We start from the raw sequence: 69,353 nt of genomic DNA, 5'->3' as shown, positions 1-69,353 counted from the left end.
CTTCCTCTACCTTTTGGTTTGATCTGATTTCTAGTTATCTCTTTATAGTCTTCTTCCTTAGGAAATGGATAAAATGCATGCTAGATGCTGAATCTCTTCCTTAGAGCGACTATAGACTATTGGATTAGAATAAATCTGTATATGTGAATGCTTTTATGCCATACTCTTGCCTGGCATTGGGAGACAATGTACCTTGATAATCATTTTCTGCCCAACTGCTGTAGTAGAAGGTTGGAACCACAATTTTGGTTATTCCATGTGAAGTGTATGATTCAAAAGTTTTAACTTGTACCTCTTTCTGTTCAGACGTTCTTGCTCTCCATTCTTTTCCTTGCCTAGGTTAACTGGCTCTCTCTCTCTCTCTCTCTCTCTCTCTGTGTCATATCGTTTTTTTATGAACTCATTGGTTGAACCGGGTAAAAAAGAGGAAAAAGCAAAAGAACTTGAAATGGAAGTCTTGGAAGCATATTTCAGAAAAATCTATTTCCTCTCAGATGTATAACTTGTGTAAGGATCCATTTTTTATGACCTTAAACACTAAATCATATACTGATGCCAGGATCAAAAAAGCTTATTCTGGCTGGTTTTTTATTTGTTTTGCTCATCTACAGTATCCAAATATCTCCATATCTTGTTTTGGCCCCAAAAGCTTGCTGAGGTTGCTATCTAACTTATACACATCTGAAGCTTTCCATATATAGAAGATGATCACTTCACACTTTTTGCGAACTCTGGTTCTGCTCCCGTCCATTGTTTTTCCTTTTTTACCAATAAACTAAATTACAATATACGATTCAATTGCATATTATTTTGATATGAGGGGGTTGACCTCCTAAATGACATATTATTAATTATGGAAAATGAGGACTTTGGTGATCCTTGGTATGCAAGCTGTTGTGCACCTGTGTATTCATGCAAGTATGCGATAGGTACTCAAAATTGGTTCATATAAATACTTAACATACTTAATTTTGCCTTTCTGAATTGAAGCATGTGTAAATAAAGCATCTGGTAACATGCATCTCAAGATAGTATACGTTTAGACTAGTATTAAGTGGGCAGCTGCACTTTCCCTGGTGGATGGTTGTTTTCTGATTCTTATAGGCCTAACTGCAGGCATTTATTTGTAGCATGTTGAATTCTGGATATGTTTTCATTTATTTATTTACTTTTTTTTTTACAACTTTGTAGGACCGAAACCTTCTGAGTTATATGGAAAGTATACATGGAAGATTGATAAGTTTTCACAAATAAACAAGAGAGAGCTTCGGAGTAATGCTTTTGAGGTTGGAGGCTATAAATGGTACGGCATTTGTGATGAATTTGTGCAAATTTTTCTGATAATCAGGAGCTCGATATATACACAATGTTCTGTTCTATCCATGACTGTAAACATATTCTTGGTGTGTCTAGATATGCATCAAGTTGATAACATTCACTTGTGGGACGTGCATTCTTGTCTTATGCACATTTTGAAAGTTTCTCCTCTGGAGACTTGATTAGTGGTTAGCTTTTCTCATTAGCTTTGAATTGTGCTAATTATTTTGGCATATGCAGTTTTAATCTAGCCAAAATAGGAAATGTACTTTTATTTGAGTGATTACCTAGTAAGCTGTCAAGTTGGAGGTGGTGTTCAATAGTATATTTTACTTGAAAATCAGTCTTGATTACTTGTCATTTTGGTTGTCAGCTTATATTCGACTAATCACTTTTCTCTTGTGATGCATGAAAGACTTTTAGCTAGGGCATATTCTTTGCCTCTGAGGTAATGATTGCTACAGTGGAATCATCTTACTTGTTTGTTTCTTGGAAAAATTGTCCTCCTATTCATGACCTTCTACATTGTTTGTTTGATAATCTTTAGAGATTCATTATATAAAATCAGGTGTATAGAATTCATAGCACAAAGGAGAACCTCTCATTTCATAGCTTTCCCTATGGTGGTGGTGTTGTGAGATCATAAGATTTTATCCGACATTGCAACTTAGTCTTGCTGGGGCTCTGAGCTTCTTTCTTCGTTACGTGGCTTTCGCTTGTCTTTATCTTTGTTTCACTTGTACCAGGGCTAGTTGCTCTTTTAGGGACATTTACCTGGGCTAAGCTGCCTTAATAGTCCTAGTTAGCTTATTTGCATGATTTTCTAGGTATCATGTCCATTATTTTGGTGCAAATTTATTTTGTGCCAAATGTGGCAGCTATTCTAGTGCCATAATTCCTATAGTTTTATTCTGATTCAATGTTTCTTGTCAGGTATATTTTGATCTACCCACAAGGTTGTGATGTCTGCAATCATTTGTCTTTGTTTCTTTGTGTTGCTAATCATGACAAGCTTCTTCCAGGTATGAAGGAAGTCCTAATAAAAGTTTAACTGGCAATGTCCTATTCTGACATTGTCTCATGTGTTTTGTGAATTTTTTTCTTTTTTTGTTTCTTGTGATACACAGGATGGAGTCATTTTGCTCAGTTCACTATAGCTGTTGTGAATAAAGATCCCAAAAAGTCCAAGTATTCGGGTAGGATAATTAGATATTGTATACTTGTATTATTGAAACTTCTGCATTTGTCATTTATCTGTTTATGATGCAGATACATTGCACCGATTCTGGAAGAAAGAACATGATTGGGGATGGAAAAAATTTATGGAGCTATCTAAAGTGTTAGACGGTTTTATTGACGCTGACACCCTAATAATAAAAGCTCAAGTTCAAGTTATCAGGTGCTTATAAGTCTATCATATTTTTCGGATTGAATTTGGTTTCTGTTGAATGGACTATTGAGATATTCTTCTTTATCACATTGACTAGGTATCGGAGTTATGATCCAAACTGATTTTTAAAATGCAGTGTTTAGCAATAACAACGTAGTCCTTTTTTTCGTGTTTTTGTTTTACAATTTAAATCCGTGGAGTATTCAAGTTCTGCCTGACCTTCTAGTGAGTTACTTTTCTGAATTTAGGTAATATTTGTCTAGTAATTCAAGATTCTCCCCAGTAACTTACCAATTATCTCTTATCTGGTAAACTTGTCTGTTATTAAGAGATTGTTGCACTTCATTACTGTACATGGATATCTGGATATTGATTGGTCTACACAGTCAGTTAAATTTGCATCGTTTTCTTATGAAGATTCTTCATCATATACCCAAAGATTAATGCAATGTTATTGATGTGCAGGGAAAGAGCAAATCGCCCATTCCGCTGTCTAGACTGTCAATACCGTAGAGAACTTGTCAGGGTTTATTTAACAAATGTTGAACAGATATGCCGACGCTTTGTGGAAGAACGACGAGGCAAGCTTGGGAAGTTGATAGAGGATAAAGCTCGTTGGTCAAGGTAGGGTAGGGGTTGCAAGTTTTTTAATTGTTGGTTCTCATTCTGGACTTGGGTAATGTAATCTGAATCTGATGATATCTTTACAAGTTTTAGCCAGAATGAATGTTTAGCTCCTTTAGGAGTGTTCCTCTGCATGTTATTTATTTGCTTTGACTTGAACCCCTAATGGTATGTTTAGCTCCTCATTTAAAATTTCTGCCTTAAATGGAGCACTTTCCCCATGAAAATTATGTTACCCATATTGGGTGGCTTTGCATTATTAATATTTGGTTCACTTACTGGTGCTTCATGGAAGTCCATTGGTGGTTTGTTGCTCCAAAACCTAAGCCAGCTGTGCATAATTCATGGTGATATTTTCCTTTGAAGATGAGTTCAGCTCTGCATAATTCACAGTGATATCTTCCTTAGAATATGAGTTGATAATGGATAGAAAAAAAGAAATATCTTTTGTGCTTGAGATTTTGCCACAGTCGTCGAAGCATATATTTATCTCATATGGTAACCATGCTTTGTGAATTGTGTCCCTTATAGCAGCTTGGGAAGCTTGCCTAGATGGATTGAGATTTTTAGGTCAAACTTTTTAATAATTTTCTAACTTTTATAAAGATATTTGAGATCACAAATAAAAGCAAGGCAGGACAACAGGTTGCCCCTATTTGAGCTTATATTTTCAGATGTGTTATGAGTACTTCTTTTGGTGTTTCAGCATATCGGATAATGGAGATCTGGCGATGCTCACAAACCCACTTTAGAAATTATTCAATTCATAATTGAGTAAATGTCAGGACATGCATATACGGTGTCCTTGCTGTGTATCATTGTGTTTCTTTCCTTTTTAGAAATCCTACAAAATTACAAATTTGCAGCTTCATTTTTATGCTAACTCTCATAGTTGTGATGTATTTAGCTTTCGCTCTTTCTGGAATGGAATGGAGCAAAGCTCCAGGCGCCGCATGACCCGTGAAAGGACAGATTCAATACTAAAAGTTGTTGTGAAACACTTCTTCATTGAAAAAGAAGTTACATCTACTCTGGTGATGGATTCATTGTACAGTGGGTTGAAGGCTTTAGAAGGCCAAACAAAGGGAAAGAAAACTAAGGGAAAATACATGGATTCAGAAGAGTTGCCGGTTCCAATTGTTCGCATGGAGAAAGACATGTTTGTTTTGGTGGATGATGTATTGTCACTACTTGAGAGAGCTGCTTTGGAACCTTTGCCTCCAAAGGATGAGAAAGGTCCTCAAAATCGAACGAAGGTGAGCAGCTATAATGTTTTATGTTTGAATTCTCTTGAAGGGGAGTTTAAATTCAGTTGTGAAGTCTTGGCAAGTTCAGTTACCTGGATGATTGGTAATTAGTTGAGTAATCTGAATTTTTTGAGCAGTCCTGACTTTCATATTATCTTTTATATTCTTGGTTTAGTGCATAGCATCTGAGTTTTTTTCTTTTTTAAAAATAATTTATAACCAGTGTTAGTTCTTTTTTGGCATTGTGGAATTGCTCTGGGGTGCTGGGATGTGTTCAAAAAGGGTGTTGCTTCATACAGTCACTCGTATGATGTCTAGTTTTCAGACATCTTTAAGGGATTTTGTGTTATACAGATGCATGTCATTTGCTGATTCTTGAATACTTTACTATCAGGATGGATGTTCTGGAGAGGACTTCAACAAAGATTCAATTGAACGTGATGAAAGGCGTCTTACTGAACTTGGTCGTCGAACAATTGAAATATTTGTCCTGGCCCATATCTTCAGGTTCTGCATTTGTTTAATTTCTCAGTTTTAATATTTTTTTTAACATGCAGTTCTAGATCTGTTCCTTTCTTTATAGTAAAAATCGAACTCTGAAGATTCTCTTGTCGCCAATTTATAAGTTTCTGTTTGCTTAAGTATCCAAGCTTTGTACTATCTGAGATAACAACTTTGCTTTTGGTCATCAATGTTAACTTTTGTTAAGATTCTTTGGTACCCCTTTTAATGGTTATCTCTCCCATCTATATTGAAGTCAATGACATTCTTGAAAGCATGCCTTGCTCATAAGTTTGTCACTTTCAAAAGTTGAAATGGATTTATTCTTGTAGAGAAGTAACTTTTACATTCTCAATTTCTTTCAGTAGGCGGTTGTACATGTATAATAATGATAATGGAAAGAGAAGTTCATTGCAACTTATGCATGTTGAGTTGGACATACTTGTTGGCAAACAGCTGGGTCAACATTTAGTTGGCTTGTGGTAGTAAATATGAATGTGAATTTGCTCTCATGATCCTATAGATTATGTTGGGCTTTTCAACTTCATCTGGTGAATAAGAGTACTCTAAAATTTTTGAGCATTTTTCTATCTAGTTCATTGACTATTCTTTTGATGTTCAAAGTGGAGATGCTATTCTATTATTATCTGTTTAATGGGTGATCCAGCCATGGGATGTGTATAGCGAATTGGTTTGGACATGGGCACATTGCATATGCACATATGTCATGATTTTGACAATATTAAGGAAACCTATGTGCTTTTGAAAAGGTTGTTTTGTAACTTCATTGGTTGCAAATGAGCAAATGTTGGATGTTATAAATGGTTTAGCACCATGACACAGGATTGTACAAGAGTTTAATTCTCTTGCTGCAGTGCTACTGGTGTTAGGGAACAATATTTAAATCAAAGTTGGAGTTTTGGTTTTTTTTAGTCACTAAATTAAACTAAAGCTCTAAAATGGACTTTCTGACGAGAATTGCAAGCTTGTCAAGATTTGAGTGCTTCTTAATGATGTAATGTCCTTCAAGTAAGCTGATGATTGTTTGTTTAATGAACAGTTTAGTTCTGTTGTGGAGTATCTATATTTCCTTCCACATTTTTGGAGTTTAATCTGCCATATTTTTGTTATGAAATCAAATTTGGTTGGGGCTCTTGGATAAGACGAGGATATTTTAATATGCATTGATTGTCATATTTTTTCCTCTTCAAGTTTGTGAAACAAGATCAGGTTTCTTGAACATGTAATTCATTGTGGTATAGTTTTTCCCGTTTTACTTTCACTGAGGTGCAGAACCTGATAGACATTTGTTGGTAGTTGATTTTTGAGCTGGTTGATTATTATATTTCTTTAACCAATACATGGTTGTTCTTTCATCTGATTTGGTTGTTCACTTATGTTGCATCAGTAAGATTGAAGTTGCATATCAGGAAACTGTTGCCTTGAAGAGGCAAGAGGAACTCATTCGTGAAGAGGAGGCAGCCTGGCTGGCTGAAAGCGAGCACAAATCTAAACGTGGAGGTGATAAAGAAAAGAAGTCGAAGAAAAAGCAGGTTAGTGGTTTTTGAATAGAAAGCACGTCACACAACTTATATTTTCTTTTGAGAAGATGATAGTTGTTCAATATACCAGACTAATGAAATTTGCAAAGAAAGAATAAAATGTTCATTTTTTAGAACTAAATTGGCTGCTCACCCATTCTACTTTTATTGGTTAATTTATAAATCTATCTTTTTTGCTTTTAGTATCCCAGATTCTTCCTTGTTTTATCTCATAAATTGACTTTGAAAGAAGTTTTCTTTTTTACTTTTACCTTTTCAATTTTGTTGCTGTTTTCGTGGGTTTATTTTCCTTTTCCTTCTCCTTTTTTTGTTTTTGGAAAGAGAAGGGGGGGAGGGTTTGGGATGGAATTTTGTTGCTGTGATTCTAATACCTTCATCATTATTTCTGTGTTTCAGGGCAAGCAAAAACGAAATAACCGCAAAGTAAAGGATAAAATGAGGGATGAGAAATCAAGTATGTTGGTGCAGGACAAAGCTGAAGAAGATATCCTTACTGATGAGAGGAAAGGTTACACGACTGAGGAGCCTGAAATGGTGCTTGAAAAGCCTGATGGAATTGAGGATGTTTCGGATGTGTCTGATTCTGCAGATTGTGCCCCGGAAGCACTGCAGCCTGATTCAGAAGACAGAGACACTAGTCCTGTCAATTGGGATACTGACACATCAGAAGTACATCCTCCCACTGAAGCCCCTTGTCTTTTGGCTGTCCAGAATGGAATGGGAGAAAGGAGAGGTACATCTGTAATGGACGATAGCTCTTCAACGTGCTCTACAGACTCCGCACCTTCAGTTATCGCGAATGGGTCATATAAAGTGAATCCTTCTTCCAGTAATTATCAGAAATCGCCTAGCAGGTACATTGAAGTCTAATTATTTGTTTTTTTTACTAATCTATGGATGGTGTTTTTACAATGGTCATATTATACAGGCGGAATGAGCGAAACAAGGCAACCCTTGAAGCAGCTGATCGGTCTCAAGAGACTTCTAGTCATCGTTCTGATGGTGTGTCAGATGTGGCGCTGCTGAATGATGCATCTAGAAGTTGCAAAGCTGTTGAATCTGGGTCTCAAGCTGCAGTTTACTCACAGGATCAGATGAAATGGTCTAAGCAGCACGAGTTAAAAAAGGTTTGTTTTCTCATACTTTTAAGGAGGCTAAAAGGTGGTTATGCTGTTTGTTTTGGGCCAGTGCTGTGCACCTACTATTTTGAACATTTGGACATTCGTCTTAAATATTTGAATTTGTCCAAAATCTGCAAAATAAAAGTAAAATTTTGGGCACATTTTGCGGTCAATATCTGAACATTTGTTTGAAACTTGCACAGTACATGTAAAAAGTTCATTAGATAATCAATACTTGAGTACAGTTGAAGTCTGAATTCAATCAGCTTATGGGATGAGGAAAAGCATGTTTAAGCATTTTTGGACGATTCATGTATAGGTAGTATTAGGTATTGCTCAAGAATCAGGATCTTATCAAGTTTATGAAGGAAAGCTTTGCCAATGTTCAAGTTTTCTGGAGGATATTCACAGTTAAAATCCTCTAATTAGCAAGTGCTCCTTGATGGGTTGTGGTCTCTATAGGGATGTTTTTAAACAAGTATATGATTGTTTCTTATGCTTAAATAGCATATGGATGTGACACTGTTGCTCAACATGTATACTGGTGTGTTCTGTGGGGCAAATCTGAGTATTTTCCTGAAGATCTTCTTTTGTACAACTTGCTATCCGTAGATGCAGTGTAAAGTATCATTAGTCGGGACCATGTTTTATCGATTCAGTGTTACACTTAGTATACTGTACAAACTCCAAAGGGAAAAGAACTTGGGAAGGAAACAATAAGTGTGAAGATTTTCCTATTAATAGTGTCATCCTTATTTAACGCATTGGACCTGTGAAAAATGGAATTTGTTTTTTCTTTCCTGGATATTACTTATAGACAATTTTGTTCACTGTAGAAGATGCAGGTCCACATTTTAGAGCAGTTATGTTAATTTGGAGCATGTCGTTTTATCAAATTAAATATTTAGTTACTTGTTCTCTTTTTGACCTGCTGCTGTGTTCATGATAGGATGAAGAAGTATCTTCACATAGAAAACCTGGGGCAAAAGATGAGACCGATGCACAAGGATCCTCCCCAGAGAAGAAAACAAGTGTGCGGTCCCCTCCCAGGAGCCCTCCCAAGCATATGTCATCTGTGGTTGATCTAAGGTCAGAGTCAAAGATCAACACATCTGTTGAGCTTACGGTTCAAAAGAAGCCTTCAGACAGCCTGAAACTCACTGATGAATCAGTCAGGGTAATGCATCCAGCTGAAGTTGCTGTCACTTCGCAACCCGGTGTCCATAAGACTGTACCTCCAAATCCCTCTGAAAAGAAGCTCTCTTCTCAACATGTGCCTGTGGGAAGTGAGAAGCCGTTGACACCACAAATGCCTGTGATGTCCAGACCATTGAGTGCTCCTCTCATTCCTGGTCCTAGGCCTGCTTCCCCAGTTGTTTCCATGGTTCAAACCCCACCTTCGTTGTCACGTTCAGTGAGTGCTGTAGGTCGATTAGGTCCTGAGTCGTCGACAACATCCCATAACTATGTGCCCCAGTCTTATCGAAATGTGATGATGGGTGGCCAGGTTCCTGGTAGTGCCGTTGGCTTTACACAACCTCATTCTCCCACTTCAGGGATCAACCATTCACATTCATACTCCCAGTCTGCGACCCTCTTATCAAAGCCTTTGTTTTTACCGCATAGCTCCGAAAGGATGGAACCAAATATTAACAAATCGAGCTTCTCCTTCGGAATGGTAAATCATGACATAATGCAGAATGGACAGCAGTGGATGGAAGGCCCTCCGAGGGACGTAAATGCTGGCGTATCTTCTGATCATTTGATGTTAAATGACATCCGGAACTTTGAGTTGTACAAGCCTCTTCACAGCCGGTCTCAGGATCACCTTCCATCTGAAGTTCCACCCTGCACATCAGGGCGGCAGACCCATGGGGTGTTGGCAGACGAATTCCCGCACCTTGATATCATCAATGATTTGCTTGACGATGAGCAAGCTATTGGGAAGACGGCCGCAGCAAGTTCTAGTTTTCATACTTTCAGCAATGGGCCTCACCATCTGAATCGCCAGTTCTCGTTCCCTGGTGATATTGGCATGTCCAATGATATGGGCCCATCGACGAGCTCTTGTAGATTTGAGAGGACGCGAAGTTATCATGATGATACCTTCCATCGCGGTTATGGCTCTTCTGGGGGACCTTATGATACACTCAGGGATATGGTTCCTACGTCTAACTTACGACCTTATGTTAATGGGCACATTGATGGTCTAATTCCTAACCAGTGGCAGATGGCTGGTTCTGATAGATGCTATATGAATATGGGGAATATGGAGGGTGATGGTTATCCATATCACATGCCGGATTACTCAAATCTCGCATCCGGTGTCAATAATTATACTGTTTTCCGTCCCTCAAATGGACTTTGAAATGGCAACTGCAACAGAGGTGGCCGGAGAATTTCAGGGCTATTTCTGTTGTAATAATGTATCTGAGGAAAGTGTTGGATTAGATTTGGAGTGAGTTGTAACTCTTTGCTAAGAAACATTTTGTAAAGAGTGATTTTCCTTTCATTTGTTTCAAATCCTTATGCAAATTTGCTTTTTCTCTTTGGGATTGAGTTCTGGAAGTTTTCTTTGTCGGCCATGAGTTCTTACTGGGAACGAACAACCTTCTAGGGCTTAGATCTGGAGGTAGTGTGATTACACTTTACCATGACTTGTCGCTGGTATTCTTCTGGTTGAGTGCTTTGCATCTTGAGCTTTCACATCTCAAACAACCGCTTAGCTTGTCAAAAATAGTTCATCATAGTCACACAAGACAATCGTGGTTGGATTTAGGTAGGCTAAAGCTTTTCTCCATCTCAAAATTCTTGGCTTTAACCTGTTGCATGTGAATCCTACGCACTATTTTCTTATAATGGTTTTGACCTGAAGAAATTCACGAGCTGGGATCCTATTTTTAACAGGTAATGTATAGAACTATACATACTAATCAGGTATTTGAAATGGTCTCAATTCAGATCTCAATGCGTTCCTTTTTTTCATTCATATGATAGCAACTGAACATGGTGCCATCCCAAGCAAGCAACATCAGAGACTAACGTGGCCGAAGCTTGTAATTATTTGGTTTATGGTGGTGGGTGATTTTGACTGAAGTTCCTAGGTTTGGGTGATTGGTCAACTACGTTGAAGGGTGATTGATGCCTGCTAGCTTCTGATCTTCCCATCTTCTCTGAAAAAAAAAAAAAAGAAGAAGAAGAAAAGTGAACTTTTAATGTTTTTCTTTTTGTTGCCCTGTTGCACATTGACAAAATCTTTTCGAGGACTCGTCGTGTTTCATGTAGAAAGTTAGTTTTCTTTTGAAGGTGTTTTCATGTCAAAAATTGGACATTAAGAGGCACTTGATTCTCAGCGACGTATTCATGTGAAAAATTCAACTTTGACTTTCCACTTTTTGGAAACAAGTGGCCAAATATATATAAGTCGTGTTTTCTGCTATCTTTTCTTGTCAAAGCACCCACAATTTGTCTGATGATAGCCATCCCCAGAAACATGTGTCTCTAATGGCTATGACAACCTTGGAAGATTCCACGCAATTCATCCAGTGCTTCATTCCCGAATTAAAGCCCTGATATTCTAATTAATTGAGTGTGATCCATGCAATGATTTCATGCATTTCCACTCAAAAATCTCGGTAACGTACATATCAAAATAAAAAGGACGTATATATATGCATTTCCACCTAACTCTTATATAGTTTTCTCTTATTCTTTAAAATTGTGGATATGCCCAAATTCACTGTTTGTAAACTGGATACAAAATCTGTCTCAGAAAAGCCATCAACTTAATGTGTTGAAATTTCCATAGAGGCCCAGAAGATAGAATTGTAGAACGGATAAGAATTCCAAATGGACTTTGACTAGGAAGAGACATAGAATTTACATTTCGGAAGAATGTATTTGCTAGTAAAAAATATATACATATGTGATGCTATTAAGTCAAGATATGTTGGAGGTCTCATACGCCCGTTGTGCTTTTTAGACCCTCCATTATGCTGAAAAAAAAATTATATATATATACATATATATATGATCCTATATGAACATAGTACAATGTCATAGCCAAAGTTTAAAAGCACAACTTACATTAATTAGAGAAAAAAAAAAGAGTAAATCTTTCTTCCGCCGTTGATTTACACTGACGTTTTACTATATTGCGCTACCTCATGAATGGAAGTTGGTAACCCCTTATAGCTAGTTAGATATCTTATCAAGAATAATGTAAAATTCCATGATCTCTAGAACGATTTCTTCTCCTCCTTTACTTTCCTGCCATTTCACTACTACTTTTGCTCTTCCCAAATCCCCAGTAGGTCTCAAACAATGTTTTTTTGCAATCAAAATACGCCCAATAAAACCTTCCATGACATTTGGACGAAATTGAAGTTTTGAATTGGATGTAAAAAAAGAAAAATTTGTTGATTCATGTAGGCATGGATTTGAGGTTTGGGTTGGGAAAAGTGATTTTGTTTGTTTTCAAGCTATGTAAAATATATCAGGAAGAAGTTGGGTGTAGGGCGCAAAAATCAAGAGTGAAATCCTGAGGTTCCTGAAATTCTTCCTAATTGACAATCCATCCCTACTGATGTAAAGAAATTGGATAGGTGTACCAATCAGGTCAATATACATCCACCTATGTAAACAGCCATTTCTGATTCATTTAGCAGAGTTAACTTGCCCCTTATTTTTAAGAAATTTGGAGGAGTTTAAGGTTTTATAATTGGATGTGAAAAAAGAAAAAAATTTGGTGGTTGACATTGTGTTCAGATTGATAGAAGTGGTTTAGTTTTCAAGCAAAAAAAAAGAGAATAACAAAATTAGAGAGAGTTGGAGGTCCTTTTACCCAATCTCATTAATGAGATGATGTAATACAGTGAGCCGTCACTATAACATTACTTTGACACTGACGGTAAGAAAAGCTTTTCCAAAATCTCAATTTTGTACTGAAAAGATGTAGTTCAACCCTGTAAGAAAAGAATACATGTTACAAATTCAAACTATACTTATCCCTCTCCACTCAACAATCAAACCTGGGAATTCAAATACACGTAAGCGAGGATGATTTTAGCACGGAATCATGGAAACCGTGGGATTCAAGTTGAAAACAAACTCTCATTAGTTGGCAATTCACACATAATCAAAGGAGAGATTATGTAAGGTCAAATTAGAAAATCGACTCATTCAATATTCAGAAGTTTACTAATGACAAAAATATTTTATAAGCACCAGTCAAATTCCTTGATCTTTAAATAAACAAACACCTAGTATATAAATCCCTCAAGGTCCAACAATAACAACAGACAAACACTATCTTCATTAAACCATCAAAATGGGACGTCTTAGCTTTGTATTCTTGGTAGTAACATTTGTTCTTCTTGTCCATCTCCAGCTAGGCCAATCAAGTAGGGTTTTGCATGTCCAACAAAAGGAGTTGATGGAGAGAGCTCATATGCTATTTCAGTTACTTCCAAAGGGTCCAGTGACTCCCTCTGATCCCTCCGGTTGCACCAACATCCCCGGAAGTGGAGGATCAGGCTGCCCGATTAGAGAAATGAACTTCGCCGGTAGCGCCTTGCCGCGTGGTAGAGCACATCCAGAGCCCACCGTTCGCTTTGGTGTTGCTTCTAATCAGCAATGAAGTTCATCCTTCAAGTTGACTTGTTTGAGAGATGGGTTTTACATATCAGACTGAATTTTCCATGTCTGAGGTGATTTTTAGGAGCAAAGGCTATCTTTCCATAAGGGGAATATGGCGCATTCTCCTTTGGTATTTTTTTTTTAATTACTTTTTCTATTGATTTTTACAGGATGTTCTTTTCTTTTCTTTCGTTCTTTGATCTCTTAATTTGTAGACTCATGTTGTATATATATCAGCTTGTTATTCTTTTGAAATGAAAAAATATATATATACATATATATTCAATTATCTCTTTGCTGGTTGATCTTTGCAATTCTTAGTTTTACAATCCACGGACAAACGAATGTTTCATAAAAGCAAGCTGTATTCTCCGGGACTTGCTTCAAGTCCATCATTTGAACATGAGATATTGAAGTAGCTTCGTAACCGTAGATTCACTTTATCCTACTATACTAAATCATATATGTTTTTGTCTATCTTTTTGATCTTCTATTTTATTTTATTTTTTTCTATTTCGCCATTTGTTCTTCTCGGAGGCTACAAGAAAAGATGAAAAATTTTCTGGGTTGTTCGGGCGAAAACTGTTTGTATACTGCTGTCCGGTGACACAACTGCTAGATATTGGCGCCACCAGTTGACCATTTGCATTCATGAGAACTGAAAAATACATGCTGACTAAAAAGTAAATCCCAAATGGGCACGGCACCATATATTTAGTGCACATCAGCTAGCTGCGCACTTGTTCTTGATCTCCATGAATAAATTAAAGAAGATGGAGCAAGCATAGTGATGATGATCATTTTGGACATATGCTTGTTCATCCATGGGAAAACCATCTTCTTCTTTTTCTTTTTTCTTTTTTTTATCTCCCAAGCAAAATTCCAAGCAATCATGAGATGCGATGAATCTAGCTTGTTTCAGAAAGAGGTAGTGTCAAATGTTGTTTCATTTTCATTTCTTGAGTTGGGAACTTTTGGGATTGGAATGAGATGATTAATCTCAAATAAAAGATGCAGTCTTTTAGTGGAGAATGACTAATAAGTAGGCCACAGATGACTTTTAAACAATTACATAGCGTATGCGTGCAATTAATAAATTCTTGGATGACTGAATGTTTAAAACAGGCAGAAAATGCCGAGTTTAGTTGGTAGACCAACCAAGTAAATTTTTTTTTTTTTTTAAACTTCTGGTCAGAAATGCTTGCCAATATGAAGGAGTCTTTCTATGAATATTATTGCAGCAACTGGTCAAATCTGGCATCCTTGTTTTATCTTTTATGCTTAATGCGATTCTGGTAAATGAGGAATGATATGCTGACTAATCTACGGAGCGTTTTAACCAATTAGACTGTGAGGTTTCCAGACATCGTGGAAACTGCTTTGGCTATTTTTGATTATAGTCTTCACTCCATGAAAGAGCTCTTTAAACAGTTAATTAATACCCTAACTTATACCAAAGTCAAGCATCACGAATGAAAAGGTCGCCTCATAGTTTCACAAATTTTTTTTAAAACTCAGTAATATCAAATTTTGGTATGTAATTAGCAATCCTTAGATGTTATCAACGAGCCTCGATCTAGTGGGAAAAAAAAGTTGTATGCAATATGTCAATTAAATTTTACCTAACAAGGGTGAGAGATTGGTTGGATGGTACGGAAGAAAGGAGTATAAGTGAAAGATCACGGGTTCAAAACTTTCTATTTATATATAAAAAAAAATCACTTGGTATATTTCTCAAGTTTCACAGATAAAAAAAATTGCGTGATTTGAAATTTTTGGTGAAGGATATTGAACCTAGTAAACTTGCTTCCTTTTCATGTTGGTTTTTTTTTTCTTACTCTCTTCAAAGGTATATATGGACTCACAATGGGGAAAATGTTCACAAGATATTGGACGGCACTGATAGATAGATAAAAATGAAAGGTTGTATATAATGGATTCTAGATATCAATAGAGATTATGCACATATATCCATCTCTTCAGTTGGCAATTATTCTCGGAAAATTGTACTTCCCCTATCTCTTCAGTTGGTATTAGGAGCTACGTTGCAGTAAATACCAGTTCTAAGCCACCGACTTGGTAGATTTAATTAAAAATAAGTAACATCTGGTTTGGCGTACAAGGCAAGAGAATAGTCCAAAATGGATGAAATTTCAACAGTTCAGATTCAAGAGAGAATATACCCCTTGAGTCCAAAAGTCCATGTTCGACTGCTTCATCCAATAATATATGCATGAAAAAATTTTGAGAGCTGCCCTGACCAGATTACCTTTCTATTTAATTTATTCTTGAGTTGAAATTCAAGATTGCCTTTGAGCACGAAACTTGATTTGATATTGACCAAAAAATTTAAAAAAAAACACACACACACACACAAAGAAAGAAAAACGCCGCAGAAATTGTTTTTTAACACCTAGGTTTCATAACCTTTCAAGCGAAGATCAGTCTCTAACTACTCTATTATAACAAAATAATAATTATTATTATAATAACGTTCGCAAGATCAAAAATTTTGGTATAGGTAATAATCTATAACTTAAAAAGGAATAGGTTAGACTAGTGCACACATGACTTACGGATTAAAAATTGTGGGGTGTTTTCTCTGTTGCAAGTTTCTCAGATTAAGGAATAATTTAACAAAAAAATCAAGGAATCATAATTCCTTGTACTTGGCCACTGTATTGCAATTCATATCATACCATGCTTCATTGGATATGAAAAAAAAGGGGGAAGAAGAACTCTTGTAAGAAATACTTCTACAAGTGCATAAAAAAAGAATGTGCTGATTCCCTTGCTATTAATTGTTAAACTCCCATGTCATATTTGTCCTTGGATATGGTTTTTCTTTTTTTATAGGTTAATGTATTGGCTACTACAAAATTCATCTGGATAGGAGATTATTTGAAATATTATTTGGAATAATTACTGTAGCACTTTTTGTGATGTGATGTATATGAGATAAAAAAGGTAATTGAAAAGATAAAAAAAAATGTATTGAAAACTGTGTTTGTAGTACAAACAAATAATTTAGAACCAAATATTGACTATCCAAACATACTCATTGCCACCAAAGGGGCTGTTTCAGACAGCCACGGTCCGACCGGCCATACCGGTACCACGGCCAGCGAAGTTCATACTGCCTTGCAAACGGCGGCATATGCCTGAATTGCCCGGAGTAGGAATGTAAGTGCAAGGAGATGGACCAGAAGGTGGCACGGGACCTTTAGGAAGAGCTTCGATTGCTAATGTTGTTGTACCTTCTCCTTTGCTTAGCTGTTGAACCACAATATTGAAGGGCCTAATTGCTTCTGCTGGGTTTACACTTGTCGAGGTGAAGGAGATTATGCACAAAATCAACATTAATCTGAGGATTAATTTCCTTGAGAGAGACATGTTATTGTGATGCCTGAATGAGGGCTTTAATGAGAGATATGAGGACAAAGGAAATTGAGAATATGGGTTCTGGGGAGAAACAGGATTTGAGAATGGGGGATGTTGGATTATGAAATATGAATTTATATTTATAGTAACTAAGTGTAAGTTTAATTATGTGTTTTATTTAGGAGGGAGGAAGGAGGCTATGTGTTTCTTTGACTTTAGCCCAGAATTGATTTTTTTGCTGTTGACTTGGCCAAGATCACGAGTTTGAATAGAAACATGTTAATTTCTACATGAAGACGCAGATTTTTCAATCCAATGAGTGATAGATAGTTTGAGTTTAAGCTGGCGGATGAAGAAAACCTGAGAATGAATATATGATTGTCACAATACAAATTAATTAGGGAAAATGCTAAATTGTATTCTTCGATCTCTTTGTTATAACTGGCCTTTCAAAATCAAATTTATTGACCACATATATATATATATTTTACCAAATTTGCTCGATCAACATGAATGGTTACTCCCACAAGATGAGGGGTCCGTCCAACTACAAATTACAATGGGTACTTTCATTCTCTTTTGCCCCTTAGACATGCAAATGCGCCCATCAAGTTAGACTTAGACAGACAAATCATTAATTTTCTTGATCTAGCCCCAACAAATTCGAAGTACTAGTTTATTCAAATATTGCTACTAAACCATCAATCACACTTTGATGACTTTACATCTTAACTACGCATTAAGCGAAATCAATTTAATTTTATTCATAAAGATCAATTGCACCATAACTAAATTGAAATTACAGATTGACTTCCATATATATAATAACCACACATATCACAAGTACATGAATAACATCAAACGAGGACGCATGCGTGAATGAAGCCATGCATGACTTCGCACTTCGAAAATTCAGAAATTGAAATATTGTAAGGTAAAAAAGCCAAGGCCCAAATATGGAAACTTTGTGCCACTTTTGGTTAATTAACCAATTTTGGGAACCACAGAAACTTTGCCTTCTTTATTTACGAAGACCCAAACTGTGGCACAACGAAAATCGGTGGTGACAATTGCACTTTCATCCACAACGATGGCCTTTTTCACTCTCTGGTTTTCTTGCTCAATCTTCGCCGCGGCTTTGTCTCCATCTTCCCCTACTAGCTCAGGCCAAGAGTTTTTGCCTTCACAGAGGATAAGAAAGTAGTACTAGAATTATTTTCTAATTTAGCACAAGGATAGGTACGGTTCCAAATGTAATATAATTTCCATACCATTAACTATATGGATTTCTTTCTTTTTTCTTTAAATCGTACGCCATGGCACGAAATATAATACAAAAAAAAAGATTTTTGACTTAAAAAAAAACTCTAAAATACCCGTTCCTCCCTTGGGTTGTGTATGATTTTTTTTTTCTTTTTGGAAAAAGTTAATACATTTATGAAAAAAGTGACATGCATGTAATCCACATTTCACATCTTGTGCCTTAAGGCATCGAGTAGACTTCATCTATATGTGATATGAGTTATTTTTGCCACTATATAAAAATGAGTAGGATAAAAGAATGAGGGGTTCTTAATTCAAGAATTCATGACTATAAACAGTCTTATTACTCTATTCTTGTTGTCAAGACTGACGAAAGCTTACCTGCAGGGCACTCAGACATTGTTGATGCTTCTTTGAGTGCTAGTTTCTTCTTGACCTTCCTTTTGATGTTTCACGAGTGCTTGTGGCTTCAACAAGGGCTTGGGTATTCTATTTATAGCCGGAAAAAGATGAATTCGAGCATCCAAAAGAAAAAAAAAAAGAAGAAATTGTATCCTAATTAGTACAATTAGAATTGGATGGCCAGCAAATTTTGTAGCATTCGATAGTAAGTTTGTAACGTTAAGACAGAGGAAGGCATCAAGGCAATAATGCATATCTCGTACGTCGTACCTATTTTAATTACTTGGTGAAATGATGCTGAGCGAAGCCCATTGGACGGATTTGATTGTCAGTTTTAGGCCATGAAAGCATCAATTGCAGACAAGATAAAAGCAATTTTACACGTCGAAGATGTTTGTCGGATGGCCAGAGAAAATGTATATATGGAAACTTTGATTGACATGGTCCTCCGGAAAAAACAAGAGATTGCTTGCCGAAATAGAGGGAAAAAAAATAATAAGAGAGCAGACAAATGGTGGAAGGGTCAAAGAGTAGCTGGAAATTCTGATTCGTTGTAATCTTTCTTTCAATTTCCAGTTTCTGATTGCATTAGATTTCATGATACTTTGTGTACATTTATATGTGATAAGAAGTTTTTTGAAAATTAAGAGAGTGGGTCAATTAAGCAACCAAAGCGTCCAAAATTGTTGTTAAGTTTAGTAGTGCTTTTTTTATTTTTAATAAAAATAAAGGTATAATAGTACTTAAATAGGTTTTTGTTTCGCAATCACACAGTATTATCTTTAGAATAAATCTTGTATACATTAGCACTCTCAGATACATGCCACTTAATCTTAAATTGAATCTGAATTTTTTTTTTTTGGTATACGTAGCATGCGCTAAAGATGTTAGTGTGTATGGTGCTAGGATATGCAAGATTAATTCTTATCTTTATCAGAATTATAGGTGCATTTTTTACTATAACAATATTTATGAAGACAATAAGATATCAATTTAACTCATATGGTGACCGGCTGAATACCTGGGTAATGTTTGCAATATATATATATATGTATGTATTGTTAATCTTCATTTTTTTTTATCATATAGTTTCGTCTGGACAGAAACGACTATGATTTTGATGGTTTAATTTTCTCTCTTGCCTTTTAGTTATAGCTAACTTTGGATCCATCGACACCTGGACCCACTTATGTATAAAGAAAATGAATAAGAGCTATATTTGTTTCGTCATTATTACTATAGTTAAAAATGAAAAACGAGAAATGAATCGGGTTGTCGTCTTAGGCTCCGTTTAATAATTCAATTTAACATTTAAATTTAATAAATTCAGATTTTAACATATTCAGACACGATGCGTTTGATAACCAAAACTTAATGTGATATACACTCAAATGTATCAATTTAATACTTAATAATTCACTAATTTTTTATATTTCAGATTTCAATTTTTAAACATCAATCTTATCAAACGCATCTTTAGTTTCGTTCACTCGAGTCGGGTTGGAAAAATTCTATCAGTCGAGGTTCAAAATTCAAATCTGCTGGGAGTCAATTAGTCCAATTATTTTTTTGGGCTTCAGACCCCGAAAAGTATTCATGCCGGCCCAAGATTTCCACCCTGTAAGCCACCCTTGACCTTGACTCTTGGTACCGTTAACTAAAAAGCTTGTTCTTGAGGTTGGCATTTAATTTAGGGGACAAATGTCTGCGAATTTTGAATTGACGGCTCAACATCGACACCGTATTCCAAAGAGAATAGTATGGACGTTAGGATTATGAGTGTTAGGATTAACTTGACAGCTAATCCTTATTTTTCCTGTCTTTCTCAGATGAAGTGGAGCATTATTCTCTTTATTTTTATCACTTAATTCGTTTAGTCGTAATTGTATTTTACACGTTCGAATAAATGGCATAAGATGGACAATATTATACATAATATATTAAAATATCTAAATTCTGCAATAACAATTTCTTGCGTTAACAACTCTGAAACCGAAAGCAATATTTAATACATGATTTTTTTTTTGGGGGGTAAGAACGTCATGGCCATATTATACTACACCTTCTACCATTTTTGGTGAGTACAGCCAACACTATTTTATACTTTGTCCTTCAAATTTAGGCAATAAAGAATGGCAGTCGAATCTGGGCCTATAGCCTCTAATTGAGCCAAGAAGTTAGCCTCTAATTGTCTCAGTATATACCTTGATTTAATAACAAGGCAGAATCCGACCACCCTTAGATATACCACATAAAAGATTATCCTAAAGGCATGTAAAATTGAGTACAAAACCGAGAACCAATTTATATATAGACTGGCTCATGCATGAAATGGCAATAAGAAGCGTTGAAAATAAAGCTAATCTGAGTCTAAGTGTCTAACCATGAAAGGGATGTATTTCCACTCAGAGAAATGGCCAAAGTCTTTTGGACCTTAGACAGCAGGCCAAATAGCTAGTTAATTTAAGGAAAAATGAATTTTAATTTTAGTGGCTCTCACCTAAGGCAAAAGTTAAGATATATAGTCAAATATCATCAATCACAGCAGTGATTGAACCCCGTCACTGAAAATTTAAGATTACATACAGATGAACCTTGTGGAACGGAACAATCACAGCAGTGACAAGAGGATTTTGCTTCTCAATCAGTACTGCTTTTGCATAATCACCATCCACTCCAAGAAGCTCAGGCCATGAATTCTTACATACAAAAACAGAAAAAGAATAAAAGAATGCACAGATTAAGCACAAAGAACGAAAAGAGGATAAAAAACTGTATATTGCAATAATATTTTTTTTGCAATATATTGCTCATAAGTTCCTCAGTGTGGCCTGAAAGTCAGCATGCCTTTTGGGTTGGGCTGTGGGTTTCGCTTATGGGATGGGTGTGTGTGTTATTTGCGGTTGTTGAGGTGGATATGGAAAATTAAGGAGTGGTAAAAGTCGTTGGTGAGCCTTTAACAATAGTTTTGGTGTTTCCCCTCCTCCGTTCCCTCTATCCCACATCGATTGTGAGTGGTGTGTGTGCGTAGCTCATAAGTTCTTCAGTGTGGCCTGAAAGTCAGCATGCTTTTTGGGTTGGGTTATGGGTTTCGCTTATGGGCTGAGTGTGTGTGTTATTTGCGGTTGTTGAGGGGGGGGGGGGAATAATATTTTTTTTGCCATATTTGTGTTGTCAAAATCTATTGTCTTCCCTGTATAACCTTGACTCTCCAAAACTGATTAAAGCAACAATTTTTCTAACACTTTTTTGCCCCCTAAAGCATTGATGTGCTGTTACACACATTTGGTAAAGTGGACTTATGATTGTTAATTCCATTTCACTTGTTGGACAAACTAAAACAAAAATCATAGTCTAGCATTTAAAATGCTAGACTCCATTGTTTTGACAAGAAGAAGATCAATCCTCCTAAGTGGAGAATCAAGTTTTGGAAAGGAAATGTGCAACAATTTCAACCAAATCGACCTTAAGCTAATAAATGACAAGCCAGCTGCTTGTGCAAAACTTGTAGGCCAAACTATTGTCGCAATGCTCAATCATCCAAACCTTGTTATCTCAGGTATAGCTCATGCTCATTGTAATTTATACATTACACGTTTCAAACATCCTCAACCTCAAAATCCTACAGCTTTGTTGCGTTTATGTAATGGGATGCTGCCATAAAACACTGATTTACTTCTTTCGTGATCACAACTAAAATGACACTTCTATCACTTAATCTTTCTTCCGCTGAACTACTTGATGGTTCCTTTTCTGGTCCTGTCAAGTTTGCAAAATACAAAATTCAATGGATGGGTTCTCTAGAATTCTTTGGTTTCTTAAAATTTTGCCCTCAGAAAGTCTATCTATTAACTTTATGTTACTCTACTTGAACCGAAAAATTAAGTAATTGAAAACTCAAAATGGATCAGTCCGGAGGACCGAAGTTTCTCGGCAGTTTTGCCTCTCTCCCATTACTACAACTTTATAATGCACCTTCTGATCAAGTAGATTCAATGCAAGGATTTGCTCCTGATAACTTCATTCCACATTCTTCACTTTTTTAATGATAAAATAAAGAAGTTACTTTTGTTCATCATCAGATAAACATAGTATATAACTGTGGGATTTAAAAGTTTTTTTCCCTCTCGAGGGCATAAAACTTCTTGGTTTAATGTTTGCAGCAAATATAGGTTTTGTAGGCTGGATCACATGTATTTCTACTTTATAAGAAGCGCTGAAAATAAAGCTAATCTGAGTCTAAACATTAAAGGGAATTATTTCCCACTTAGTTGGAGAAATGGCCAACGTCTTATTGACCTTAGGCATCAAACCAAATATGTACCGTTTTATTGGCTCTCACAACATTTTAGTATAGTCAGATATCACGTTATTCATTTACCTCCATTACTTATTGATGGAACTTTTGTCTTGGGCCAAATGCGGCCATCGAAGCGGTAAGCAGAACATTTAGTTACATTAATAAGCTCCTGGGGAATTTGGTGTTTCTAAAAAAGGGATGATTTCAGAAACCTCCCTTGAGATTTCTGACAATTTCACTCGGCTCCCCCCAAATTTAAAAAATTACACTAACCTCTCTCGGTTCAATAAAATGACTATAATGTCCTTCTTTTAATAGATAATTTACCACATATGTGGGACACAAAAGCCAAACCAAAAGTAAAAGAAAAAATAAAAACCTACAGCAACTCGTCATCATCTCTAACTCTACTTTAATTAACAGCAGTTTTTTCTCTCTTTCCCTCCCTTTTTTTTTCTATCTCTCATGATTCTCTCCTTCCTGCCTCTAACCCCATAGTCTTTTCCACCCATCAACTACACCACCATGTAAACCTACCCGAAGTCTTTATTTCTTATCTATTTCTCTCTTTCCACGGTACTTAACTATCAGCTCCTCTTGTTTATTTCTTCTTGTATTATAATTTGCATACATTAAAGAATCAAAATTTTCAAATTTACAAATTGAGGGAGCAAATGAAAATTTCATGATCAAATTAGATAGAGATGATGAAGATCATTGTGATAGAGGGGAAAAATGAAATTAATGGGCTATGGTTGGACGAGAAAAAGAGACGAATTCAGGTTATGCTATTATGTATGTTACGCACTAGAATATAATATCTTCATTTGGTTTCATTTTCGTTTGATTTACAAGTATTGGTAGTGGTTTGTCACAAAAGTTAGTTTCTCTATTCCTAACGCCATTGGAGTATGGGGTTGCTCTTGGCATAGGCATCAATAGTGGTTGGTCACGTCATTTTCTGTTCAAAGCAGGTGATAGGCGATAGGTGTTGGTTCATACTTTGAGGTGTGAGATTATTCAATAGACAAACAATAGTGTTAATTTGGGGCAGGAAGCTTTTTGAGGGTATTTTAGTTGGTGGTGGCTATGGTGGATTTGTAGAGGAAGTGATTCAGGTAGAGTTTGAAATTTTGATGATGCCGAAATTGATAGAATTTGGGGATTAAGTTGAAGTGCAATTTTGGTAAAATTTGGGATTTTAGTGATGCCAAAATTGATAGAATTTGGGGATTAAGTTGGAGTTTGTTTGAACAGGTTGACGAGGTTTTGGATTTATAATTATCATGGAAGCATAGTAAGTTTGGATGAAAGCGTTTGTTACTTTTTTTGCACTTTCTTTTGATGTATGATATAGCATAAAGGTAGGATACTTAGGTATAATTCTAGTTTGATGGGTCTATACTGTTACTTAAACAGTAAAAGCAAGGGAGGTCAGTGTAATTTTCTAAAATTGGGGGGAGTTGAGTGAAATTGTCAGAAATCTCAAGGGAGTTTTTTGAAATCATCCCTTCTCAAAAAGTAAAAGAATAAGGAAATATAGCAATTCTTGTTCATCCTCTGTTGCAATTTAAGTCAATTCGACACAAAGAGAGGGAGAAAGAGAGAGTTGCATGTCGTGAACATAATTTACCAACGAAAATCTCACTTTTTTTTTTATTTATTCATCACAACCATATGAAATACAAATACAACGTCTACAAGTGCCCATACAGTGGAATACGTAAAAATTACAACCTTAAACAATCACTTATTGATTGACAATAATAGTAGTACATATGACATGAGAACATCAGCAGCTTCTTGCACTTTAACCAATATGAGGTACTTCAGTGACAATGTTGTTCTTGTTAACCCAAACCCAAACCCTGTCACATCGAAAATCTTGGATCACAGATGATCCTTCAGGGACAATCCTAGCAGTAACCAGAGGGTTTTCTTTCTCAATTACTGCTTTTGCATAATCACCATCCACTCCAAGGAGTTCAGGCCATGAACTCTTACCTGCAAAACCAAAAAAAAAAAGGGAAGGAAAGAATGCATAGATAGGTTAGACCATGCATTAACGAATTATTATACCATACTTAATCGTAACAAATTAAATCGCCATAATAGCGAAACATGCATGATTGTAAATAATACTAATCCTTTCTTTGCTAAAAATTAAAAGTTTACAGAATTACCTTTGCATTCTGTTGCCATTTTTCTCTCTCTCTTTTTTTTTTGTTGTTGTTTGTGCTCGCTGTAGATTGATCTTTGCTTGTAATGGTTCGGTGGTGAATTGCTTTCTATTTATAGATAGTCGACATTCTGGAAATTTCAACTACAGCCTACTATTTAGTTTTCATTTGACTATTAACAAATTAGTTTTGAAGTATGAGGTTTTGCTATTAACAAAAGATTTCTTGAAAATTAGCTCCATTTTGACTTTTGCTCGTACGGACAGTTTGAGTTTGCTTGATTTATCTAGCCTGTTACTTTGAAAAAAAAGGCTGATGCTTGCTATCTCGGAAAGATCAGCATAGGCTGAAATGTTTGTGGAAAGGTGCATGGTAAAGATCAGCAAAGGGCTGTTTCATAATATTTTCCGTGCACGTAACTTGGTAATGTGTACTTTTCAAGCTACCAAATAAGATAAGGTAGTACTCTATTATCTTAAAAAAAGAAAAAGAAAAAAGAAGGTAGTGCTCTATTATTTCTCATCCTTAGCAGTCTGCACCTGCGCAAAACTTTTCAAAGATCATACCTCTGCTTAATCGATCGTCGCCTAGGTGGCCTAGGTGAACTTGGTCACCACTAAGGTAGGTGAACTTTGCCACCACAAGGGAGTTAAAGTGGTTTTGTGGTGGGAGATGAAGGGTGGTTTATTCTCTTTTGGATTTTCGATGATCTAGTTGGATTTGTTCCCATCCTCATAGATCATTAGTAGTCATAGATACGTGACAATTGACTGAAAAAAAAAATCGTTTGAGAATCAAATTGCATTTGTAAATTGTCTTAGGAGAGGAGCCAATGCTGTTGGAGTCCGGTACGATTCGATCCCATTGGTATACTTTTTATATTATTTGATCTACAATTACATTATATTATTATAGTCGGGATAAAAGTGATATACATGATAAATATTTGATATATATATTCATTACAATATTATGATGAATTTGTACACCAAAAATTTAAACATATACAACGACGAGATGGAATTGCACCAAACACAATTGTACTGAGTCCTTGTCCAATTGTCACCACTAAAATAACTTATAACACGCAAGAGTTTTTTGGTTGAAAATTTGTGTTTGCATCTTCCTATGGGCATGACAAATTGGATTGCAATCAGATTATCCTATAACTTATCCTGGCTTTGAGGATCCGGACTACATCTACTCACGTACTCAGCCGGAATAATAGATTTGTCCTGATAGTATTGGAAATGCTGACCGTTAGAAACATCCATCCTAAATGCTAAAGGTCAAGATTTGGCAAAAATGAAATGGGAAAAAAGAAAAAATGTACAGTCCAGATTGTACAGTTTAACTTTTGAATAATTTCTCAACGTGCAGTCCTTATTACGATACTGCATCCAGAACATTCTTCTTTTTTTTTTAAAGAAATTTTAAAGAAATTGTCAAGAGATTAGATTAGGGGTCTTCTTTTTTTTTTTTTTCATACTATCCTACTATATCCTAATTTAAGAGGGAGGTCCAACTGGGTCTAAGAAGAACTGATGAGGACTAAATCACCATCGGACTAGACGGGTGCACTACGCACCTATATAGATTTTTTTTCAAAGAAGCCGTATATTATGACAATTGATGGGAGATAAGGGTTGAACAGTTGACATTCTTCCACTTCACCAAACCTTAAAGACTTGGTGGTAGCCAACACCCAAAGGCTGTTGGTTGGGGTCTTCTTTTTCAGACTGGTTGAATGTGGGCCTAGGGAAATTAAATGGGTTTCTTCGAGTCCAGTGGTATACAGCTTGCACCAGATTCACTCCATGGACAACCTCTATCCAGGTCCCAATCCACCAATATGAAGCTCCAACTTTTGTCTAAGCCCATATAACTAGATCTTGGAACAAGATAGCCCAAATTTTCAACCAGTTGACCTCCATTAGATGTTGAATTCAGGGTAAAAAATGATTGAAACAGAGTGCACCAAATTTGTAAATTGAATGTGCAATGCAAGCAATAAAATAGGAAAATGGTGAACATGATTGATAGAGAAGACAATAATCCAATTATCAGTTTTTGATGTTTCATGCACAATAATTCAAAATGTAAAGTGAGATCATGAGCATGACACACAAACGAGTACATGGAGAATAAGGTAATATTGCAGTGAAAGAGTTGCCAAGATGGTAATTCTATTGTATTCTAACCAATTGAAGGAGTTAATATTCCATTACCCGGCCTTGTTAATCCAAACCCGGACCCTATCAAAGCGGATTTCTGTTGTGACAGATGAATTTTCAAGAACAATCACAACATCTAGGGAAGGATTTTCCCTCTTGATTATTGCTTGAGCTACTTCACCTTCCAATCCTAGGAGTTCAGGCCATGAACGCTCACCTAAGAAATTATAGATTAAACCAACAAGAAAAAGCATTAATGTTGCCATTAAAAAACCATAGTTTAATCTCTAATAGGGTTTAAACTAGACTAGAAAAAAATTGAAACGTGGTTAGCTTGGCATTCAGCCATTTTTCTCTATGCTTTTCTTCTTGTACTCTCCTGAACTTGAAGATATTTTCTTGTGATCACTCGCTGTAGACGTGTTGTATGCATTCCATTGTGGACCATAATAGCTCTAGAACTTGTTTGCCTACGTCTCGGGCAAGTTGATTTTTGATTTTACTATTTATATCAATTCCAAAAGTTTGAGATGCTGGCTCCTTTGACTATGGCCATGTCAATTAATTCAGTGAACTTTTTCAAAGTTTACACGCTAAAATTTCTCCTTCCATAATTCACTTGTAAATATTACTATCGAATCCCAATTAAGCCACACTATTTACAGCGTGACTTTTGTGTTTTTTCCATAGTCGAATCAAAGGTTAAAATTAGTGATTAATCTTTCTTACACTGATAGTATATGCACTATCAACGTTAGATGAATGACAATTATGTAAAATTCGAATTTGAATTTTAACTTTTGCACATATATCATGAATATAATGATGATAATGTATATACTATCAAGTGTGATTACCCTAGTTCAAGGGGTACTTAACTTAATTCTTGTGTAATACACGCCTTAACACATTAGTATTTAAACGTTTCTCCATTAAAACTCGAAAATCAGAGAAAAATATTAGTGTCCAGTCATGCATTTATAGGTTTATGTTCTCATTTGTTAATATACTTCAAGGTGCTTTTATGCTTTCTCGACCAAAAGAACACAAAATAAGATGAAAAGAAATTAATACACGGGAAATTAGACCAAGCCGCTTTTATTGGAAACCAGAAGTTACATTGAATAAATTTGACAATGAAGAGAAATCCAATTTTATTTGTCTGAGGCATTATTTTTGTTCATGGCTTAAATAGTATACTGCTAGCTAGTTGCTAGCATGTGTGGTACTTAGTGTCAATGGATCTGCAGCTGGTTGGATTCTTGGGCACTCTCTAACCAATAGTAGGAACACTTGTGACAATGTTGTTGGTGTCAATCCAAACCCAAACTCTAGTACAACGAAAATCTTCAGGTACTCCCGTTCCTTCCAGAACTATTATAGCAGTGACTAAAGGGTTTTCCCTCTCAATTGTTGCTGCAGCTACTGCACCATCCGTTCCCAGGAGCTCAGGCCATGAATCCTTACCTATAACAAGACCAAAAATACCACTATAATTTGATTTTGCCATGCAAAATTTTTCTTGATACAAAAATAGAATCCTATCGACTTCAGTACATAGGAACTAACACAAGTAAAAAGTCCTGCAATCTCAAATGCAAATCAAAGCAATATAACATTTGCAATTACCTTTGCATATTGTTGCCATTTTTCTCTACTTTCTTCTTGTATTTGCCAGTGATCTCAGTTTGTGATTATTCAATGGTGAACTATGCGTATTTATGGTAGTGCTGCAACAAAGATACGTGCAATTTTATAAGATTTAAGCTTCCACTTGCATAAAAGAAAGAAATGCAGGTTTGGTACGATTTTGACTAAGCTGATACAGCCACTTTGAATATGCATGAAATTTCAGGTCCAGCATACAAGAATGCTTAATCATCCATTCCATGGTGGCTACGTCTGAAATGACTGTTGGTGCACGGAATGTTTACTTTTCAATCTACAAATAATTTTCTCATCCTTATCGCCTGTCAGTCAGAATATGATTCATTTCTCGAAGATCATTTTATAAAGTCACTTACTCTTCTTTTTTAATTTTCTCAAAAACCTCTTTTCCTCGTTTCATTATTATTATTTTAAAGCTTTATGCATGTTAGGTATAGGACTACTTTTTTCAGACCAGTTCATTCTGAGTCTAGAAATGTCATATGGGTTTGGCTCACTCCAAGAAGTTCTCACAGGATTCACTCCATCGATCAAAAAACCTGTATTTGGGTCCAAATCCAAAATTCTTTGGACTTGTGAAGTTGATACAACATTCTTTGTTAGCTGATACGAATACTTTTTTTTTTTGAAAGATGATACGAATACCTAAGTTAATTCTTGTTTAATACACGCCTTACCACATTAGTATTAAATCTTTTTTCCTTTAGAACAATTAAAGGTTTATTTTCGTTTTCTAAAGTGCTTCAAGATGCTTTGATGCTTTCTCAACCAAAAGAACAGGATAATTAGTAAAGCCACTTTCATTAATTGCAAGTTCATAGTCACACAAATATACATATGACAGCAAAGACAAACTTAATATATTTGTCTGGTGCATTATTTTGTACATGGTCCATTTGTGATACGTGCATGAGTATCAATCAGGTTTTTGGGTTCTTCAGCACTCTAACTAATAGAAGGAATTCTTGTGACAATCCTGTTCGTGTCAACCCGAACCCAAACTCTACTACAACGAAGATCATCAGTTACTGCTGGTCCTTCCCCTAAAATTATTGCAGTGATTGCTAAAGGGTTTTCCCTCTTAATTGTTGCTGCAGCTGCTGCACCATCTGTTCCCACCAGGCACGAGCTCTGGCCAAGAATCCCTACCTATAATAACAATGATAATTTGACAAGGCCATGAATAATTTTTCTTGCTACAAGAATTGAATCTTGTCAACTATAGTGCAGAGGGACTAACATAAGAATTCCTACAATCTCAGATGTAAATTAAAGTACCAAAACATTTGCAATTACCTTTGAATTTTGTTGCCATTTTTCTCTCTTTGTTCTTGCATTTCCTCATGATTTTGTTATTATTTCCTTGCATTTTGATGCGTTATATATGGTAGTGCTACGACAAATAACACACGTAATTTTATAAGATTTAAGTTGGCTGGGAGGCATGCAAGAAGCTTAATCAGGATTTGATGGTGGCAGCGTCAGAAATGTGTTTCATAATATTGGGGTACTTTTCATTCTATAGAGAATTTCCTCATCATATAATCATAACAGGTTTTCATATATTTTGGGAAATTACAAAAAGGATTCTCTTTGTTTGAGAATAATACGTATAACAACTTTAGTCTGAAAATTGAATTGATCTCAATGGGAAAAAGGGGTATTTTGGGTTGGAGGAGTGAGAGTTTCTCGGCTTGAAATCATCCAACGTTTCACTTTCAAATCCAAGAACATTCTTTTCTGTTCCGTGTGATTAGTGTTCAACATATTTTGCTCTCCTGGTTGTCATGAAATTGGGATCTGGTAATTTTTTTTTGGAGGCGGGGGGGGGGGGGGGGGGGGGCCAAGAAAAGCCAGCAAAATTCCTGTAAGTCTGTAGTTCAAATAGAAATTGCTTTGATGAGAAGTCAAGAACGTCTCCAGAGAAAATACGAAGAAAAACTTTGAAGGATTGTAGATGAATCATTAGAATGTGATGAAAACAGAAGACATAAAGAAATGAAGCAAATGACTATATATATATATATATATGTTCCTTAAGTTGCCTTTGCTTGAGCCACTAAGGCTACAGCAGTAACCAATGTAACACCCCTCAAATGAACAATAGTCAGTCAGTCCTAAGACAAAAGGACCAACAGAGTCTTGCAAACCACTATCTCATGTAAAGTTGTAATCAATTAAAGAATACAAGAATTGTTTACTAAGATGTGAAATTCATGATTTGCTAAAACTGGTAGCAATTGGGATTATGACAAGAAGAATGATCACAAGGAGAAGGATGATCCCAATGCACATGCACTTTCTGCTGCTCCTCTGGTAGTCTTTTGCAGTCTTGAGATTTTTGGTTCCATCACTCACATACTGAGCAGCATTCATCACATGGTGCTGAATGTCATCCAGTTGCTCCCCTTGTGCCTCCACCATCACAGCCATGTCCAAGAATATTTGATGCAGCTCTAGCAAACTCTTCTCTATTTCCTTTGCTGCATCATACCTGTCCTGTATTTCCACCACTGTTTCCAGCACCATTCCGCTCCCATGTTCCTGGCGACAAAAAGAGAGTTATCATATATAGAACGGGCCAATTAGATAGATCATATAGATAGGGTGATTTGAGATGCATACAACTTTGAAGAAGATAAAGAACTAAGTAAAATATCAAATGAAGGATCTTTGTTCTATTATAGGTTATGGAACAAAAGCTCCCAAATGCCAGGCAAGATGAATTATACTAGAGAATTCTAAAATTGGCACTTCTTAGTTAAGAATCTGAACTATCAGATCATTAGAATTTGAAGTACCCTTTCCTCCTCACCCACTAAAAAAAATATTATAGCAAAAAGGCCCATTTTAAAATCGAAATTGAAAAAGGGAAACTAATTAAAATCTCAAACCAAGAACCAATATAAATCCAAAAGTTAAGATAAAATTCAGAAATGAGAAAAATTTTAAAAAAAATGAATGAATAGAATATGAAGTATACTAAAAGTTTTAATTCTTCAAACCTGAATGGCCCTGGACATGAATTCCTCACCACCCTGTCCATTTCCACTAGAAATAATCTTCTCAATCACCTCCTCATCGGGGTACTCCCCCGTCACAGTAAAGTACCTTCTACCTACAGTTTCCTTATATTCAGTCATCATCTTCTGCCTCAACCCCTGAAACTCCATCATTAGCTCCTTCAGCTTCTTCCTAAGCCCATTAGTCACCGCAGACCTGGTCCGATCAACTGGGGTCCCCTGTTTGCACCCGGAAAGTCGCCGACTCGCTGCATTAGCCCTGTCCATTTCCTCCAGCTGAGACCTAATACTCTTAGCCCTCTTCAGCACTGCCAGAATATCGGCATTTATGCGTGTTCGAAGAGATTTTAAGGCCTCGGGCTTGTGCAGAGCCTTCCCCTCTTCATTGGCTTCTTGCAAACGAACCAAGATTTCTCTGATTGAATTCATTTCTTTCTTGACCAGCTCTGCTTCTTCCAGGAATGAACTGAGGTTTTGGTCCATATGGGTCATCCCCATTTCTAGATCTGGACCGGCTTCGAGATCTTTCATTGCTTCTTTCTTTAGATCGACATAGCTTGTGAAGGATTTCGTCATCAAATCATTCATCTTGACTTTTTTTTTTTCCTGGTTGGGTGCTAAAAATAGAGAAAGAAAAGGCAGACGAAAATGGAAACACAATTTTTTTCAGGTGGCAAGAAATTGGAGCGGATGCTGAATTTCAGATGGCAAGTGAGGGAGAATCAGATTGAGATTTTGGGGTTTAAGGAAGAAGCAATATAAGAGTAGCTGATGGGATTTGGGGATTGATTAGAGATATAGCCGTTAGTGTTTCCCAACGGCTATATTTCAGGATGGATTGTGTTTTATCGTCGGGTTAATCTCACATACCTCCCCTGAGGTTTTTATCAATTGCAGAAAACTCCCCTCAATTTCTAAAAATTACACCTACCTTCCCTATTTTCACTATTTAAGTAATATTCTAGACCCAAAAGGTTATACTTTTTTCAAAATTCCTATAATGCCCTTGAGTTATAATTCATAACAAAAATGTAAAGAAAAAAAATGGTTTACAGTCTCTATTTCATTTATATTTATTTCCTACCACTATTACCTACTTATTAACATCCAAATCACCACTAAATAAAAACTTATCTTTGTTCTAATGTTCCTCTTTTACCTAAAAATTTCTGATGCAGACAATTATATAAACTATAAATGCTACATCATATACCCAAAAACTTACCTATAATTTCATAACAATATCATATTTTACTTAATATACTACAATATTCATCAATATCCCAAAATTTCAATTCTATGGTTACCACCTTTTTAATACAAAATAATCTAAACCATCACTACAAATATCAATATCCAATATATTCCATTGGCACAAAGTTCAAAATCAATCAAATTCTCTCTATAGGAATAATATCAATAATTATAAATAAAAAATAGAAACACAATGCAGTTATAGATATATACCAAGAACACTTTTTTTCATAATAACCATAACAGTATAACCTATATTTAGTTCCTATTTTACTTCTTATCCTTAATTTTTATTTTTTTATCACTGTCACTATCTTCATCTCCATCTAATTTGATAATGAAATTAACACTCAATTTGTCATTTGACAATTTCAATTTGCTAATACCTATCAAAAATTGGAAACAAAACTGGGCGCAAGGAAACTATTTACTAATAATGAAAAACTGAGAATTGAGAATAAATACCAAGATATATAAGTATTGGTGGTTTAATGTGTATGATGATTTTATTAGTAGTGACAGTACACATTTGATTGATAATAATAAACAAATGAGTTTGAAAGAAAAATAGATATATGAGTAAGAGAATAGATATTTAAATAGAAAAAACTGTGATTTGAATTATTGGTTAATAATAGATGAGAGAATTTTAATATTTGATAGAGTTTTTTAATAAGTTGATAATTAATAAAGGACATTATTGTCTTTTTATCATAACAAGGGAGGTCTCTGTAATTATGTAAACCCCAAAGGAACCGAATGAAATTGTCGAAAATCTCAGGGGAGGTTTCTGAAATTATCCCTTTGTCGTCCAACGTTTGAACACTTTCAGGTCCATTACTTGTTTCTGTTTTTGTTTTTTTATCCTTCGTGTACTAATAAGCTTTTTCATGGTACAGAGACCGTAAGTTGGGAATTTAGTCGAAATCAAAAGTAGAGCTTCCTCAAGAAAACAAAAAATTTAAAAATACAGGTAAAAGTAATTTTCAAGAATGTTATTGCAGTTAAACTTTCCAATTTGTTTGAGAAAGAAAAAACTATTTGAGTAGTTGTAGATCTTTGAGACAGTAGTAGATCAAGACACATGAGATAATGAGCCATCCAATGAAGAGTAAACTTGTATAATTACAATATGGTAAGAAGTTGACACTTGGTTCGTAGTGATGCAGTAAGAACTTGTAATTTTTGTAATTGCAAGAAATTCAACTGTTAGCTTTCACTTTTGTCTCTTATTAGTCACTGCATATTTAATTATGACAAATCTTTTGAGCCATTAAACGTTAGGCATTAGGATTTCAAACCAACGGGATCAAATCATCCAAAATCAGTTTCCAAATCCCAATGAATTAAAAAAGCCCTAAAATTCTTAGGATTATTTGAAAAAATTGCTGTAACATTTTTTATGATGTGATGTATGTAACATAAAAGGTGGTTGAAAATATAAAAAAGTGAATTGAAAAATATGTTTATGACGTAAACGAAATATTATTTGAAAAAATAATGTATCCAAACAAAGCGGTCATTTTCAGTAAATTGGTTTGTCCTGAGTCCCATGCATCTTAGAGCTAGCTTTTGGGTTAAGTAGATACTAGGTAGTAATAGTATAAAATTTAAATGTTTTTTGACGAAAATTTTAAAATGGTCAACTTGAATATGATTTTAACGAAAAGCAACTGAAGATTCTAAATTTACACTTTCTTTTTGTGTGTTTGTATGCTTTGAGGAACAATTAATTGAATCTGCTCCTATTGAAACTCCTGGTACAGTATGATTTTTGCAAGGCTGTAGCAGAGATGAGAAACAACGCAGTTGCAAATTCATCATCGATGACTTTCACAAGGGAGTGGCAGCACTATAAGAGCATTTTGATCTTTGGGAAAATTGCAGAAACCTCCCCTGAGGTTTCTGACACTTGCACTCACCTTCCCTATAGTTTGAGAAATAGCATTGACCTCCCTTGAACTTACTAATTCTTTGTATATTCAGTCCAGATGATTAAAATATTATTTTAAGAAGTGAAATGAGAAATTTGTGCCAAATTTGCCCCTTATGTTACATGTCAAGTAGTATTAGCAAATGGATGATAAAGTATTACAAATCAATTAAAAATTAATAAACTTTAAGGGGTGTAGTTTATGAGCAAATATGTATTACCTATTCAAAATACCAGCCATTTATTGGCATTTTACTTTCAAACATTTAATTTATGATAAATATATCAATGTTTGTAAGTAAAATTCAAAAAATGTTACAGCAATATTCTTACAAAAGAAAATCGGTAGGTTATATATTTAATATAAATTAAATATTTTTAAAAAAAGAAATGGCCCATAAAGTATTAATTCTTTATGGCTTTCCTTCATTACATGAACAAAGTATCGGCTCTTTATAGGCATTTTATTCTAAATCATTTAATTTATGTTAAATACATAAATGTTTGTAACTAAAATTGAAAAAATATTACACTTAAATTTTTATGAAAGGGAAACTAGTAGGTTTTGTATTTAACCAAAATTAAATATGTGAAAGTAAATACAAATTTAAATTTGATACCTCTATCAGGCAATTTAAATTTAAAAAAAGATTTGTATTTTACCTCTATTCACGTGATATGACCTCAAAATCTGAAACCTCTATTTAAATTTGTATTTACAACTCCCAAGTTGATTTTGTTGGTCAAAATTTTAATGGGGCATAGAACTACCTTACTTTCATCTTTATGCAGTCACAAAACAATTGAATAACCTTCAATTTGCATTTGAAGACTTCAACTTATTATCTGGCTGCAAGGGACTGATCATCTCATCAAGGATAACAGGCTCTTGCCCTTCAGATAGATGCTGATCTAGTGCCAAAGAACGAGTATATTGATCAGGGGAGAAATCAAGCCTCCTCATTTCCTCCAGAAGTAGCTTCGCCTCGTGATGCTCACTCCTTTTAAGGAACTCCCGAACAATAGTGTTGTAGGTCACACTGTTGGGTGGACAACCATCCTTGTCCATTTTTTTAAGCCACTCTTTGGCCTCACTCAGTAGCCCTTCTCGACAAAGGCCATTTATCAAACTAGTATATGTTATGACATCAGGCTGCAATCCTCTAGATGGAAGTTTGTCAAACAAATCTTTGGCAGCATCAAACTTCCCATCCCTACATAGCCCATCAATGACAGCATTATACGTTATTATGTCAAGATTTAAGTGACTATTTTCCATCCGCCGCAATAATGAAAGAGCTTCTGCAACAAATCCATTCTTGCACACGCCAGTTATCAAGATATTATGAGTGGATAAAGTTGGACTCACTCCTTGAGCTTGCATCTCCTTGAAAAGCTCAATAGCATCAGCAGATCTGCCTATATCAAATAATCCCTGTAACACAGTGTTGTAGGTGATGACTGTTGGCTTCAGTCCTTTCTGAGGAATCTCATGAAACAAGGTTAAGGCATCATCTATGTTCCCTTTCTTGCAATATCCCTTTATAAGGACACTGTAGCAATAAATGTCTGGTGCACATCCTCTAGCCATCATGATCTCTAAGACTTTAGCTGCTTTGTTCATGTCCCCTCGCAAACAATATCCATCCATTAGCGCAGAGTAGGTGAATGCATTAGGACCTTCACCACTTCGAACCATGATCTGAACTATCCCCTCTGCCTCTTTAACTAGCCCTTTCTTGCTAAAAGCATGAACCAATTTATTCAAGGTAATAACATCTGGATACACATCTAATTCCACCATGTCAGAAACTAACTTTTTAGCCCCCTTCCATCTGCCACAATTGCAAAGGCCTTCAATTAACGAACTACATGTGATAACATCAGGTTGAATCCCCTTCTCAATCATTTCTGAAAGAAGTTGGAGAGCATCATCAATCATCCTATCCTTGCACAGACCACTAATAACAGTGTTGTACACTACGGAATTAGGCTTGCAATTTCCTCCCTCCATCATTCTCAACATTCCAATCGCCCTCTGTGTATTACCAGATTTGCACAGCCCATTTATCATGGTCCCATACATTACTTCATTGACCTCACAGATTTTTTCTCTGACCAACTTGTTGAATAATTCCTCCGCCTCCACAACATTGTTCCCAAAAAAGAAACCCTTTATCAGATTAGTGAAGATGGTAACATCAGGTTCATAACCACTCTTCAGTAACCAGCCTAAGATTGTAAAACTCAAATCCACCCTATTCAAATGGCAATAGCAGTTGATCACTATTGACACGGTATAAGCATCAATGGGCATATCCAAAGTGCACATTCTTTTGAAAAGAGAAACAGCAGGGGCATAATGCTTCATCTTAACAACAGCCCCTAGAAGTTGGCAGAAACTTACGACTGAAGGAGGCGGCAGCACTCGGGTCATTTCATCAAACAGACGAAGTGCCTCATTCAAATCCCGGAATCCTGTTTTGCTTTTCACTGACAACATTTTCCGTACTTGGTTTCGAACAATCTTCTTCAAAAATGGTGATTTTTCAGGTGGGTTTTGGATAGTAGTTGTGGCATTTGAGGTAGAATAACGAAACAACGCAAATGATGTATTGGGTGAAGGGCGTCTCTGGATTCTATTCATGATCATCATCATCTCTCATCCAACCTAGAAGAATTGGGTGAAAAAAAAAACATCACATCTTGTTTGTTGAGACTGTAATAATGGAGTGTTTTTCAAGGGTTTTTGTGTGTTAATATTTGCTGTTCTGAATCAATTTGCACTTCTGAAATATATAAAATTAGAAGCATCCATAGCCCAAAAAATTAGAAGCAATTCTTGGCTTGGAAGAGGGCCTGAGATTCGAAAACAAAAATAATAATAGTCCGGCTACTTTTTTTTTATTTTTTATCTTTTCTATGTGAATTTCAGTTGTTTCCTTACACTTGTAACGTTTAATTGCAAAAAATTATTTTTTTTAAGCCCGATGTTCAATGCAGAGTATCTTTCCTTATTCAACCAACAGAATAAATTTTTATAGATGTAAAGAATGAATTGAAATTGCCCTTATAATGCTATAAAACTAAATTGCACAACTCTTTTTAGATGTAAAGAATTAATTGAAATTGCCATTATAATTCTGTAAAACTTAATTGCAAAACTTGCTTTGTTTTTAGGAATTTTCTAATCGCTAAATAGTGGACACTTTTTGATACAACTAAATTATATCACACTTTTAACGAGTGCAACCTAATTCAGATTATTTTCCTTCAATGACCTGATTTTCAATGCAGATTATTTTGTACAAGAAAGGGCAAAAAGAAAATTTGAGGGTTTTGGTTGTAATATTCTTAAGGTCCACGGGCCAAACCATTCAAGCAGCCTGGATCTCATGATGAGGAGCTGCAATTCGAGCTTCGCGTGTGTTCCAAAGTACTCAACGACATGATGCTTATGGCCTAAACATTCTTAAACATTTCGAGTCCCGACAAGAAGCTCAACCAGAGTCCTGGCGAGAAGAATTCTAGGAATTTTGGACCTCCAAAGATTTAATCAACCAAACACATGCAAGCTTGCAGGATGTTTAACTACGAAATAACAATCAGAAGATCCTCAACAGTATAATAAATGGAACAGGAAAAGGCTTTTCTTATACTCCATTTCAGAAGAGAAACTAAAGGCAATGCTGCATTTTGTACATATTGAGCATGGACAAACAATCTATAGCCCACTCAGGGAAACATCATTATGACTCTCAATTTCTGGACCATCCTTGAGCTTCCCTGAAGTCTTCTTCTTAAGTTGCCTCTTTCTATTTGCAAAAGGCCCCTTCATGTTATCCTTGAATAGCTCCTCGTACTTAACCAATACTCGTTCCTTCTCTTCAAGTAAACCTAACATCTCATATGCATCAGCCACTTTCCGCACGATAGATTTCTCTGGCGGTTTACGATCAAAGGCTTCCAACCCCTTAAATAGTTTTACAAGATCCTGTAACATGTTATTTCGGTAATAAACAGAAATCATTACTTTACATAGTTCCCAAGAAACTGAATGCAAGTCAGAGCCAATTTTCCTCCTCCAAAATTCATGTGCTTCTTGTGCCCTGTGGTCCATATCTAGCGCCTGAATTAATTGCTTATATGTACCCATTGTGTTTCCTTGCCCCTTGCTTAGCATCCATTTTATAACCTGGATAATCCTATGCCACTGTTGCTCTTTCTCAAGGTTAATCAGCACATTCTTCAGTTGCCCTATAGGAAAATTCCTTTCCCATGCAACCCAGGCATCAAGTGCACCATACACAGCTTCTTTGCTATCATTGAGTTCGAGTGTACTGACAAGAAACTTGGCCTTATCCTTCCTTGAGATATTTTCCCCTATTCGGATCCTGGACAAAGCTCCAGCATCTTCATCGGGGAACTGAGGCACTCTATCACTGCTGGATTGGCTGTCTAAAACTGAACTTACACTTCTCAGGCTGCGAACTGGATATCGAGCATCCACATTGAGATGGGTAGCATATAGTCTGATTTGACTGAACTGTCTGGCAAGCTTTCCAAGAGATGTTGCTCCTGACATCACTCTTAACGCTATCAAGAAAGCAATATATCAGCAGTATATAAACAAAAGCAAGTATCTCGGACTAATAAATCTTAGAAATGTGAGAGAGAGAGAGAGTCAGTTGGTCATGTATGCAAAGCTAAATATCCCAAACAACTAACCTTGCATGATACCATAATTCTTCAACTTTCAACACTTTCAGTTATGATGCAGGTACTAATCCAACATGCAAAAAAGTGACACATCTTTCCAGTGGCTACAGTGTCATAGGTAAATTAAGTTTAGTGGCATTAGATTTCCACTAAGGATAGTTCAACACTCTCCTAATTCCATTTTCCCAAACTAGCTGAAGATAACTTTTTCTTGCTGTTTTGCATGGTTAGAGATAAAAGTTTCTTTCACTCATTAGAAAGTCCCAGAGGAAAAAAGATGAATATCACAACCAGAATTTCTGGAGATGAACTTAGTGTTTCATCAATTATTACAAACTGATCCAAAGGGAAACTCTCATTAGAATGTGGAATACATGTAAACTGATAGGAAACTAATGTTGTTAATCTAATGAACTGTTTCTTACACTTAGTTAAGCTTGAATTTAATCGTCACCACTAATGTCATATCACAGTAATTTTACTTTTTGCTTTGGTAAATTATATCAAAGTAATTGCTATTTGCTATTAGCAACAAAATTTGCAAGAAATTTTAGGATCCATTCACGGTAAGCCAATGAAATGGTTCGTCTTAAGTATGGAAGTCATCAGACTTCCTTTCTTCTCTGATCTTTTCTTATTGATGCTATCCCAATTTCCCTTGGGAAACTAGTAAAACACAACTATATCTTATTAATCTATATAAAGCATCAAAAATTTGGGCAAACTCATTTTATGCTATTAACTTTCATCTGTGGAATCATGCACCTCCGCGGTGATTTTTCAATGTAACATTAAGGAACTGAACTGCTGAAATCTACAATTCCAGCATACACGTCCATTCAATATTCGTACAATTCCAGAAACAATACAAATTTGTTCTGCATCTTCTTTATGCTGCCTGTATGAGTTGAAGGAAAACTAATGGCATTGACATTTGTTACCAAGAGAGCTATCAAGGTAAAGAAGACTTCTTGTTGATCAACCATACACAAACTCACAACCATTAACCATTTTGGTGAATCTATTGCAATCTTGAAGGCCTGGCAGCACTTCTAAACCATTTTCAGTGCTTGAAAGCCCGTGTTCTAAATCAAGAATTTCATACACATAAATCTTAAACTTTACCTTTCAAGCTAATCGAAGCATTTTATCAAGCATCTACCATGCACACATCTTTCTACTGACTGATTCAATAACACCCGTAGTTAACATATTGTTTTAAACAGCTAACTCCAAATTTACACCTGTTAACCCAGAACCCATCGCATAAAATTAGGAAAAAAAAAAAGTTATGCACATTATATTCTCCCACGATGTAACCTCTCGATAATTATGCCCCTGTCAATAAGATACATAAAGGGGTCTTAAAACGTTGAAACAAAAGAAGAAAGGGTCTCAAACCATTGAATTTAAAGAAGAGAACAGGTATTTGAGGCGCAGAACTTGCTCATTTTTTACCTCAATTCCAACCTGTAGCTTTTTTTTCTTCGGGTGAGACACAAGAAAACGGGCGCTACACCTCTTGAAGGATAGTGTCCCGTTCTCCTTTTGGATTCCAATGGGTACTAAAATTTAGGATCTAAGCACAAGAGCTTTGAGAACAGAGTATACAGACTCCAGAGCATCTGATTAAGAAGAAACTTCACTTCCCTCGTATAAAACCCCTACAGAGGTTTTTCCTTTTCTAATTTCGTTTTGTAGCATAAAATGTAAGAAAGCAAGAGAACACAAAATTCTCGACACCTAGCCACTTTACCTTTTGGAATTTGTACGCCCATGTACGCTTATATTGAAAAATGTAAGCTTATATTGAACGTTATTTGGAAAAATATTTTATATTTTATATTTTTAAGTTTTTTCTGATATGGTATTTATAAGATACAAAGGTAATTAAAAAAATGAAAAAGGCATTTATTTTTGGTTCAGGTTTTAGTACCTTATAAAAAGGAAAATGATAAAGACAAGAATAAGTTACGTTTGGATTGCATTTTCCATGGAAAAATTACTGTAGCGATTTGATGTATGTGAGAGCAAACGTTAATAGGGAAATGTGATCATGGAAAATAACGTAATTTTTCGGCGAAAAACGGCAATCCAAACAAGATTTTAGAGTGTTAAATTACGATAATTACTTATTGACAAGCAATCGAAAACAACGATGCATTGTTAAGATTCTAATTTTTCAATTTAGTCGTCGACTCAAAATTTCAACAACGTTGTATTGTTAAGATCTTAATTTTTAATTTAGTCGTCGATCCAAAATTTCAATAACGGTGCATTGTTAAGGTCCTAATTTTTCAACCTAATCGTCGACCCAACATTTCAATGCATGTACATTATGATATTTTTTGTGATCTAATATATAAGATAAAAAGATGTTTGAAAAAATTATTATCAAAAAAAAAAGATGTTTGAAATTTTTTTTTTTAAAAATAACTTTTTTTTGTTGGTTATCGCCAAAAAGCCAAAAATTGTACAATGAGAGAGCCTCGTAAACCAACTCTATCTACTTTAAGCACAAACCAAAGTTGAACTTTTTTAGGGTCTTAATTCCTCAGCCCAGACAGCAGCCCAAATGAGCTCGATTCTCGAATATCCCCCCTAGCCCTAGTATACTACTAGATTTGGTCACTTTGACCTCTGCTTTCTCTCGCCGACTTTGTTCTGTTCTGTCCCCTATAAAAACTACCACACATATTTGGGCGCAGTCCAAAAGGGTGCCTAAAACCCTAGCAGCCTTCTATCTTTCTCTGCTGTCTGTTCATGGCAGCTACGTAGCAGGAATGACTCATTCCATTTTTTTATACAGAGAAACCGCGGTTGTGAAGATGGGATTTTGAGATCATCTTCTATCTGATTGATTATCTTTTTAGTTTTTATCCCTTTTGTTTCATCAACCGCGTTTCTTTGTATAAAGAGATGTATGGGGTCATGATCTCTCATTAAACAAGTCTGTGTTGTATAAAAGAGAAGTATTTTAGTGAATTTCTGAGGGCTTGCAAAGCTTGGGGTTTGAATACTTTTTTTTTTTCACTCTGCACTTTTATCAGTATTTTCTTTTGCTTTTTTGTTAGTGGTATTTTGAATATTCATCAGTATTTTTCTTGCTTTCTTCTTAGTGGGACTGAGAATATTTTAACATCTGCGATTTTTATTGGCTCAGGTTATAGAATATTAGAATGGCAGGTTGTAATTTTGGCTTGGCTTGTTCTGCTATCGGGAGAGGGAGGAAATGAAGGAATTGCATGTGATGTGATAAGTCAGTTTTACACCAAAATGATCTATCAAAAAATATGTAGCGGATGCAGGCACGAAAAATTTATTGCTTGCACACATTGTATTGTATGAAAGATTCATTGCAATGTATGTAGCTGATGGTATGAATGCGTAGCTTTTGCAGGCTTTACTGTGGAGCAACTTTTTTTATCTTTACATAAAACTTTTGGATTTGTTTTTGAAATTATAAAAAGAAGGGCTTATCACAATACAAATATGTTCCCATCGTCCAGACTTTTACCTGTAACAATACCAAAAATTTTTTTTTTTTTTCTTACCCATAAAAAATATATAGACAAATTTGTTTTTCAGAAAACAAAAAACAGCCAGAGATGGCATGCCTAATTTATCAAGATCAACTGTAAGTGGATGCAGATCGCAGGATGGGGGAATGGGTAAACAATTATTTTGCCCACTCTAACCTTTAAAAGCTCTAGCAATGGTGTCTTAAAAAGTCCAGCAATTTTCCCTCATCAGCCCACAACTCGAAAATATGATCTATTAGCAATTTTTCAGTTCGCAACTGTTCTCCAATTATTGACACAGCTTATGACATGCTCTGCTTAACCAAAATGACCTTGCATTTACAAAACAACCCAAGCACTCAAAAGAAGATTGAACATCCCAACATGCCCCGACCAATATATCTCAAAGCATTTGCTTCTTGACGTTCAGGTTTACAATAGTCAATAGTTGCACCTGGAATGCAGGGATGCCAACTTTCACCAGTTCTCCTGAAAGCTCTATAATACAAAACAAAGCCATTACAGTATATCTAGCCAGCATCCTGTAGAACATTTGTGCTCAATATTGCTAATCAAATTGTTTCGTCCAGTCAAATGGTTCCCAATCTCGAGCAAAACCAGCTACAGCTTGTTTTTGCATCTCCAACGATTCGTGCTTCTGTCGACGATGCATGTCTTCAGCAGGCAAGCGCAGCATACCTCTTATTACATTAAAGCCAAAGTTGCTCTTAAACTGCTTTTCATCATCAATCACGTGAACGAATCCCTTGTCCAGGCCAAATTCAACATGAAAGTACGGGAAGTTCTTTGGAATTGAAGCACGGAGGCCCTTCTGACTGGTATCAATCAGCTTCTTAGCATTATGTTGACTCCACTCCTCCTCTGCCTCATCAATTGCCTGTGATTACAGGTAGCCAAAGTATCCAAGCATGAGACTCTAGCAGTTTTTTGCTTTCAAGCCATCAACATATTAACCAAAATAATCAATCAAAAGATCTGATTCATCATCGACTGAATGATCTATAAACAACAAACAGTAGGAGTTTACTCTCTTCAGTTTTCAGTAATATAGATACAAGTATACAGATATTTCTCCTTTCTAGCTAGATCGTAACTACCAAAGTTGGATAGAACTCATATACCAGATATTATGAAAAATTAGTTTTAAGGTAATTTTCTGATGCAATGACCCAGCAATTTATAATGATCATTGCTCTGCATGCAAATCAATCAATTTTACCTTTGCTTCACACGTCTTGATCAATCATCAGATTCGTCAAACACTCAAAAAGACTACTTTCACACTTGATTCAGATAAAGTTGGAAAGGCTATTATAAAACTTCATAACTACTAACACTGTCAATTTTCAAAATGAAAAGTGTGCACGACCCTCTGTGCCTGTACCTACGCAGCAATCTCCTCATGGCAAACATTTTATCATACCAAACCAAAAACCACACAATTTTGGTCAAAAAGGAGCCCATGAACTCCAATTCCTATTTTTCTCTATTCAACAAGTACTGACCGGTCAAAATTGAAAAAGAATTTAAAAAAAAAAAGGAAAGAAAACCTCCAGAGTTCAGATCATCTTTAAGATTAACCATCCAAGTGATGCAAAAACAGAAGAAAATGCAGAAAACTAACCTTCTTGAAATACAAAGGTGCCTGTTTTGCAACTTCTTGGGGCAGAGGAATGCACTCCAGCAAACAATGACGGCGTTGCTGTGCCAAGCCCATCACTGTTTCAAGGAATACAACCTCCTTATCCTGCTTAGCAAACATCATTATCAGGCACTTCTTGAAATTCCGGATTTCGTCCCATACATTGTTGTCCACAGTTCTTGTTGAAGACTCATGCTGCACAGGTCAAAAACCATTGTTACCACTAGTGAGATGATGAAAATAATTCCAAGAACAATTCAGCAGGTAAGTCAACTTTTTTTCATTTCTTTATCAACAATGTTAGTGCGTAAAACTTAAATGTCCTTCATAAAAGTTCACCATAGTAAGCAGAAACGGTAATCTAGTTTTCCAAGATTTTACATCTTCAACATCTAATGAAATGTTAATCTGATGTATATTACCTTTTGCCGCCCTATGGATTAACCACAACACAGATAAGAAAATACACTCAGCCCCACTCTGTTTTTAAGGATGCAAATGCTCAACCTTCACTAGGACACTACAAGTAGCTAAAACACATCATGATACATCAGTAATGCGTATCCATCCACGTTCTCTTAGTTCGCTTTTAACCAAAAATGCAAACCCAACCACTTTAGGTAAGAGTCAAACTTGTATACAGAATATCACTAAAAGAAAGGAGAAAGCAATTCCTACCAGTCTAAGTTTGTGAATCAGAATGCTGAGATATATCTAAAGAATGAGGGACATGCAGCTTATCCTACAAACAGACTAGAAAGGAGGAAGGCCACTTCGTCATAGACACTCAAGCTCTAGAATTACAGTGGAGAAACCCTGCTCAGGTCTAGGTATAAAATGTGAATATGGAGAGAGAGAGAGAGAGAGAGAGAGAGAGAGATTATTAACATTTTGTATGTAAGGGGGAAACCCTGCTCCCATCTAGGTATCAAATGTGAATATGAAGAGAGAGAGAGAGAGCGTTTGTGTAATTTCACCTGCATAGTTACAATGCAGCAATGACCAGGTACAACAGGCTGCCGGTGGGGTAATGATAGGTACGTGAAATTTGCAATGGCAACAACAAGATGCTTTGGTCTTGCTGGATTCTCGAAACAAAATTGACACCTCTCTTTCTGTGTCAAGAGGCGATTTGCAATCCTAGTTGCCTGACTTATCTCATTTGATTTTTGGTCTGTACCCCTTCCTTTATGCCGAGTCTTTTTCCTTGGACCATCTTCATAATCATACTCATCATCTGCCTGACCAGATACCTTATACTGTTGGTTTCGCATTATCTTTTGAGCCAGATGCAAGTCAGCATCCTCCTCTTTCATCTTTTGTCGAGCAGATACGTCATGCATGATATATCTGATAAAAGATTGTTGATAAAACTCAAAGAGTTTGAGAATTCTGCAATGAACTACAACTAAAATAAAGTGATATCAGATGGTGGTTCAAGTCTACCTGCTTGTGCTCCCATCAATCCGTGGTCTGTGAGACTCCTCCTCAGCATCTGGCTTCACCTTTGTGCTTTCTGCCTCCTCCTGAACAGGTAAGAGAAAAATTTGTTAATCATGGGCAACTTAGGTTCTAAAATGTAATTTAAATTCTAAGCTAATGTGATAGTTTCCTTGAATTTCTACAAACAAAGGCAACCCGACATTCAGATCTTCCACTTATGATCAGTGGGAACACTACACAATCCCCTTGAGTTTCTAAAACAAGATGCAACACAACATTCATGTCTTCCTCTCTAATATTCCAATGGAACCTTTTGGTAAGTAATACTGATGTTAAAAAGACTAAAAACATATATGGAGTAACTAACAGGGAAAAAAAACAGTAGAGAGCCAGGACTAAAGAAGTTGGATTTTTTTTTTTTTTTTGTGTGGTTGGTGTGTGTGTGTGTGGGGGGGGGGGGGGGGGGCTGGTCAACGCTCCAACTGAAATGTGGCATCTATGTGATGAAATAACCACGGAAAGCAGTACCAGAAGATTTCCGTCAACCAAAAATGTCAAAGGAAAGAAAGAATTCCTACCCAAAAATAGCTAAGGCTAACTAATTAAATTGCTCTAGTTGTACTGATTTTTCTACCCTAACAAATTTTGATTGTAAAAAGAAAGAAAGAATAATCATTCCTTCCTGTTGGCATCTACTAGGCCAGTGTCAACTGAAAATTCTAAACATGGATCATAATATTATACATGCTAAGCTCCATGCTCTTAATGTGATTGCACATACATTTCTACAAACTGAAAATGATCAAACTCATTTGGTGCAGGGAAAATCTAAAATTGGATTCCTCATATGCGGTGGAAGATCACTTTATGGAGATTAAAATGAGAGAAAGATAAGCTTATACACATGCCATAATATATGTAATTTTGTATATAAAACCAGATAAAAACTAAAACTGAAATGGTTCCCTACCAAGAGCTTTTGAGCCTCTTCGTGCTTCCCTTTCATGCGAAGCTGCATGACTTTAGCAGCCAACTGATTTGCCGTCAATGCTGGCTTCACAGTTGGACCATCTTCACCATGTCTTTCAACCAAATTGGATTCCACTAGTCTGTCATTTTTTGTATTTGATGAACTGACAGGATCATTTAAACTATCATTGTTCTTTTGCATAAAGTCACACATAAAGCTTCCATCATTGGAAAACTTATTTAAGCTATTCACTGCAGCAGAGAGGTTGATATCCTGAGCAGGCATCTTACGCTTTCCCCAGGATAAAGAATCCTGAACTTTCGGTACTCTCATTTTTGTATGTCGGGAAGATCCATCCTGCAAAAAGTTACTGTTAGGATTCTAAAACTTATCAAGAAAAGGAAGAAAACCATTAAAAAGAATTTAACCAGGAAAATAATGGAAAATTTTGAAAAATTACCAAAAATATACTTATTTCTTTTAATATTGGAAAATATTGCTTCATTAAGCCAACACCCTTCAGGAACAATACAATCTGGAGAAAGCATACTTTCTCAGTAAATATTCCCTTGTCTCCATCTGTGTCTGTCTGTCCTTCATCCTTTAGCCCTCTCCTCCTACTTTTTATCGCATGAAGATGAGCATGATTTGGTGCTACTCTATGAGATGCCGCAGAAACTGCCAGCTCTCCAAGAGAGCCCCACCGATCTTCAACTACCTGTGCAAAGTTAGTTCATTATGCACTACTAACTTGAAAGAAGAATCTTCTCATAAGAAACCTCCACATACCTCCTGAAGCTTCCGTCCTTCACGGGCTGCTTGCTCCTGTGCTCGTTTCAATGCTTTCAACCTCCAGCTTGCACCTCCATCACCCACAAGTGAAGAGGAAAAAAGTTGGTTCCGACGAGCATTAGCATCTGAATCTTCTGGATACCCACTACCATTATCCTTCAAGTATGGATTCAGCTCCCTGGGATTCTCCTTCTTAATCTGAACCAACAAAGATAGCATGCAATCTAGAATAACCAAACTGTATCTGAAAATGCATGATGAGGGCATGTGCATCTACAGAGAAAATCAGCCCAAAGAACAATCTACAACAGGCAAGAAAAAGAATCTCAACGTTCATAAGAAAAACACATGTAATCGCATATCAGTCAAACCAATCATATTACAAATTAACTGACAGTACAACTCAACTCAACAAAAGCCATATGGCAATGCTTCAGATTTTCTCCTTCAAGGTACCCAGGATTAAAATGTTATCATTGCTACTAAGCTAATAGTCCAGAGAATGTACTAGAAAAAGAACCATGTCCTTAATCCAATTACTCCAAGAAAGCCATTAAAGCCTCTCCAAGTGTCTCTACTCTCCTCTCCATTTCATGTTTTATAGATCCTAAATGTTAGTTCTATCTATTTTCCATTAACCACAAAGTTCCTCAAACTCCAATTACCAAAAAGCAGTCCCCAATCATTTTCCTCTTTGCTTGACAGTCAAAAAGGGAACTGGGGCAAACAATCAAAGCCAAAAAGTCTGTGGCAGCTATTTTTTGGAACCAAAGAACATAAAAGTTGCTTTCACAACTGTTGATCCCAAGGTTTCTCCATCACCAGAACTTTTACCTACTTAAACTAAAAAGTTGCCACTACAGAATGTTCAATGGTAATGAACAAACATTAAATTTGTGTCTTTGCAGGTTTTACATAAAAAAGTATTAAATACATTGAAAGCTTACCTCTTCAGCTTCAACCTGAACCTCCTGTTGATTGTCCAAAGCTGTACCTGGAGTCTTTTCCATGGTATCCTTCGGTCGCAGCATCCAGTCTAAACCCATTTCTTTCCTTGAAATGTCTCTCAAATTCTGGGATTCAGATCCTCCACCATCATCTGACCAATCAAGCAAAAGAATAGACAGTTTGGAGGAGTCAAATAATTTCATCAAATTTATGGGCTAATAATATCTAGACCACCTGAAAATTGTCTATTTTACCAGGAGATAACCTTAAATCTGAAAAACTACAGCCTGTTATAGTAACAAACCTAAGATATAGTATAAAATGAAAACTTTAACTGAAGTTCACAACTTAATTATGGATACAATAAACAGCAACAGAAAAGAAAGTCAACATCTAATCAAGAGATACAATCAGTACCCAGCTAGGTGTTACGCTAGTTGATAGGGCAGCGCAGAAGTTAAGTTTGACCCTAAGTCGGATTATTTATTGCTTATTTGAGAGTAATAACATGCAAAATCTGTAGGGTTTAATATGTCATTAAATTAAATTTTGAATAGCAGAGAAAAGCATACCATCATCCTCAAGCTCTCCTCTTTTATCCTTTTTCCATCTTCTCTTTCCTTTCTTACGGTGGCTCTCATTATCAGAATCTTCATTTCCATAATCATTCGAAGAGTAATCATCATCATCATCAGAATCTTTTCTCCGACTTTTCTTCTTCTTTATTGTACTGCCTACTCCTTCATCTTCTAATCTATCCTTCCGTCTTCTCTTCTCTTTCCTTTTCCCACTCCTACCTTTCTTTTCATTGTGATCAGACTCACTTTCACTGCCACTCCTGTCTGAGTAAGAAGACAAGCCGTCATCTGAGGCGTACCATTTCTTTTTCTTTTCAAACCCTGACTTTATCCTTCCAAAATCTTCATCGTCTGAACTACTACTATAATGGGAACCCTTCTTCTTTTTACGCCTATCTATCTCTTTCCTAGTTCTAGACTTCTTTCTCTCTTTCCTACAACCATCCGTATCCTCGTCCAATCCCTGAATAACAATATTGCAGAAAAATTGCAAAAATATACATTATTATCATTTTCAACTAAAAGAATAAACATTTATACAAGCTAACCCAATCACATGTCTATCACAAAACTTTACCTTTACTTCTATCTTGTCTCGAGGGATGAATTTTAATCCCGAAAGCATAATTTTATCCTATAAATGTCCCAAGACTCTCCAATAAACTGCAAAATATACCACCAATAACATTCACGAACATCAATATACCATCAATAACATTCAGAAACGAATAGAAAACTTTGTAGTTAGATTGTAATTTCTCAAACAAGAACAACAATCAGCTGAACTAAAACAATGATTGCGGGCTTATCAGTAAATCCATTAATCCGCAACTCCAACATAATCACGTTACCTGTAAATGAAGAAAGTACCAGCTTCGTTTTCCTTTTATCGCTACAACAAAATTTCAGGACTTCAAACAGTTGGTGGAAGGACTGGGAAGATGGAGCACAAAATCTTACAGCTTGATTGTGAGACTATAGAGGGATTATGGAGATGTATAGAATTGGGAGGATACAGAAAACGTCATTTGGGCGGCTGAGCTGAGTTGTTTGGGTCGAACTTAGATCCGACCCTACGTAAAACGACTGCGTTTTTGCCTTCTTTTCGGAGACGCGCTCTTGCGGAAAAGGCTATCCTATCTTTTAAACGGGCTAAATACTAATCCTAATCCTAATCCTAATCCTAATCCTAATCCTATCTTTTTGAGTCTGTTTGGATTGTAAGTTATTTGGGATTATTTGGGATATTTTTACTGTAGCACTTTTTGTGATGTGATGTATGTGAGATAAAAAGGTGTATTGGAAATTGTAAAGATGATGTAAGCAAATAAAATTGGGGAAATATGAAGCAATCCAAACAAACTGCAGCGGAGTTAGGGATAGCGATCGGATATTTCAAAAAGTGAAGGACAAAATTTAATTTGGACAAAATTTTGTTAAAACATAAAATTACTATTTTAAGAGTAAAAGATGAAAAAATTAATTTCGATGAAACGTGATAAATATTTTGAACGATTTTTCCTAAACTCATTACATTCATAATTTATAGTTCGGAAAACACATCTTATTACCAAACCCGAGCAGTTCGGAAAACACATCTTATTACCAAACCCGAGCAACCACGTGCATCAACTGGTCTACCGTGTAAATATGAATAAATTGTAAAACACGTAGTTTAATATATCTCGAAAAAAATTTATTAAGTAATACTTTTTGACTGCTATTGGAAATTACTTGGTGTTTAATATATTAAATTGTGGCGAATTATACCAAACATTTGTTATAAATTTATATTCTCACAGATACTGTTTTTATTTCTTAATGTTCAAAAAATGTTTATTTTAATCATGCACGAGTTGTTAGACTAATATAAGAAGATATTTTAGAAAGCTCTAAAATGTTCAATGATCAGACTCTAGATGAAGTCATTCTTATGTGCAATTGATTTTATAATCCTCATGGATCATAACTAGTGAATCTTGAAAAATCAATGATTCTATTGATCAAATTTACCTAATTTCCAAATAAGCGTAGTCCGTAAAATTTTCAGTTTCCATGAATTGAGGCCTATTAGACTGTTCAAAAACATGTTCTCAGTAATTACTCGGCAAGAAAGATTACAACATCCAATATTTGACGGGAAATCCTCTAATTTGCAATGATTTTTTCCAGCTGATAGCATAGTAAAGATCAAACGCAATTCAATGAGAGACTAACGTAGAAAAATTGGTTATGAAGTCATAACTGTGAGGTTTACCAACTGAATCTTGAAAAATGCCTCGAGCACACTAACCCAGTGAAAGGATCACAAATATTTACAACAGGAGCTTCAGTCTCCTGATAAACATATCTCACGTAAAAGAGAAGGGGGGAAAAGGGAGACTTGCGGTGGATGCTGAATTTTGTCACATACACATCTACTTCCTCTTTCTACCAAGAGACCTGCTGGCTGGAGCAGCGACTGATTTACTGGCGGGAGCATCCTTAGAAGTCCCAGCCTCTTCCTCTGATTTGTCTTCATCACTTCTTTCATCAAAACTCTCAGTTTTGTCAGTCGATTGTTCCTCCTCTTCTTCTGGTTCAGCCATCTTCTGTTTTGAGAGCCGATCACGAAGCTCTCTGAGTTTCCCTTTCTTTGAGTTCAGAACTCCCAGAAACTGTGACACAGAAAGAGGCTATAGCATCACCAACATTTTTTAGGAACATCTGATCATATCACACAGAAATGCATGCGCTTTTTTCTTTTTGTAATCATACACAAATCATAATCAGCAAAATGAAAGAAATCAAACTATGTTGCATTCCTTTGTAACTGCCAATAAAGCCTAACACAATTGGGATGAGCTATTTATAGGAGGTCAGGATCGCTTCAGGCCTCATTTTTGCTCAGTCACATGAAAAGGATGGCTTTTGTGGAAGAATATACAGACTCCCACAGATTGTGTTTGCTATAGACAACGGAAACAAGTGAACTGTATCTATTCAAATGCCATCTGGGAACATGGCATCTAGAATAAGTATTCTCTTTTGGTTAATGGACATGTAGAAAGAGTTTCGATTACTACCGTTGTTTGTTTATTCTTAAACCATTTCAGATTTTACCTTCTTAAAATAAGCATTCTCTGACTATTTCTCAAGTATTTGCTTTGCATAAACTTCCTAAAGGGAAAAAAAAAATTATTACCATACTGAACGCAAGGCAGCAGGAAGGTCATCTGTTCATAATTGTTACTCTCAAGGCAAGAATGAATGAAGGGGAACGTGTGTGGTGCAACTTATCAGATATGACAGGCAAAAGAATAACCACACAAGTATCCATGCACTAAGCACCAATTTAAAACTGGAAGGGCAAAGCGAAGGTGGTTAGATTAGAAACAAACCTTTGCGTAGATTTCATTTTCAAATTCTGCCTTCTCAAGACTGAGTTTCTCACTTTGAGCTAAACATTTTTCAGCTTCCAATTTTATCCTTTCAAATAAGTCAGTTTTCCTGACAACTTCCTCCTATTACAAAAAGATCATGAACCATATAGTTAGTGGAACAGAAAAAAATTACAAAGGGGTACCCTTCGCACAGCTTTATCCACAAAGCAAGAAGTCGTAAGCTTGGTTAAGACAACTAGGCTATAACAAGAATCTTACACTCAGCCGTATATTTGCATCCATCAGAAAATCCAAGCTATCTGCTGTGGTTTTCTGACTATTTGGTGATGGTTGACACTTCCATCGCCACTCCAGCTTCGTCCCTTCCTTCTCAAATGTCCATGTTAACTACATAGTACATCACAAACACAAATAAACATCGAAAATTCAATACTAGCAGAAATTTATATACTACACAATAGAAAGGACAGCAGTAGCCAAAGATTTTTAGTCTTTCTCATTAAAAACCATTAGAGTATCATTTTTCAGATTATGCAAGTTATTCTAACAGGACAAAAATTCCAGCTTTTAATCCCATACATACAATTTCCCTGAATTTTCAACTAATTATCATCTAACAAGGGATTTCACTTTTTTTTTTTTGCAATGATAAAAATTTCAACTTTCAGTTAAAATGCATTAAAAAAAAACCCCAATTAAAGTCCTCCCCAAGTTTAAGTTTCAAGTACAAAACTCTCAATTTTCACAAACAATTTCACATCATTGAGCAAAGGGCCTTATATAAGTTAATAGACTTGTAAATCTCAGATAGTAATTTTAACTAAACGAATAAAAACGGACCCTTTTGAACCCGCTACCAGCATCCGAGAAGCCATAAACGGAGCCGGGTTGTTGAAGCCCCAAGTATTTCTCAGCTAAATCAATGTACTCCGACACCGGTTGGTCCCACTGAGACGCCCTCTCTTTCACCTCCTCCTCCGATGCTTTAATCATTCAACGAAAACCAAAACAAAAAAAAAATCGCTGCAATTAATGATAAATTAAACTTGATATTGCAGGACTAATTGATCATTTTCATACTAATTACCGTTGCAAATCCAGGCGTCGCGGCCGTCGGTGATGGCGAGGTCGAAGCGGGCGGGGTACCATGTGCCTTTGACGAAGATGGATTCGGAGGCCTCTCGGGGCTCCGAATCATTGCTTCGGGTTGGGATTTCTAGCTTCAGGCAAGTGTGTCTGGGGGAGTCATCCATTGGAACTTGAGGGAAGTGTCTCGGTGAAGCTTTCTCGGAGCAAGAAGGACTTCCCGCCTTATTATAAACCGTTTGCAATTTGCGTAAAAGAAAAAAAAAAGGAATTTTGACTTTAAGATATAGTACTTTTCTATTTATATTTTTTTAGTACTCTAGTCAAGGAATAGAAATGGAGTCAAATTATAATTTTACAATTTTTGAAAGGATGTAGACTCTATAAATTTGGTCCAGTGGTCATCGCCTTTACGGGGTAGCTCGAATGGTCCGCTCCTCCTCCTTAGGGTATGGCGATCTTCCTGACTTGTCCAAGTTTCGAGTCCCGCTGTTAATGTGGTCGGTGTGGAGTGGGGCCTCCTCTTCCGGGTCGCAGGAGATTAATCGGGCCCCGTAAAAATTGACCCAGACACTCTTGTGTTGACAAAAAAAAAAAAAAAAGTAGACTCTAGCTTGAAACGAAGGAAAGGCAAGAAATTGGTCCTCTCTAACGATTTTTCAACAAGAAATGTTTATTAGAAAAAAGATTCAATATGAGTTTACCTTAACGCTATCGCTCTGAATTGAGTAAGTCCACAAGGACAAAAATTTCATACAATTGTATTTGATGAGATTTTATTCAGCCGTTATACATGTTTAAATTTTTTGTTCCTTGCTGGACAGATGAAAGCGAGTTCTTGTCCCTGATGCCGACCGTCACCCGTTCAGCCGCCAACTCCTATTCCCACTTTCGTTAGTTGTTTACAAATTAGTAGTGAATTATTGCCACTCCTACTTTATCTGTCTAGGAATATAAAGAATAGTAAAGCAGCAGTGCACTGGGCGGGGTAGGTGGTGCCGGCTTTTTTTTTTTTTCAGTTAGCGGTATCCGGGCCTACACCCAACTAGCCCCTAACCCTGAGGAGAGCGGGCCCCACCAATCCTCAGGAAGATAACCCAGGCTGCCCAGCTTCGGAATCGAAATCAGGACCGGCGCCTTGACTAAGAACGCGAAACCCAGGACCGGTGCCGGCTTTCAAATCTCAAATTTTGCTTAGGATTCGCCAACAGTAATTCATCACTTCTACGTTTACACTTTACACTTGCATCATGAATGTTGTTGCTTGAGACTTCTATGTCACAAAATTCATCCAACAAAGTCATCATGTATATGTTAAACCCCAATATAATAATGAAACTGGTAATAAATAGTTAGTGGATTTACCGTTGTTAAGATGGAATTCGCGTGTTGATATTTTTTTTTAAAAATATAAAGTTAAATAGAAAAAAGTATATAAACACAAGATAAGATAATAATAATTATCAACATGTACACTTACACACGGTTTATTAGATGTGATTTAAATGTCGTAATGATTGTCCAACGAATACTACTCATTAGAAAAAAAATTCATAGTTAATTGCAAAGGGCATAGGATAATGAACTTGATAATAATAATGACTCTTATAGATAACGACATTTTTTGGCCTAGACTTTTAATTTATGGGATTGATTGATGGCTCTGTACAGTAGTCTTACCATACATGCTAACAAGGCCTTGTTACCACCTAGTTAGTGTTGTTTTCTAATCGGTCCACAAGGAAACTACACAAGTTCAAATACTAGAACCTAACCTTACTTGTCCCTCTATCTGGAAGGAGGACAGAAACGATCGCAGAAAGCAATCGTTCTTGAAGATTCATTATCACGATTTGATTACTAATATATATATATAAGATTGAGAGCGCATCTTATACATTGCTTTTTGCATTATGCGTGGGACTCATAAAATTTTATTTTATAATTACATATTGTTAAAAATAAATTATATCATATACATATAAAATTACATCTTATGTATTTTACACAAAATTCACCCGATTTTCTGACACTCGGTCGGCCCCGTGTCCGCTCTCCCAGGGATTTGGGGCAGGGACGGTCATACTGTGCGGCTGAAATTACACCATGTACGGTTAAGGGCCAAGATTTACCCTCAAAATTTTGTGCGGCTGAGATTACACCATGTAACTCGATTTCCGCGCCAAGTGTGGGACCCATCACTATCTGTTCTAAAAATATATCCTGTGAAAAAAAAGTTACACGATGTACAAAGAAAGTTACGCGCAATTGATAATGACCACAATTGTCAGGGACGGTTGCATCCGTGCCCCGAGTCCCTCTCCCAGCAAGCACCTACTCATTTTATCTTTTCTTTTTTGTAAGGGGGAAAAGACGCTATGCCGTTCATGTGGCATCTGACGTGTTACTCCACAATCTGAACATTTGTGTTCCCTTTTTTCGTTGTTAATTGCAGAGCAGCTCAAACTGCACGCTAAAATACAATCCTAAAAGCACTCCACTATGTATCAAGCATGATAAATACGTCCAAGCCAGATGACACTATACACAGCAGTCTAGGAATCCACGGATAACAAACATACCATGAAAATCATGGCTCTGAGATTCTCTATCTACACTCTTCTTGTTCTTTCAGTATATTTCATCTCAAATTGCCCTGTAAATTTAGCTCACAGAAATGAAGATGACCCTACAATCAAGACCATGGAGGAGTTCTCTGGCTACCCAATTCACGAATCCCACTTCTTAAACTCCCTATCTTCACTCTCAGTGGACGCTGAAACTCTGCAGAAGCAGGTATGTACAAGAAATCCCAGATACGAAATTTCAATCATTTTTTGTCTTCTGAGTTGTTCTAAGTTTTGCAAAGATTGTATTTGACTTGTGGGTTTTTTGTAAACTTTAGTTCATCAATGATATCCGACTGGATTCTGTTTTTTTTTTTTATGCTAAAACTGGAGTCCCTTTGATATCCACAAAGGATTCTCAATCCGGGTAAAGTTATATTCTTATTTTCTTATTTAGCTTTTATGCAAAATCTGTTTCTGAAAGTGTACAGTAAGTAATACGCTAGAATTTTTTTTTTTCTTTTGAACTGCTGTTTTATGTATGATAAAGGCGATACTTGTTTGACTGCTTATGTAGGATAAAGATTGAATTTTGAAGGATGTAAGATGCTTTGCTTCATTTTTGCAAACCAAAAGCGATGTATCTGTAATCTTAGGTGCTAGTGCATTCACGTGTATGTCTGACTATGTGCAGTAGATGTTTTAGTGGTGGCACTCAATTTGGAATCAAGCGGTTCTGATGGATGTTATATGAAAAGTGAAAGATGGAGTTTTTCTTAGCTTGAGTTATGTGGATCATCTGTAAATGTTTGAATTTTGATTCTTTCTGCTATTTCTTGCAAAAACCAAGGAATTGGTAATTGCCTATTGTCATCAGTATCCTGAATTCCCTATGTTAGATTCGTAATGCAAGCATAGCCGTGCACATGTGCTTGGTTGTTTCTGAGAGAAATAGAATTTACAATACACTTCTGTTTTTTTTTTTTTAGATTGATGAGCTTTCAAGTTTCTCGGATTCACCTGCACCATCGGTTACTAGGATCCTGTACAGTGAGAAGGATGTATTATCAAGAAGGTAAAATCAGAAGCTTATCTGGCCATTTTGATTGCAATTAACAGTTAAACACTACAGCTTGAGGTGATCTCCTTAATTGAACATCTATTGCTTCTTAAATGATTGATTGTTTGATAAGTGTATTTTCCAATGCCTTGTCTTACTCTCTCACGAACCTGTTTGTCTGTCGATGTATATTTTTCTGTGACCTCCTTTCATGTAAGGTAAAACTGAGATTGTAGAGTATAGCGGAATGAGTCTCTAGAATTGTCTTGTCTACCTCTCTTGTCTGCCTCTTGCCATTCATAGAAAAGGTGGTTGACTGCCAGAATATAACATAGTTATTTGGCCATGCAGGTATATTAAAAACCTTATGGAAGCCTCAGGTCTTTCTGTCAGGGAGGATGCTATTGGGAACATCTTTGGTCGGTGGTGAGTTACAACTTTGTTCTCCTGGTAATCCCATTTACAGGAGAACATCTCAGTCAATAGACCAATGTTATGCATGAGGACTCAATTGGATGATTGTGAAGTGTAGAGCTAATACCTTGTCTTTTCAAAATCTTGCTTTATTGCATAGCCAACGCATGGGTTAGTTTCATTAGTTTATAGAAAAGTCAGACAATACATATCTCACTTTGTGGGAAATGCTTTTAGATAAGTTAGACATTACAGGTCTCAATTCTTTTGTCATCATCTTTCATCATTGTCTTTCCTGTGCATTGATGTTTACTTTTGTACGCCTTTTAGGCAAATCCAAAGTTGAAGTAAATCCTTGTACAACTACAGCCATACATTTCTTCCACTTTTTCCTCATTCTGAGCTGTAGGATAAAATGGTATTATCGATGCGAAAAGCAAACTTCTGGAATCCCTTTTACCATTTGTAATGTTGAAAGAGACATTTGTTTCCAATTGATCTCTTTTTGTAACTTTTTTTTTTAAGAGAAGGTACTGAAAATTCAAAAAGTGATTGAATAACTTTTGAACTATTTAAAAAGATTATCTGTGAGTATTTGGTGAATTATGGTCCATAAGAAAGAATAGTTGGCACTGACAATATTTAAAACAATAAAAGGTGAAATCACTTCAAAAATTGTATAATTGAAATTATATTGGTGATGTTAAGTTCCAAAATTTGAACTTTAAGCATCATCAACTCCAAACTTCATATTTATAGGGTGAAGTGATGATTTAAGAAGAAGAATTCTCAATTTTGCAGAATGACGTTGGATGTTAATGTAAAAAAATTTTAACCTGATTGAAAATTGCTTTTGTAATAATCCCTTGTTCATTCTCTTCTGCTTGTTATGTATGTACTTTACCCAAATTGTCATTTGATTTTTTGTAGGACTGGTTCCGAACCTGAGCTTGCTCCAGTTTCAACAGGTTCTCATACTGATGCAATACCATATTCTGGGAAATATGATGGGGTGGTTGGCGTGTTGGGTGCAATAGAAGCCATCAATGTTCTAAAGCGGTATGCAGACTAAATTGGCTTGACTGACTCTTGTTAGCTCTCTTGTGTTCTTAAACTGTAACATGGCCCAAATTTCAAGATCTCTATACTTGGCTGTATCAGTACATCTTTGGCTTGCTTTTGATTTATTGGGAGGTGTTGGCTAAAAGTTATGTGTAAGGAAATGTCAAGTCCTTTGTATTCTTTTCTTCAATTAAAGCATTGCCAAGGATCCATCCTTTATAGGTTGAGGTCCTAGGCATTGGAGGTCCTGGGTTCAAATCCCCTCTGCCCCCCCCCCCCCCTCTTCTTAAGTCCCACCCATCCGCTGCTGAAAAAAATTTCAAAAAAATCAAAAATGGATCCAACCTCTATTATGAAAATTTAGAAAACTGTGCAAATGCACAAAATAGTATCTCCTAAGTAAAGCTTAAATCATGAAATCTCCCAGAATGCTGGATTTTTAAGTTTTCTGACGTGGTCTTAGCTTTTATGCGAATTTTTTGAGGAACATGAATTATAAGCATTGGCCATATCATAATAAAGATTTGTTGTATGTATGTCTGCTTTGGGGAACTTTCATTGTCTCTTTTAATGACAAAAGAACAGAGGAACCAGAAAAACAGCAATGGCTTTACTAGAAACTTATCTAAATGGAATGTTCATGCTTGAATGCAGAATTCTTGTTGCATGAGTTCCAAGATTTTCCCAGGATTGGTTCAGCTGATCATGTATTATTGAATAGGACCGAGTTTAATAAGGTCAAAACTGTTAGCTGATTGCAAAGTAGTATACCTGAGTTGGTTGCAGGGGAGTACCTTACGAAGTTTGCAATAGACGTTGTGATAACAGAACGTGGTCATGGTATATGGAAGTTTTAGATCATGTAACTGCTTTGGAGTGCCAAAATTTGGGTGTTGGTTTGTAGTAAGACCATATGGCCACATATATTATGCTAAGAACACGTATCTTGCTGGCATTCTTGTGAAAAGATGTCACATCTTTACCTTTACTGCTTTTGGCTGTTGGAAATCTATTTGTGTTTTCTGCTGATCCAATGTCCATTGGCTGCTTTTGTCTAAGTTTTGCTGTTTATTGGTTGGCTTTTACAGCTCTAGCTTTAAACCTAAAAGGTCGTTGGACGTGATTATGTTTACTTCAGAAGAGCCTACAAGATTTGGAATCGGCTGTTTAGGAAGGTTAGAACAGAATTCAGTTCCAACGCTACAGATTTTGCAAACCTTGAAGTGTTATGAAGCTCCTAGCTTAGGGTTTCTAATATATCTAAAATTTGCAGCCGTTTATTGGCACGAAGCAAGGAACTTGCACTACAGCTTGAAAAGATAGTTGATGGTCAAAATGTTTCCTTCTTTGATGCAGCAAAATCTGCAGGTTACATGAATGTGGAGAAGTTATCCACTGTCTTTCTGGTGAAGGGAAGCTATTCTGCTTTTGTAGAATTGCATATAGAGCAAGGTCCTATTCTTGAAGAAGAAGGTAACCTGGTTCACATATTCTTCTTTCTCATACTATTAACTTGAATGAAGGAGAAATATCTTCCTGATCTCTTTGTCTGTTTCATGATGATTTTAGCAACATCTATTGGTATTGTGACTGCTATTGCTGCTCCTGCAAGTATCAAAGTGGACTTTGAGGGCACTGGGGGGCATGCAGGAGCTGTTCTGATGCCAAAAAGGTATATAGACTTGACCCAAAGTGGCCTGGGTTTTCCATTCTGGTACCTGGCATGTTTCTCTTAAATAAACATCCTTGTGCTATGTAGTATAGCTGTACAAAAATTATTGGATAACATTGTGGACAAGAAGTGAATGGGAAGTGAAACTTGGCTCATCCAGGAGATGAGATTTACGAATTAGATTGCATCGACTTGACCTGTGAGGGTAGTCATTTTATTGTCCTCTTTCAATCTCAGAAAGAATTTAAGTTAGTGTCACTTTGCTTTACTGGTCTTAGTAATTTCCAACTGCCATTTCTTGAAGTGAATGGTAAGATTGTTGTCTGTCTTTGAGATTTTACATGTCGCATCGACAAGAGAAGCTTTTTCTGGTCGAAGGTTTTAGTGCAATTCATGCTTTCCCTTTTCTTTCGCATGTTTGCTATTACATTCTCTTGTTCCTTTATTTTCCTCATGGTTCCTTCTACGAACTATTTGGAGCAGGAATGATGCAGGACTGGCTGCTGCAGAGCTGGCACTTGCTGTGGAGAAACATGTCTTGGAGTCTGGCTCTATTGATACTGTTGGGACAGTTGGTAAGCCTGTATTTTATTTTTTTGGTCAGCAAGAGGGAAGGTCCTCTGTGCTATTTCTTGTTTTGACAGCCATGAATTTCCATCAGCAAGCATGAGAAACTTTTTGTAAATTTAGCCTAATTGAAATAGAGCAGTTGGCTCCTTCCGTTTCTTACTGCAATCAACGCATAGAAATCCCATGTATACTAAATCTTCCTCTTAGAAAACCAAAAAGGTCTTTGTTCTACGTGTCAATTTAAATTCTTACTACATTTCTTATGTTTCAAAAGGTATTCTGGAGCTTCATCCTGGAGCAATTAACAGCATTCCAAGCAAATCACACCTGGAAATAGGTAAGCTCCTTGATGAGAGTAATGGGAGCCAGTTTCAGACCATAAACTATTATTTGCTTTTTCTGGATATTAGTATTTCTGAATGCTGTTGCTGACTAGCACGATTCCCATAAATGTATAGGAAATAATGGAAAAGAAAATGAAAGATGAATACCTCTATCTACTTAAATAACTGGTTTTGCAGATACACGTGACATTGACGAAGAACGGAGAAATTCTGTCATTGATAAAATTTATGAATCTGCTTTAAGTATATCTAAGAGGCGCGGTGTGAAGCTGTCGGAATACAAAATCGTGAATCAAGATCCCCCTGCCCTCTCTGATGAGTTAATAATTAAGGCAGCAGAATCAGCAAGCCAAGAGCTGAAGTTGACATACAAGAAGATGATTAGTAGAGCCTATCATGATTCACTGTTCATGGCGAGGTAACCGCAAATCCTTAGCAAGCATCAAAGTTACAAAAATTAGATTTGATTCGTAGTTACAAATGCAAAAGATTGACTGAATTATAGACTCATTTAGTCATCTTTACTTCAATATCTTGCTGTTGTGCCAAAACTGAAGTTGAAAACTTCGCTTTTGTTGATTGCCGTAAGCCTTAGTTAACATAAATGTTACTCTTGCAGAGTAAGTCCAATGGGCATGATATTTATACCATGTTATAAAGGTAGGCCTTTTCTTCCTGTGCTGATACCGCAGTATTCCTTTGCATCCTGTCCAATATCATCTCTCTCGTCTTTATTTCTTTGCAGGCTATAGTCACAAGCCTGAAGAATTTGCAACCATCGACCACATTGCTGATGGGGTCAAAGTTTTAGCACTAACGCTAGCCAAATTGTCCCTCTCTTGATGTCTTCAGCTGTAGTTTCGTCTTCTGGCATCAATTAAAGTGTATCTGAAGTATATATGGCATCTAATACTTGAAATCTTGGAATAATGTAATATTTCTTGTGCATATCATTTCCTTTTTCAACTTTCATCAAGACACATTAATCAGTCAAAACTGGCACATGATGATTTAAGACATCAAGGCAATAGCAGCAAAGCATTTTCTTTTTCTACTTCCATTTCCAGGCTTTTGAGCTTCAAGCTTCTAAATCAATAGCTAGAGATCTCAGAATGGAAACTTGATGTAGAGAAAGTAAAATTATAGGACAACTAAGCCACTGGATTAAGTTTGATGTGAACAATGGATTGAGGGGTTGAGGACATAATTCTAAGTCTATCCAATTGGGATATGCTTCCAACAAATAACTTCCCCCTCCATGCAGATTGAGCAATTAAACAGCAGTTGGACTTAAATAAGCTACCTACCAATCTACAACCTAAGATTAAATATCCTACGCTACAATAGCAAAGGACTTGTTTTTTTTTCATCCTTTTCTTTTAGAAATTTGTCGTCAACAGCAGTCTTAGGTTTCTGCATTCTTGGCCTTCTCCAATACTATTTCAATCTGTCAGCACATGAAAAGAGATATGTCATCATTGGCAAACAAAAAAAAAACATTTTTTCCAAAAAAAATTCACTCTATTGTCTGCTATGAAGAGACATACTAACCCTGGCCTTTCTAACAAAGCGACCATTTGATTCAGCATTGCTGCCCACCGTAGATATCATAACCTCTGTTTTACAATGATAAGACACAGAAGATCAAAGATTACATACGACTAAAAAGATCAGATCATCATCCACTGCACAGAGTTGGGACAGAGCCTCTTACGTACTTTGGTTGGTAGCTAATCCGTTTCTCTTCAAAATCTCAGCAATTATGACAACAGTGGGGATTGCTGCAGTAGCCATGTACAGATAAACACAGGGTTTGGCAATTATTCCTGTCTAATATTAGTATGATGCATAGGATACAGTATTAATCTAACTCTGGAAATTTGTTTCCTGATAATTAAATTTTCATCTGAGACACCAAAACCAAATGAAACCATGTAGTGTAGTGATTCCTTTTTTTTGAGTTTATGTTCTTAATAAAAGCATTATTGATTGATGATGTAAATTAACTGACGATTTAAGTAAAAGGGAAGTAGATAGATAATACATACCCATTCCCAATGCAGAAAGCTCAACCTCATCATGCTGCTTCAGGTATCTCTGCAAAAATTTGAATCAACAAATGTATGAATTTGTAGAATTTCTTTTCAACGAAAGCAATGCTAATGTTCTTCATTAATTAACACATCCAGTGTAATGGGAAAATGAGCGTTTGCCCAATAAGATTAAACGGAAAACAATGGCTACATACATCAAGGATTAAAATCTTTTGTGGGATTGCTTAAAAAAGTTTATCAAACACCTTTAGTGGGATTGCAGAGCAATTAACATCTGTAACAAGAGGAAGAGAAATGAAAGGGAATGGGCTTATGTTTCTTCTTTTACTCGAATGCCCTTCAAAACGAAAGGAAGATCACCAATTTTAGACTCAGAAAAGCATATAAGTATCACATAGAAAACGATTACTCATGACACAGAAAAAGGATTTCATAATATCAAGACATATATAGTAAAGGAAAAAAAATGGACCAAGAAAGCAAGATCACATCAATGGAATGATGGTAAACAACTCACATTATACATTCACGAAACAAAGATCTTTGTCCCGATTAATAGAAGAACTGAGAGAACCAAGATAAGAAAAAAATGGTACATGGTGTTGCGTTCATGCATGCAAATAGAACACAATGGTGAAAACAACATAGAAAAGAATATCTCAATGAAAGGGAAAGCAACAAAAAAAAAAAAAAAACCTTGGCGAGATTAAGGTAGAAGAAGAGGGGCCTCTTGGTATTGGACACTTGAATCCTGTTCTTCTTCTGATTCTGATCCTTAGTACTGTTATTCTCATTAGATTTGGTAGCAGTATTATTCTCCATTGTTGTGGAGATGTTTTTGGTGGTGTCTGTCATTGGCGAAAAAATGGCAAGAAATTGTCCACAATTTTCCTCTCTTCTTTACACACTCCGGATCGCTCTCTCTTTGCTTACTCTCTGTGTATATCTTTTATGTAAGATTATCAGACCCAAAAAGGAAAGCATGCCTGCACATAAATAGCCCGGAAACAAAGGGGTTGCCTTGGACTACAAACTAGACTCGTGGATGATCATCATTGGGTCATTTCAATTGGCAGTTGAATTTCCAAACGGCATCATTTCAGGCAGTTGTTTCCTTTTCAAAATTTCAAGTAATTAGTAGCACAACTTGAAAATTTGCCCCAAAAAAATAAATAAATAAATAAAGGTACAACTTGAAATATTCTACATTTCATCCCTGAGCTTTCTTTTGTGCTAGCTAGATGACTAATATATGATCAGCAGCAGGATTTATCAACATTCCAATCTTAAATTACATAAATATGGGTATAAAACCATCTCTGTTTCAACACTTGAGCCCATTGAAATTTTCAGTATGATTTATGTGTTGTCCATTGAATAATTGAAGGAAACTGCTGTTTCGTGCTGTTTGTTTTAGTTTGCTTCTTTTGTTAAATTTCTTATGAATTTGACGTATTATGTTCATCTAAGCAATTGGCATGACAACTAAATTTTGTTCATCATTAAGTTCCTTGCATTGAGGTATACTAGATCACATGCAACAATTTGTACAGCCCAAGAAAGGAAAGTAGAAGATGCAAAGTAGAGGAATTATGCTCATTTTTTGAATGACGCAGATTTATCAATTATCAAAAAGACAATTAGAGCTTATAAACACATGTACAGAACCTACATTTGTACAACTAACCAGCTTCAATCAAACTTCAGCCATACGACTAATCGATTTTGGCCTTCGGATTTGTTCCTCTGACATTGGTCAGAAATGGTATCCTCATGGCAGTTGCATACTTAAGCAGCCCGCTGATTGGAGTAGATGCAACGGCAATCAAGAAACATATGCCCCATTGCCTAGAATCCAACCGAGCAGTACCTGCAAGGTTCTTCAAAACTTCTACCAACATTCCATGGAGGAGAACGATGAAGCCTATGATTCCCCAGAAGCATTTCTTGTTGTGCATCTCCTGAAAAATTTTCTTCTCTTCAAAAAGCCTGGCATTGACCACTGTGGAAACTTGGCACAGAACATAGGTCGTGAAGATCAGAGTATTCTTCTCATTCACATTAACTTTCAGAATTGATTGGCCTTTAAAATGGATGGCCAGCAATACTGCAATCTGATATATCGCCTGTGCACTTATGCTTCTTTGCATAACATCATTCATCAATGGTTCGTCCCGATCCCTCGGTGGCTTGGACATGAGCTCTTCAGAGGGCTGTTTAATTATCAGAGAAATAGCAGCAAAGAATCCCAGAATTAGCTTGACCCACAGAAGTTGAAAAACTGGATATGGTATTTTACCTGAAGAAATGACTGCCATAGCATCAAAATCCGGGGGATCACTAGGAAAAATGGACATCACAAAGTCCACCACCAGATCAACAAGAGTTGCTGTGATGAGGAATTGAGTATATATTTGGATGCTAACATAGAATCCCCTTCCCCATCTCAAAATGTCAAAAACAATGGACAAATCTTTCTTCTGGATTACAATATTTGAGCATGCCTTGAGGATTTCTGTGCCACCCTGAGTTCCAAAACACAGTCCAACATCTGCTTCTCTTAATGCTTGAACATCCCCCAATCCTCGGCCTAGATATGCAACCACATTGCCTTTCTTTTTCAAGGATTGAACCATAAGGAACTTATCAAAAGGAGTAGCTCCTGCCACAACACGAATAGTATCCAGTTTCTCGATTCTTTCTTCTGAAGTGTAGTTTCGAAACTCTTCTCCTTCAATTATTTCTCCAGGCTGGTTATCAGGCTCAAGTATGCCACTTCGAGAAGCTACGACTGTTGCTGTCAGAATGTTGTCTCCTGTGAGCAATTTTAAGTTTATCCCGGCTCGCTGACAATCTTTTACAACTCTTTTAACCCCATTCCTTAATGGATTTTTAAGCCCAACAAGGCCTAATAACGTTAATTGTTGCTTAGAGAAGTTGAAGTACTCTTCTATCGATGTCTTCCGGTGGGCAAACGCAATGCATCTAAAGCCATTTTTTGTCATTCCTTCGAGTATTTGCTCCAATAATGCTCTTGTAGTTTTATTAATCACATTCACAATGCCAGTGGTCTCATAGTAATGAGAACACATTGGCAAAATCACATCAGCTGCCCCTTTTCTGTGCACATGAATCGTGTTGTCATTGTTTTTGCTGATCAAGACTCCACTCCTTTTGTTGGCTGAGTTGAAGGGTTCAATGACAAGAATTGTGCAGCTTTGCCTCAGATTTTCTTTGTCCATACCGAAATGCCGAACAGCCCAGTCAGAAATCGCCGCTTCAGTTGAACATATTGGAGGTGCAAATGTAGAATTTGCAGAACGAGGCTGAATTGTGTTTAAACCGATGGCTTGATGCAGTAATTCAAGAACGTTTGGTGCAATCAGATTGTGAGGTGCTTCTTCAATGGAACTTAAACCCAGCCAGAACTTTTTCACCTAGTTTTGGAAAACGAAAAAATTATATTAGTCTTTGAATTGTTGCTGGAATATTGCAAGGATTCAAACGAAAACAGACAAAATATTTACTCTTAAGATTTGTGAAGTATTCCAGAAAACGATCTCTATAATCTATATATGGCTACTTTTTAAGTCAAGCTACTAATATATGAGAAACATTGAGCACCCCTCCCCCAGAAAGGAACCACTTCCACCCAAAAAACATTAGCATTAGTGAAATTGTCTGCACGATCTTCTCTATTCTGTTAACTTGCTCAAGTTATTATCAATAGGACTTAAGTAAGAGTAAGACAAATCAGGGAGACTAGGTAGCAGAAGTGTCTAAAAATAGAAGTTTTAGATACAAAGTAGAGCTGCAAAGCGAAACTAGCCCTATCATCAATTATTGTACAAAGTCATGATGGATAATGAATGAGAAACCACGTTACCTCTGCGAAGTATGCCGTCAATGTTCCAGTTTTATTTAAACAGATGGTGTCAACTGAAGCAACTGAATGACACAGAGAAGGCTTTCTAACTAGAACTTTGGCATGCATCAACTTCCTCAGGGAATATGCTAGAGTGATTTTTACAGCCAAAACCAAACCTTCCAGCCCTGATGTCAGAGCAATCAAAGCAGGAGCTGCTAGGATTCCCACAAAAGCAAGCAAATGATCCCAAATCTCCACCTTTTCGTCACCTAATAAGGCCTTATTTCCCTTCTTGTCATCATGGTAAACATTTCCAGCAAAGAAACGACACAAAAACAAGAAAAATGTTGCGAAGGCAACTGCTTGACCTAACTTACCAACTACAGTGGTAAGGTTCAATAACTCGTCTGCATGCTTTCCCTCCATCCATATCACTTGTTGATGGTTTCTTTTGTTTTTCCCATCTGCCGTAACAATAATCCTAGCATAGCCATCAACTACCATACTACCCGAGAACAAAAAGGGATTCTTGTTCTCATGTCCAACTTCCACGCACTCTGATCTTCCATTAACATTGATTAAGTTCTCCAGGTGTAATGAGCTCCCATCTATGAACAATGCATCACCTGGAACTTGATCCCCAGGTTTCAGGAAAACAATATCTCCCACCACAACGCTTGATATTGGGATTTTGGTCCATTCACCGGCTCTCACAACATCTACCTGAGGGGTGTAGCTGCTGGTCCCTGAGGAATCGTGGCATTGAGTAATAGGCCAGAAATTAGTTCCAGCTGAGACAATCACAACTGTGAAAATAGCCAGGAGTTTGATCGCCCCTTCTGGCCATATCCATTCTAGACCATCTTTTTTTATGCCAAAACCAAGAGAAAGGACCGTAAAAACTACTACGATGATGATCAAGGGGTCTTTGATTGCTTTCACTGCACAAACACAGAAGCACTTGACAAGATTTCTTTCCTGAAGCTGATTCGAATTGGAGCTGAAGATATTTCTTCGGGCATCAATATCTCTGCTGTCGCCACGAATACCATTTTCTGTATCTGTTTCCAGGGCTCTAATTATTGCATCTAACCCTCCAAGATCTTGTAGCAACCTCCTGTTTCTTGTTCTAACCAGTGTAGTGATGCTTGATGGGTCAAAATTAGCAAAACGAGCCGGTTCGATATCCATAACCGTGGAAATTGTGGACTCATCAGAATTTCCTGACATTGTTTCTAGCAAAACCTGCATCACACGGTTTATCGTATGGAACTAATCAAATTATTATCACTTTTTATTTGTTACACTTCTTTCTTGGTTCATTCTTCTCGACATCAATCAAATATTGTTTAAAGTAGCTTGCAAATATATTTTGCCAGGAAGTCAACTAGATGTTTGACTGTCCGAACCATAGCCAGAACATACTTTGGATGTGGGATTTGGCTCCTCTCCCTCATGAATTCTTGTTAATAAATGAAGTACATCTAGATTCGCACTACTAAAAATGGAGAGAGAATTCATTGAAGAAGAGAGGAGTCAAGTCCTAGATGTCGCACTTTGGGCAGAATAAATAATTGCTACGTAGACATGCTTCGGACATCTCCAAATGTTGTTAAATGGATAATTTCATTTTGAAGAGTTGTGATTAGTGGTAATTAAAAC

The 69,353-nt window shown here is 36.3% G+C and overlaps 10 protein-coding genes across 11 annotated transcripts in view; 2 read left to right on the top strand and 8 right to left on the bottom strand.

Annotated features, from left to right (window-relative positions):
• LOC113764817 (TNF receptor-associated factor homolog 1a) overlaps window positions 1-10,312 on the top strand; it is an 11,780-nt gene extending 1,468 nt beyond the window's left edge. The window contains exons 3-13 of the mRNA XM_027308823.1: window positions 1,192-1,303; window positions 2,251-2,339; window positions 2,445-2,513; window positions 2,587-2,716; window positions 3,173-3,331; window positions 4,239-4,587; window positions 4,973-5,085; window positions 6,488-6,632; window positions 7,038-7,495; window positions 7,570-7,768; window positions 8,712-10,312. Coding sequence (XP_027164624.1) covers window positions 1,192-1,303; window positions 2,251-2,339; window positions 2,445-2,513; window positions 2,587-2,716; window positions 3,173-3,331; window positions 4,239-4,587; window positions 4,973-5,085; window positions 6,488-6,632; window positions 7,038-7,495; window positions 7,570-7,768; window positions 8,712-10,130 — 3,242 coding nt within the window. The 3' untranslated portion in view covers window positions 10,131-10,312. The remainder of the gene's footprint in view (window positions 1-1,191; window positions 1,304-2,250; window positions 2,340-2,444; window positions 2,514-2,586; window positions 2,717-3,172; window positions 3,332-4,238; window positions 4,588-4,972; window positions 5,086-6,487; window positions 6,633-7,037; window positions 7,496-7,569; window positions 7,769-8,711) is intronic.
• A 14,047-nt stretch (window positions 10,313-24,359) lies between these two features.
• Window positions 24,360-24,994, bottom strand: LOC113766962 (inhibitor of trypsin and hageman factor-like). Its single transcript, XM_027311126.1, has 2 exons — window positions 24,929-24,994; window positions 24,360-24,749 (listed from the first exon to the last, which is right to left on the bottom strand). Exons 1-2 carry the CDS (start codon window positions 24,945-24,947, stop codon window positions 24,556-24,558), a joined length of 213 nt encoding a protein of 70 aa, XP_027166927.1. The 5' UTR covers window positions 24,948-24,994; the 3' UTR covers window positions 24,360-24,555.
• A 5,772-nt stretch (window positions 24,995-30,766) lies between these two features.
• Window positions 30,767-32,527, bottom strand: LOC113765176 (syntaxin-related protein KNOLLE). The gene is made up of 2 exons (XM_027309263.1): window positions 31,773-32,527; window positions 30,767-31,311 (listed from the first exon to the last, which is right to left on the bottom strand). The coding sequence occupies exons 1-2, from the start codon at window positions 32,376-32,378 to the stop codon at window positions 30,982-30,984; spliced, it is 936 nt and encodes a 311-aa protein (XP_027165064.1). The 5' UTR covers window positions 32,379-32,527; the 3' UTR covers window positions 30,767-30,981.
• A 3,174-nt stretch (window positions 32,528-35,701) lies between these two features.
• LOC113765770 (pentatricopeptide repeat-containing protein At1g63330-like) lies at window positions 35,702-37,730 on the bottom strand. Its single transcript, XM_027310019.1, has one exon. The coding sequence runs from the start codon at window positions 37,634-37,636 to the stop codon at window positions 35,792-35,794; it is 1,845 nt and encodes a 614-aa protein (XP_027165820.1). The 5' UTR covers window positions 37,637-37,730; the 3' UTR covers window positions 35,702-35,791.
• Window positions 37,731-38,475: 745 nt separating this feature from the next.
• Window positions 38,476-41,427, bottom strand: LOC113765473 (pentatricopeptide repeat-containing protein At4g21190). Of its 2 annotated transcripts, none has more exons than XM_027309672.1 (2): window positions 41,155-41,427; window positions 38,476-41,034 (listed from the first exon to the last, which is right to left on the bottom strand). In XM_027309672.1, exon 2 carries the CDS (start codon window positions 39,560-39,562, stop codon window positions 38,702-38,704), a length of 861 nt encoding a protein of 286 aa, XP_027165473.1. In that variant the 5' UTR covers window positions 39,563-41,034; window positions 41,155-41,427; the 3' UTR covers window positions 38,476-38,701. The 2 variants fall into 2 exon arrangements, with proteins under 2 accessions (XP_027165473.1, XP_027165472.1); XM_027309671.1 differs by having other exon boundaries at window positions 38,476-39,573.
• A 2,108-nt stretch (window positions 41,428-43,535) lies between these two features.
• LOC113767029 (CWF19-like protein 2) lies at window positions 43,536-50,629 on the bottom strand. The gene is made up of 11 exons (XM_027311202.1): window positions 50,463-50,629; window positions 50,189-50,274; window positions 49,606-50,074; window positions 49,033-49,184; window positions 48,083-48,283; window positions 47,844-48,011; window positions 47,294-47,650; window positions 46,327-46,406; window positions 45,858-46,230; window positions 44,863-45,075; window positions 43,536-44,115 (listed from the first exon to the last, which is right to left on the bottom strand). Exons 2-11 carry the CDS (start codon window positions 50,234-50,236, stop codon window positions 43,786-43,788), a joined length of 2,391 nt encoding a protein of 796 aa, XP_027167003.1. The 5' UTR covers window positions 50,237-50,274; window positions 50,463-50,629; the 3' UTR covers window positions 43,536-43,785.
• Window positions 50,630-51,795: 1,166 nt separating this feature from the next.
• On the bottom strand, window positions 51,796-54,275 carry LOC113765772 (DNA repair protein XRCC4-like). The gene is made up of 5 exons (XM_027310021.1): window positions 54,082-54,275; window positions 53,835-53,977; window positions 53,253-53,381; window positions 52,992-53,114; window positions 51,796-52,268 (listed from the first exon to the last, which is right to left on the bottom strand). The coding sequence occupies exons 1-5, from the start codon at window positions 54,245-54,247 to the stop codon at window positions 52,029-52,031; spliced, it is 801 nt and encodes a 266-aa protein (XP_027165822.1). The 5' UTR covers window positions 54,248-54,275; the 3' UTR covers window positions 51,796-52,028.
• A 2,227-nt stretch (window positions 54,276-56,502) lies between these two features.
• LOC113764782 (ureidoglycolate hydrolase) lies at window positions 56,503-62,792 on the top strand. Its single transcript, XM_027308779.1, has 12 exons — window positions 56,503-56,876; window positions 57,637-57,722; window positions 58,059-58,133; window positions 59,052-59,180; window positions 60,272-60,358; window positions 60,457-60,656; window positions 60,753-60,855; window positions 61,339-61,430; window positions 61,700-61,762; window positions 61,947-62,187; window positions 62,389-62,429; window positions 62,515-62,792. Exons 1-12 carry the CDS (start codon window positions 56,664-56,666, stop codon window positions 62,610-62,612), a joined length of 1,428 nt encoding a protein of 475 aa, XP_027164580.1. The 5' UTR covers window positions 56,503-56,663; the 3' UTR covers window positions 62,613-62,792.
• A 382-nt stretch (window positions 62,793-63,174) lies between these two features.
• LOC113765049 (uncharacterized protein At2g34160-like) lies at window positions 63,175-64,678 on the bottom strand. The gene is made up of 5 exons (XM_027309100.1): window positions 64,520-64,678; window positions 63,818-63,866; window positions 63,488-63,550; window positions 63,321-63,385; window positions 63,175-63,216 (listed from the first exon to the last, which is right to left on the bottom strand). The coding sequence occupies exons 1-5, from the start codon at window positions 64,676-64,678 to the stop codon at window positions 63,175-63,177; spliced, it is 378 nt and encodes a 125-aa protein (XP_027164901.1).
• An 860-nt stretch (window positions 64,679-65,538) lies between these two features.
• On the bottom strand, window positions 65,539-68,942 carry LOC113765048 (calcium-transporting ATPase 12, plasma membrane-type-like). Its single transcript, XM_027309099.1, has 2 exons — window positions 67,710-68,942; window positions 65,539-67,260 (listed from the first exon to the last, which is right to left on the bottom strand). Exons 1-2 carry the CDS (start codon window positions 68,940-68,942, stop codon window positions 65,539-65,541), a joined length of 2,955 nt encoding a protein of 984 aa, XP_027164900.1.
• Between the last annotated feature and the right edge of the window lie 411 nt (window positions 68,943-69,353).

Source organism: Coffea eugenioides, chromosome 3 (genome assembly GCF_003713205.1).
Source record: "Coffea eugenioides isolate CCC68of chromosome 3, Ceug_1.0, whole genome shotgun sequence".
NCBI classification, from domain to species: Eukaryota; Viridiplantae; Streptophyta; class Magnoliopsida; order Gentianales; family Rubiaceae; genus Coffea; species Coffea eugenioides.
The sequence above is the reverse complement of the archived record's forward strand: the minus strand, read 5'-3'. Positions and strand labels throughout refer to the sequence as shown.

Bases quoted from the DNA above. Each gene is read 5' to 3' on its own strand.
- LOC113765176 (XM_027309263.1), bottom strand. From the start codon at position 32,378: ATGAATGATTTGATGACGAAATCCTTCACAAGCTATGTCGATCTAAAG. The intron at 31,312-31,772 runs GTTTGAAGAATT...TTTTGTCGCCAG, and splicing joins TCATGTCCAGGGCCATTCAG to GAACATGGGAGCGGAATGGT.
- LOC113765770 (XM_027310019.1), bottom strand. From the start codon at position 37,636: ATGATGATGATCATGAATAGAATCCAGAGACGCCCTTCACCCAATACA.
- LOC113765473 (XM_027309672.1), bottom strand. From the start codon at position 39,562: ATGTCAGGAGCAACATCTCTTGGAAAGCTTGCCAGACAGTTCAGTCAA.
- LOC113767029 (XM_027311202.1), bottom strand. From the start codon at position 50,236: ATGCTTTCGGGATTAAAATTCATCCCTCGAGACAAGATAGAAGTAAAG. The intron at 45,076-45,857 runs GTGAAATTACAC...TGACCTGTGCAG, and splicing joins GCTGCATTGTAACTATGCAG to CATGAGTCTTCAACAAGAAC. The intron at 44,116-44,862 runs GTTAGTTTTCTG...CTGTAATCACAG, and splicing joins CACCTTTGTATTTCAAGAAG to GCAATTGATGAGGCAGAGGA.
- LOC113765772 (XM_027310021.1), bottom strand. From the start codon at position 54,247: ATGGATGACTCCCCCAGACACACTTGCCTGAAGCTAGAAATCCCAACC. The intron at 53,978-54,081 runs GTAATTAGTATG...GAATGATTAAAG, and splicing joins CGACGCCTGGATTTGCAACG to CATCGGAGGAGGAGGTGAAA. The intron at 53,115-53,252 runs GTAAGATTCTTG...TTTTTGTAATAG, and splicing joins ATGCAAATATACGGCTGAGT to GAGGAAGTTGTCAGGAAAAC.
- LOC113764782 (XM_027308779.1), top strand. From the start codon at position 56,664: ATGAAAATCATGGCTCTGAGATTCTCTATCTACACTCTTCTTGTTCTT. The intron at 57,723-58,058 runs GTAAAATCAGAA...TTGGCCATGCAG, and splicing joins AAGGATGTATTATCAAGAAG to GTATATTAAAAACCTTATGG. The intron at 62,188-62,388 runs GTAACCGCAAAT...TTACTCTTGCAG, and splicing joins GATTCACTGTTCATGGCGAG to AGTAAGTCCAATGGGCATGA.
- LOC113765049 (XM_027309100.1), bottom strand. From the start codon at position 64,678: ATGACAGACACCACCAAAAACATCTCCACAACAATGGAGAATAATACT. The intron at 63,551-63,817 runs GTATGTATTATC...TGGCTACTGCAG, and splicing joins GCTTTCTGCATTGGGAATGG to CAATCCCCACTGTTGTCATA. The intron at 63,217-63,320 runs GTTAGTATGTCT...ATGTGCTGACAG, and splicing joins GCTTTGTTAGAAAGGCCAGG to ATTGAAATAGTATTGGAGAA.
- LOC113765048 (XM_027309099.1), bottom strand. From the start codon at position 68,942: ATGCAGGTTTTGCTAGAAACAATGTCAGGAAATTCTGATGAGTCCACA. The intron at 67,261-67,709 runs GTAACGTGGTTT...TTCCAAAACTAG, and splicing joins TGACGGCATACTTCGCAGAG to GTGAAAAAGTTCTGGCTGGG.